Below are 65,311 nucleotides of genomic sequence, written 5' to 3'. Positions count from 1 at the left end.
CTGACCAGTAAGCTGAAAAGTGTTAACAAAATATTTAATACACCCAGAAATAGAAATGTCATTAAACTTATCCAGTGGCAATTAATGACTGTTTAGACTTGAGTTCAGTCACAGACCTTGATTGTCTTTGAACCACCTTGTATCCAAATCCATCAACAGGTGATCTCAAGGGTTTCCAAACCACAGGATCAATGTTAAAAGCAAATGCAGCTTGGAACACTGAAAACAAGGAAGAACAGCTCATTAAAGTAACATACAATAACTTTAAGATCAACCTGAACCACTGGGAACACACAGCCGGCCTGGAGAAGAAACGTCCAGGAGGGTGCCGTTCTCTGTGAGAACAGCAGAATATCTTATGTCATGTTGAAGAGACAACAGCGCAAAGCCAAGAAAGAAACTGTGCCTGCCCCTCAGGGCTCTGCATTAAAGTTCTCAAACTCTGCCCGAACCCGACCAGGCCCGACCAAGCCCGACCCGACCCGACGTTTTAGGGCCGGGCCGGGCCCAAAAAATATGCTAATTAGTCGGGCTGGGCCGAGCCTCGGGCTCTGTGATTTTCCGCAATTTTATTCTTTTTTTTCTTTTTTTTTTTTTAAGTGTTATTATAATAAAAATAGCAATTCTGTTATTTGTGTAATGTGATTGTGTATACGTGTATGTATTTATTATGAAGAGGGCTGCGCTAGGGGATTCACTTGTGACAGGAGGACTGGAGACGGGGGTCGCATCGCACTGGCATTTCAGACTCGGAGGCCTCGTACACACATGTCAAACCATGTGACTTCCATTGGAAAAGCATTGAGAATGAGGCGGCCATGAAACAGACAGAACAGATCATGTCAGTCCAGCATGTGTGTACGAGGCCAGAGCAGCATTGCAGCTGCCCCGCGCGCAGGCAGTAGAGAACAGTGGACGGTGAGAGACTTGCTTGCTACCGCTGGTTTCCCTCTGGTTTGCGCACCAAACGAGCTACTAACCACCAGTTAACTTGCCAAGTTGCCATATGCTTAAATATTTTACAAAATCAATCAGATTATCACAGCTGAAGAAGCGTCAGGTTTTCGTCATGTTGCACTGAGTCTCGTTAACCCAGCTGGCTGCGATGAATAAAACCTAATTATTAATCAACGTCACCAAACGATCCAGTGATATATAACTTAGCTACACGTAAAGCAACTTCACTTCAGAGGAAACTAAGGGAGGGAGCTGCAGCTGCTATTCGTGTTTACTCACCAGTCACCACCACCACTGTATGGAATCCATTAGAATGATTGGAAATGGAAGTTATGGAACATTAATAGCCTATTCTAACGTGAGTTACATACATCCTTTATTTCGATAAATCCGTTGATCTCCGTTCTCACTTTCACACTGAAACACGGCGCCGCTGCTATTTAGTGCTGCTTTTTTCTCTCTCTCTTTTTTTCCTGTCGGGCTTTTGTCGGGCTTCGGGCTTAACATTATGGCAATTTTTAGGGTAGGGCCGAGCCTCGGGCCCACCCAGTTAGGGTAGGGTCGGGCCGGGCCATAATGTTTGGGCCTGTTGAGAACTTTACTCTGCATCATCTCTGACCTGTCCTGTTTGCCACCAAAAGTCAACGAATTGAGACGTGCCATGGTCATCATCAACTCTGATGGACGAACAAGAAGAAGAAGAAGTCGCCTGAGGGTGAGAAGCGACCTTGCTTCTGTACCTGAGTGTACAGGGTTTGATGAGGTCAGATCAACATATGGAATGAATCTCAATATGGAGATCTAAGGGGGCAGTGTCTTGAGTGTACAGGGTTTGATGAGGGCCCATGTAGGGCCGTGCCTTCATTTTAGGGCCTGTTGAGAACTCTAGGCTGCTGGGTGCGGCTGCTGGGTGCGGCTGCACTAATAACTTTGGGGCATGCCCATCTAGAGTTTAAATGGAAAGGTATCAGTCAAAAGGGAGACGTTGAAGAGGAAGGATGGATGGGGAAGTATCAACATATGATAATAGGCTTCTTTATTGTCAGTTCGCACTGACATTTTTGATTGAAAACGGAAGATTTGAACAGGCATAAATCATGCCCCATTTGACCTGTAGAATTGTCATTTTTACAGTTCTGCATCATAATTATTCCAACATTTTGAATTATACAATGAAATCTTAGGATTTTGTTTGAGCAATCTGCACCAAACTGTCTACACACATCTGTCTAAACATAATCTAAAATCCCAGTTGATGAAAAGCTGTTGCATAAAACAAAATACATGCTTTACTTACTGTATACAAAGTACAAACTCAGCTCAACTTGATCACATTTTAAAGGACAACTTTAGTTTTTTTCAACCAAGGTTCATGTTTTAGGTTGTTATCAGAGAAAGTAAAAGATGAGTGTTCTTTTCTTTTCATTTGCTGCTTTCTTTCGTTTTATGGATTTTAGCTGTTTTTGACAGGGGGGGGGGGGGGGGCAGGGGCATTCCAGCATGGGGCTAAATATGTATTTTTTTACAACATTTTATAGCTATTTCGTTTTTAATTATTTACTATAGTCGTAATAAACCCCTAAAACAGCTAAAATCCCTAAAACGAAAGAAAGCAGCAAATGGAAAAAAAATAACACTCATCTTTTACTTTCTCTAATAACAACCTAAAACATGAACCTTGGTTGAAAAAAACTAAAGTTGTCCTTTAAGTACAGCCACTACATCTTAATTGAAATAGTTGATATTGCGCTGTCTGGAAGAAACCATGTAACTCCAAACTCCAGCTCAAGTGGAGTTAGGAGGTTTTTGTTGAAGCCCTTTTAATTTTAATTTAATTTAATTTATGAACAAAAAAAATAAAAAAAACAGATGACTAAGTGGGTGTATTTAGCTGGCTTGGCAGCTAGTTTGAGTTGATGTATAGGGTGTTCATTGATTTATAAAGAAAGAAATATCAAAAACCTTGCAGACGGCAACAAAAACTAGTTCAATAGACTTAATGATATTAATATACTCACAAAGGATCACACAAGGCAAAGCGTGATGACCCATCCTCTCCTGATGAGCAACTCCTTTCTGCTTCCTATTCACAGTGAATAATATAGCTACAGCTGTTGTAAATGGAGAAATGAGAGAGAAACACACATTCACAGAGGGTATGATTTGCACATACGTTTACGCCCATCCATTTGGCAAAAGCCTGGTCACCCAGTACTGTAGGTGGGCCTCCTCTGTAGGAGGGCCTCCTCTGATGATCTCAATCTCTGCAATGCACCATTTACCATAGAGTCAGTACCAGAGTCACACCATATTCATTACCATTATGCATCATAAAAATCTACCTATTTGACACCGAGATCACCCATATGTGGCAGCGGTGGCTCAGGGATAGAGTGGCTGGATGGGAACCACAAGGTTGTTAGATCGAATCCGGGCTCCCCCAGAGTTAGGCTCAATCCCAATTCCCCCCTTCGTCCTGGCCCTTAGCCCTTGCCCTTGCTTATGTGCGTTCACGTGAGGGGGAAGGGTTATCTGGATCGAGGGGTAGGGCCGAGGGCGAGGGGTAGAATCCCCTTCGTTTGAAGGGATATCTCGACGGGACTTCAAACGGAGCAACATCACTGAGGGCTGAAAGGCGGACGAGGTAAGAAGCCTTTTATGTCCTTTATTATGGAAAAATATTATAATAACCAATATTATTTGAATGTATTAACAATCTGCATCGCCAAAAACATCGCAATCTCTAGCAAAGGTTAACGTTACCTCACGTGAACTAACAATATGATACGGCGTTGCATTCATACAACGTTACCCATTCATTTGGCGCCGCATCAGCACTTTATTCTTTTTTATTTATCGCTAGTGCGCCGGTGATACAACTCGGATGCAAGCTAGATTATTAGCAGGCATCAGTCCGACCCCCCAGACCACGATATGTCAACATGCTGCTGTTTTGGAGCTCTTAAAAGCCGTGAAATAGCCTACTGTACCTACATAATGCTGTCACTGCATAACGTTGGCTACTCGCTGCAGTGATAGCTATGGTTTTATCATGACCAATGTTAAGCTAATCCCCACAAGTTGCAAAACTTACATAACTAATTAGCAATGGTGTTTTTTTCCCCAGGCAAACCAGCTACGGAACAGATTGCAAGCTGCTGTGCAGACTGTACATTGGATGTAGATGAATCACGATGGCATTTTCATTGATAGAAAATTACTCTGTTCTTAATGATATTAAAAACAATGAACAGTGACCACAGCCCCTTCTTTCTATACTGTAAATAGTTTTTCCTTTTTCTAACCCTGTATATATATCTGTACCCATGCTATACAAACTGTTAATACAATAATCAATTAATCAGGTACAACTGTTGAGCAGGTGTCAGAATGAGCTATATCTACAGTAGCTGAATTACATTCTGCATGGTGGGATACCAACATGAGACAAAATTACAATATATTTATTTCATCATAACCACAGCAATGTTATATTTACGTTCCATCTCTACAGTTTAAATCAAATGGAAAGTAGTTTCCAAAGTGGGTTATGGGCTAAATGATAGTTTGTACACTCTCAGAGTTAATTAACATTGATTTTAGAATATAAATTGGGGGTCCTAGAGACAGAAATGCCATCAAAGTTTGGGGACCACTGGCCTGTAGTGAGCTTGCAGATCAGCTATTTTCTGAGAACAGGTTGTATATCAATATCTACAAGGGACGTTCAATATTTAGGGACGTTCCAATTCCTAGGGGGATAAAGGAATTGGGATTGGGCCTTAGTGTCGAAGTGTCCTTGAGCAAGACACCAAACCCCTAATTGCTCCTGATGTGCTGGTTGGTGCCTTGCATGGTTTCCGCCACCATCAGTGTATGAATGTGAATGAATGAATGAACGCTAAATCCCACCCCAAAAAGCATGTTCAATGCCAATACAAATAGTTGCTAACTTGCTATGCAGGTCAAGCTTTCGCTACCTCATAGCTGTCAATGTTACTTTGCATGGCTATGTTGTTGAACATACAGTAAGTATACACGGCTTAACGTCAATACTAATGACCGTAGTCTTACTAGGGTTGCCACCTTTGAGATCTTGAAATAAGGGACACTCTTTACGCCTGCCGCGGCGCAGGCGTGTGCGGCAAGGCCGGCAATAAGTTGAAGCAATATGTTGAAGCAATACGTTGAAGCAATACGTTGAAGCAATAAGTTGAAGCAATACGTTGAAGCAATACGTTGAAGCAATAAGTTGAAGCAATATGTTGAAGCAATACGTTGAAGCAATACGTCGAAGCAATACGTCGAAGCAATACGTCGAAGCAATAAGTTGAAGTTTCCCTTCAACTTATTGTTTATGGTATGCTATCCACAACTTTTGAAGTAGAATTTTGTTTTCCAAATGAGCATAACAGCAGCCCATTATAAAATATATGCCAGCGACCCCCATAAGAGAAGATTTTTACACAGTGATTCTCAACCTTTTTAATTTCAAGTACCAGTTTGACATGCATTAGTATACAGACATTTAATGGCATTTCTATCTCTGGGACCCCGAATTCATATTGTAAAATCAATGTTAATTTAACTCTGATGGTCCATTTGGTTCCAAACTATAATTTAGCTGGGGACCCCCTGGAACTCCCTCAAGGACCCCTGGGGGTCCCCGGACCTCACTTTGGGAACCACTGGTTTAGGCTACTTTAGGTAGTGTGTGCCTCCCACTAGAACAATTGTGCTGACTTTAATATTTCCTGTGTTTTGTTTTGTTCATTATTAGGCCGTGTTGTGAGGTCCCTTTTCGTTCAGGTCCGTTCCCACGGAAGGGGGACTACACAATTTTTTCTCCATAAAAGAGATTTATAGGTAGACAGTCTAAATAAAAAAGTTCTACTCGTCCGACGCTGCAGTTATTTTATAATCCGCGATCTAAAACGGGACTATTTCTTACAAGGCGTAATAATATGTGCAAGGGGAGTGGTGTGGTTTTGGTCACGTGGACCAATCGCGTAGCCGCTTTATTCCCTTGAGTATGCACGTAACGTCTTCGTATGCGGAAGAACTTTTTGTTGTCCATAGCAACCTAGCAACTCACTGTTGCGACGCTGTTTTCATTCTCTAAACTGGGAAAATGGGAAAGAGCCGTTGTGCGATTGACTGTACAAACAGATTAAAAAAGAACTCGGAGCTATCCTTTTACAGACTGCCGAAATGTAAAGAAAAAAGAAGTAAATGGATCGCTGCACTTCGCCGATGTAGTCATGTTTCAGGGCTACATGGATTTGGGGGTGCCACTTTCACTTTGTGTCAGGTATGTTGCTTTTTTTGTAAAACCATACGTTCAATGTAAAAGGGCCTTTTCACACAATGTCCCGTTTTAAACGAACCTAACGGAGTTCTCTTCTTGTGGACCAAGAAGTGGATTAACATAGTCCGTTACCCGGAAAGAGATCTGGTCAGGAGTAATTACTCATCAACATGTTACGTGAGTCCGTGGAAAGACTTTAATGTTAATGTTCTTATTGATCAACACACCCTGCAGTTACTGAATGTTAAGTCTCCATGGTTTCCCTCAGAATATCGTATGACACTGATTTATATGACACATTAAGAGTCCACTGATAACCACTACAGTGGTTTAATATCAAACTTTTTTTGTTTGTTTTTTTCAAGGACCCACATAACGTTTGATTGTTATTGCACAAATGGACTTACTCTGAGAGTGTACGAATGGAACCAAATGGACCCATAGTGTCAGAGTTACAGACCTGCATGTGTCCATTTGTACACTCAGGCTGTAAGGGTCCATTTGGTTCCATCTCTCAGAGTTACAGACCTGTAAGGTCCATTTGGTTCCTAAGAAGGGTCCATTTGGGGTCCATTGGTTCCATTTGTACACAGTTACAGACATGCAGGCTAATCCTCTCTCACTCTAATGCCAGACTGGCATTAGAGTGAGACACTGGCATTTCCAGTGTGTGCCAGTGGTCACCCTTAGCACCCGTGGTTAAAGCTGCCTACCCCTGCTCTACACCAACAATGTTGTGAGCTTGTAGATCTGCTATTTTCTGCAAATGTTCCCTCCAGAATAGGGATGCTATTGTTCCAGTGGTTAATGTAAAAAAATAATCTCACAATGATTTGGCAGCCCCGTCCCGGATGAGTTTGTTTTGAGGCTGATGTCTGAAACAGGACATATGTGAAAACACCCCATATATGTAAACAAATTAATATCATATTTCTAGTAAATGTTTTTGTTGTTTTTGTTATTTAAGGGGAAAAGAGTGATGATCCTCTACATCCTGACTACGTGCCAAGGTTATTTGGTTTCACCTCCATCACTGATCGAAGTACAGCAGAGGTACAGACTGTTGTTGAAGTCCCAGGCATTGGGGTCCAGACAGAGGAAACACAAAATGACATTGCCTCATTACATGAACAGATTAAATCTTTAAATGCTGAATGTCAATCACTTAGGGATAAAGTCAACAAATTAGAAAGTGAGTTGAAACATCGTACTCTTGATCCTTCAGAATTTGATGACAGCAAAATGAAATTCTTCACAGGACTTTCATGTTGTTGTTCAATTTTGTGTCACCAAGTTTACCACCTCCTGCAAAACAGTCACTTAGTGATACTCAGAGACTTCTGCTTACACTGAGGAAGCTGCGCCTCAATCTGTCTGAGGAACTTTTAGGTTACCTCTTTGGCATTCTTTGAGTCAACTGAGGTAAGCCAAGCAGGTTCATCTTGGCAGCAGTTTTAACCTTGACCAGTCAACTTTCAACACACTGAGCAAATATGTGTGCTACCTGTATGGCCAATCATCTGCCAAAAACGTGAATGATGCAAGGTACAAATCATTCTGTACAGCATCATCAGCTTTGCCAGAACTGTACATTCCCCCAACAAGTGATGCTCTCCACCAACATTGCAAAAGGGCAAACTACCAAGCAGCAGTGATGAGACGTTCTCTGACTAGTAGGATGTGTGCTCCTTCACCCATTGGCAGTGGATGGGTCATGGAGGATGGGGAGTTAACAGTACAATGGATGACTAGAAATCCTGCCCCTGATAGGGTGTTGCAGGTAGTCCACTGTAATTGCAAAAAAAGCAAATGTGAGACTGAAAGATGTTCATGTATGTCTGCAAAACTGTTTTGCACTGATTTATGTCACTGCCAGGACTGTGAAAATGTGTCAAAGGAAACAGAAGAAAGAGGTAGGCCTACATGGGATGATGACTCTGATGAAAGTGATAGGGATGAGTAACCCAACATGTTACCATGTAGGCCTACTACTTTTTTTTTTCAACAATTATTATGCATTTGTATGTTATTTTGTATTTTCAATTTTCATATATTTCCTTGGCCGGGGGGGTGGATGTACAGATGACAGATGCTGTGACCCTTTGCTGTGACCCACTTGTAAATAAATAAATGTTTCATACCATATCTTGTAATCATTCTGACCTCTACTACTTTAATTCTTAGTCTTGTCCATTTGTTGCATTATTCCAATTTAGGGGGCGTGGTAACATTTTGATAGATTTTCTGCCATGTTGGTCCAAGGTGCCCTGATTTTCTTTTCTACCTTTCATTACACATTAGGATGAGACATTTTCTATGTATGAAACATAAGCTCTTGACACAATTTACTGTGTAGGTTTCATTGTACTGTGTGGCAAACACTTAAGTTGAAGCATATTCTTTAACAAATATGCTACATTTCATGATATAAATTCACATATGAGTAAACTAAAGGCACCAATACTTATGTCAGATGTTATGTATATGCATTTGACATTTGAGAAAAAAAAATTGTTGCCAAAAACACATTTTACAAGCAAAAACAGCAGCACACGATTTTCGTTTTTTGGTTATAAACTGTTTATACATTTATGGCTATAAAAAAAAAAAAGCAGGTTTTTATGAGTAGAACTTTTTACCCAAAGTCTAGAAGGGTATTATCTATGAAAAAATGCATTGAATGCGTAGTTCGCTTGACATGGGAACGAAACTCATTTTCTAAGCACTTTTTCATGGGTCCCAACACGGCCTATATTGTTAAATTCAGTGTTGACGTGTAGGGGCTATTTAGGAAAATAAGGAACAAACTGCGTTCCTTATTGGTTCAATAAGGGACGCATCATTTAATTCTCAAATAAGGGACGATTCTGTATTTTAAGGGACGGGTGGCAACCCTAAGTCTTACTGGGCAACATAAACTCTTGTCGGGTGGTAGTTAAAAGTAGATTTCTCCCTCTGTCATTTCCTGGTATTTCTAGTTTATTTAAATAATATGCATATTTGTCCAGTGCATAGCCTACAGCAATAAATACTTCCTTAATGTCAACGAAGTCCACACCCACAACACCAGAGGGAGTTCAACAAACCACATGTGCAACCCAGATTCTGCACAAACGAGGGACTAAATTAATTTCGCTCTTATATGCCACCAAAATGTGGAACACCCTACCAACAGTCATTCAGACATGCGAATTCCTTGACTCAGATTTCAGATTTTCAGATTTTTATTACTGCAATGTAACAGAAAGCTGACAGTTTCATGAGTCTCTGAAAGAGATGAACACATAACACATGATGAGACACTGAGAAAAGGAAGTGGTTGCTGCTGACCATGTTATCTTTATTCAGTGCCAACAGGCTCTGGTGAAGTAATTATTGAGTGCTGTGGTAACGCTTTTAAGATGTATGTTAATAATATATAGATGGTAGTACAAGAAATACAGTATTTTGCCTACGCACCTGTCGCCTGTAGGTGTGCAAAAGCTTTGCTTTTCACCTACACTGTTTCTAAAATGATTTCTTTTTTTTTAAAACATCTGTTTATTATGATTTTTGGCATAAAGGCATTTCAATAATGATTCATCAGAAAATTACAGATCGGACAAAAAATAGCAAAAGACATACAAACAAGACTTACAATAAAAAGAGACAAAACATAACTCAAAGAAAAAGACAAAAACAATAAAATAATAACTGACAAGGCTGATGACAACACGGCACTCCGAGGACAGAAACAACATCACAATCAAGTCTAAAAAACATTTCTGATATGGAAAGTAAGACAAATGCATACATGTGTACCCTCATAGACAATATAAACATACATACAATATACACATGTCAAACATTCATAGGTACATTAATTAGATGACATTACGGGGCAGAACAACATTGAATTCCATCACTTCAGTCCAATGCAACAAGCATCTCAATAATGGGCGACCAGGTTTTTAGATAAAGGTGTTCCCTTTTTGACAAGGTAAATCTAATTTTCTCCAAATGTAGCACTCCTCCCAGCTCCCTTAGCCACATGTCAACTGTCGGAGGTTTATCCGATTTCCAGGCTTGTAGTATTAACTTCCTAGCTAGCAGTGTAGCGAGCGAGATGGCCTGTACCTCGTATTTGTTTTGGACTTGATCTGGTTCCACCACTCCGAAGAGTGCAACTAGAGGTGCCGGGGGGAAGTCCCTTTTATAAGCTTTAGCCAAGAAATCAAAAATTTCATTCCAGAAACGTTGCAATTTACGACATAGAAGAAACTGATGAGACAAAGTCCCTTGTTCTGTTAAACACTTTCCACACATGGGAGATGAATCTTTAAAGATTTTGTTTAATTTAGTTGGGGAATAGTGCAGCCTATGAACAATCTTAAATTGAATCAGAGAGTGCCTAACATTGATAGAGCTATGGTGAATGTTGGTGATACAATCCTCCCATACTCCATCTGAAATCTCTATGCCCAATTCTCTTTGCCAATTGTCCTTAAACAAGCTTGAGGATGGGTTAACCACGGCCATTAAGGTGTCATAGAATTGAGAGACTGCACCTTTTTCAAAGGGCTCAGTGTTGAAGAAACTGTCCAAGACTGGATGACTGGGTTGTTGTTCATACTGTGGGATATGCGTTCTAAGAAAATGTCTCAATTGCAAGTATCGGAAGAAATGTGATGATGGTAGCTGGAAGGATTCTCGTAACTGTTGAAAAGAGGAAAGATAACCTTTACCACGACCTTGATTAAAGTATACATTTCGTAGGTTCACAATACATTTCTCCTTCCATGACATAAAAACCGGGTCCGCCAGTCCCGGCTGAAAAGCCGGGTTGGAACATATAGGAGAATCCAAATATATTTTAGGAGCCTTTGTCAATGCTAAGATCTGGGACCATATTTTCAGAGAATTTTGAATTATGGGGTTATGTCCATAAGTACTTTCCTTGATCTTAATAGGGCTATTAAGTAAAGCAGGAAGACACGACCCAGAACAGGATGAATGCTCGATATTAAGCCATGCAGGCAAATTTTCCAGGTTACATCCAGGATAGCAGTCATACCATAGATATATAAAGTTTAAGTGGGCCGCCATATAGTATAACCTGAATTGAGGAAGTCCAAACCCACCTTTGTTCTTACTTTTGCATAGATGTGGCCTGGCTATTCTAGGTGTTTTACCAAACCAGATAAAGGATGAAATGATAGAGTCCAGTTTTTTGAAATAATATTGAGGGATACTTATTGGAATTGACTGGAATATATATAAGAATCTAGGAAGAGTCACCATTTTTATAGCATTTATGCGCCCGGCCATTGAAATAGGCAAAGTGCTCCAGAATTCTATATTTTTCTCTAATTGCTTAATCTTTTTCTCCCAGTTTAATTTCAATAACTGATTCAATTTGCTCGTTACCACTATACCTAAGCTTGTAAATTTATCCAGCACAATTTTAAACGGGGTAGATTCCAGGAATGATCTATCTGCAACCTGTGACAAGGGCATCAATTCACTTTTTGACCAGTTTATCCTATATCCAGAAAAGGAACCAAAGTTATTTATGAGGTCTAGTAAAGGAGGAATGGAAGCCCTAGGTTTTGAAATGAACAACACCACATCATCAGCGTATGCCGAAAATTTATGAGAAGTACCGTATTGCAGGATCGGGTGAATCTGTGGACTCATTCTTATTTTTGACGCTAATGGCTCGAGCGCTAGCGCGAAGATATATGCCGAAATCGGATCCCCTTGGCGCGTGCCTCTAAACAGCTTGAATGGTTTAGATTCATTTTGATTGGTGACAACTGTTGCATATGGATCATTATAAATAATTTTTATCCAGTTGATAAAGGATTCACCAAACCCGAATTTAGCCAGAACAGACATCATATAAGGATGCTCAATTTGGTCGAAGGCTTTTTCAGTGTCAAGGGAGATTACGACTGCGTCCTCTGTGCTACGAGCTGGATTATACATTATATTAAACAGTCTCCTCATGTTGAACTGAATGTGTCTGCTGGGCATGAAGCCCGTCTGATCTGGGTGTATGATATTGGTTATGTGTTCTTTAAGGCGAGAGGCTAGTATTTTACTCAATATTTTAGTTTCAACAGGAAGTAAAGAAATCGGTCTGTATGAGGCAGCTAACGTGGCGTCGCGATCCTTCTTTAGTAGTAACGAAATTTTGCCGTGATAGAGTGCCTTTGGTAATGAACCCACTTCTTTGGAATGATTCAACAATCGAAGTATAAGAGGAGCCAACAGCGAGGAATAAGCCTTATAGAATTCAGCTCCGAAGCCATCAGGCCCCGGGGCCTTATTATTAGGAGACTGTTGAATGGCCACTTTGACTTCAGCCAGAGTGAAATCCGCATCTAAAGCTGCCACTGCCTCATCATCTAGTGTAGGAAGGTCACACTCCCGCAAGAAGTCATCAATAGTATCCTGACTAGAAGTAGTTTTAGAACTGTATAAGTCACGGTAAAACTCCTCAAAACATTTGTTTACCTCTTTCGGAACGGTGACCAGTCCACCATTTTTATCTTTTATTGAGTGGATGGCTTGAGAGGCTTGTGACTTCTTTAACAGTCTGGCTAGTAATTTATGTGGTTTGTCACCTATTTCAAAAATCCTCTGTCTATAATTTAGTAATTGTGAACAGACTTGTTTAGTGAGAATCGTGTTATGTTCATACCTCAGCTTTATGATTTTACCCAAAAGTGCAGGAGATGGTGAGGCTAGGTAGTCTCTGTCTAGTTGAGACAGATTGGCCTCAATATCTCTAAGAGACTGTACTTGTAGCTTACGCTTGGCTGAGGAAAAGGCAATTATGTGTCCTCTCATGACGGCCTTAAAGGACTCCCATAGCACTGAATCATCAACCGCACCATTGTCATTCGTTAATAAGAAAAAGTTTATATGGCCTTCCATTTCTTTACAAAATGCTTCATCTTTCAAGAGTGCAGGGTCAAATCGCCATACTTTGTTACGTCTATTGTCCAGATTCTGGAATTGTAAGTCTAATGTAACTGGGCTATGATCTGACACTAATAGTGGGTGGTAAGTATTGTTAATTACAGCGGGTATGAGTTTAGAATCCAAGAAGAAGTAGTAGATTCGACTTGAAGTTTTGTGTACTGGACTAAAGAAGGAATACTCCCTCCCAGCGGGGTTAACCAGTCTCCAAATATCCACAATATTCAGACTGTTTAATAAAGTATTCAATAGGCTCCCAGCCTTTGACTGCTGAGATGAAAGAGGTGCACTTTTATCTACTGTTGCATTCATTACACAATTGGCGTCACCCGCAATTAAAATATTGGCCTGATGTACGTCAGGTATTAGATTAAACAATTTTTGAAAGAATTCAGGACAGTCAAAGTTGGGACCATAAATATTCACCAGCGTCACTGGCACGGATGCCAAGTGACCAGTAAGGATTAAATACCTGCCATCAGAGTCTGCAATTGTAGTCGTTTGGGTGAATGGAACATTTTTTCTGAATAAAATTGCTACACCTCTAGCCTTAGCACCAAAATTAGCATGATATGCCTGACCCAGCCAGTTAGCCCATAGAATTGACTGCACATTGTGCTTTGCATGCGTTTCTTGTAAGAAAATAATATCTGGTTGCAAAGATTTAAGATGGGCCAGCACTTTTGCTCTCTTTACAGGATTAGCCTACCTAGACCTTTCACATTCCAGCTAACAAACCTTAGAGCCCCGTTGGGCAAACTATTTACTGCCCTATGTGGGCATTATATATTATATTATATGTTCCATTATATCGGTAATCATTGACACTGTCCGTCGACCCAAGAACGCGTATACACCACCAGCCAGACAAAACACAAAACATGAAACATGAAAAACAACCCCCCACCCCCCCACGTAGAGGGACTTCCCCCAGTGAAGCCCTTCTCTAACCTCCCTAATACTATCCAAGGCATTGGAAAGTTCCCTCTCACGACTCCGCTCCAACGTAGAACTTAAATATACATATAAAAAAATAAAAGCATTAATACCATATAGTATAAAAGTGAAAATAGGGTAAATCGACCATAAGAAAGCCTAAATTGTCTATACATAATCAGTCTAACCCTTTGCACTCGCCGCCTGGCTTTTCAGAACAAATCCTTTCCTTTTTATGTAGTATAGAAATCAACTAAGAACATAGTAAAGCATCAGTGTCAGGGGATGCATACCCAATCCAATCAAGCAGTATATAGTAACCTGAATAACCCACTTCGTAAATAAAAAATAAATAAAAACATATACGTATAGTGGAACACTAAGACAAAATTTAAACAAGATGTGTAATCACGCACAAAACATACATACAAGCACCCAACCATACACAGCCACCTCCCTACCCCTACACACACACACACACAAACACACACACCCACACACACGCACGCACACACCTCATAGAACATCCCATGTATAATTCAATTGACTGTGTTACATAAAAATAAAAGAGTTCCGTTCACTTTACAAACTTCTGAAGTTGAATAGGCAATAGGAAACAGAGTAAAAATTGTAATAACGATAATAATAACAAAAATGCTCCCAACGGCAAAAAATAATAATAAAGGGGAACCAAAAATTACGAAGTGAAAACATCCAGCTATGTCCATGAGTAACCAGTCAGTGTAGCCCACCTTAGAAAAAATAAATAAACAAAAGTCTCGTCTTGTCAAGTAGTTCTGGAAAAATAAAAATAGCACCTTCTTAAAAATATATAGCATAAATTCTTGCTTGCTTTCTAGCGCCACAATACAAAATCAGCACACAAATATGAAAATAGAATTATGAGGTGGGCCACCTCAAGTCCAGATGCTCATAATAATAATAAAAATAAAAAAAGAAAAAAGAAAAAAGAAGTCCTGTTGAATAGCATCTCCTTAGGATTCGTGCCTAGCCAGGCGCATCTTTAGTGAGTGTAGTGTAACATACCGTTAGCTTCACAGCCTAAACTGAAAAGTAGATGACTCAAGAGATCACCCCATCTGTGTTGACGACGTCTATCCCGGCACCCAGCTTGCCATCCAGAAAACGACTGGCTGCCGCGGGCTCCTCAAAGTATTTTGTAGCTCCCTCCACGGTCACGCGAAGACGAGTCTGCGTTGTACCCACGAACCCCGACAGCAACCCGGCGTCTCTGCATCTCTTCCGGACATCTTGGAACTTCTTTCTTTGTTGATACACCTCCGTTGGTTGGTCAGGGAAAATGGAGACGTTGACGCCGTTGTATTTAAGAGGAGATTTTTGTGCAGCCAGCTTTGTGATGAGCGTCTTCTCACTCAAGTAGTGTATTTTAGCAATGATAGCACGATTGTAGCCACCATTAGCAGACTTAGGCCCCACGCGATGTGCAATGTCCACAAGGACCTTAGCGGGGAAGCTCTCATCTCCAAGCAGCTTCGGAATCAGGAAGGACACAAAGTCAGAAGGATTATTCCTTTCTTCTCCCTCTAAAATCCCAGAAATTCTTATATTCTGGCGTCTTGACCGAAATTCTGCCTGTAGGCCTAGTAGCTTTTTGCGCACATCATTGTAACCCTCCTGCAATGATTTGATGATGGCCTCCTGTGCTACTAGTTGATCATCATGCCTGGAAACAGCCTCTTCAATGTCACGAACCTTTCCAGTGACTGTCGACAGGGAAGCTTGCATGGAGCTCATAGTAGATGAAATGGTGGTAAGCTTCGTGTCCACGGTCTTTTGCAGAGCAGCTATCGCCATCATCAAGTCAGCAGTAGATGGATTGTTAGCTGCGCCGCTCTCGGTAGTCAGCTCCTCCATTAGCATGCGGTCGTTGATAACAGCGTCGGCTGAAACCTCTTCCACGTCGGTGTTCTCTCTTGTTCTGTTTCGAAGGTGATATTGACTCTTAGAGTGCTTTCTGTCCGTCATTTAAGGCGAGTGTTGAGCAGAAAAAAGTCACGGTATTAACTTTTAAATTAGTAAATGTCTAGTATTGGAGCGGAGCCTCACGGAAACACAGCTCACCCCATAGCTCGCTAACCACGCCCACTCTAAAATGATTTCTATTGATCAATTGTGACTGCTTCGCCTTTTCTAACAGTAGATGTCTCCACATGCCTCTAGAGATGTCTCTAAATGGTTTCCTCCATCAGGCCTTGAGTGCAATAAAATAGATAGTCATGTTTTATGCACCCCATTCGAGTGTTATCAGTGCATAGAATATGCATTATCAGCCGTTATCAGGACCATGCAATGGGGCCATATGGACATTTTGTTTTATATTGGAAATGGGTTTCAACTCTGTAGCTCTACTGTAGGTCTCCTTTTTGTGTTCACTTCCCCTTTCCCATCTAATTTGATCCACTTTTTGGTTTGAATTGATAGAGTAATCATACACAAGGAAGGAAGGTAGGTAGGTAGGTATAGATACAGTAAAGTAGATAGATACAGATAGATACATAGAATCAATAAGTAGTATTTTGAAATCAGCCAATGAAGATCACTTCATTCGCTACAGTAAATGTTGGAGTAATCTGTGTTCTATTGATTGATTGATTCATTGATTGAAAATGTTATTCCCAGTATGTAGAATGTGTACATTTCAAACGAAAGCACAGGTCAATACAAAAACTGCTACGAGGATGAAACCAGAACATTTAAAGAAGTACAAATTTATATACACTTCTATGAAAAACAATCATATACTGTATATACAGTTAAAGGAAAAAAAAGGGAAAAACATGTAAAGTATGGGGGGGGGGGACTTAGACTTTTTTTAAATTGCAGCTGTCCGGTTTTGAAGGAGTCTAGGAATTAACATTTCTTTATGGCTGAGTGAGCACTCATTGAGCTGCAGGATTGTGAATGAGTCTTCAAATTTAGGGAAGTTCAGCAAAAGTTCAGTAATCTAACATGTTGGAGCAGTTTTCCAGAGAGATTGTGACAAATATTGTAAAACTTTTGAAATGTCTTTTGTATGATATTATGTATTCCTAATAATAATTAGCGATAGATTTTTGAATGTCAGATCTGCATCTATAATAACATCCACCCAGGTTTCTGACCTTCTCACTGGGTTTCACACGCAACACAAAACGTTAAAATATGGAAATAAGATATGTTTATGCCCCACAGCAACAATAGCATGAATTAATTTTGATTATCGCATCTTTCACACGCAACACAAAACGTTAAAATATGGAAATAAGATATGTTTATGCCCCACAGCAACAATAGCATGAATTAATTTTGATTATCGCATCTTTAACCACTTTCACTGTGGTGTTATGAACACAATGTGTGCTTATAGTTCATTTATTACTTGCGCAAGCAGAGTAGTTTCGCCCGGGACTCGTATGCACCGTCCCAGCCAACCCGCCACTTTTGATGCGTATGCACCGTCCCAGGAAATTGTGCCTGATTTGCTGGGACCAGATTACATGGTGTGTATATGTATAACTAGCTCTCAATGATGACGTAAGAAATATGTGGATTAAAGGACCCAATGCCGGAGTGTAATCGGTTTTCGATGGTGACGTAATGACGATATGTTTTAGTGTTGGGAGGATTAAAGGTAATGCTCCTGTGTATACATGTATGTAATCTGGCACCACTGCCGTATCAGGCACAATTTGCTGGGACGGTGCATACGCATCAAAAGTGGCGGGTTGTTTTTTTCTGAAAAAACTATATTGGAATCTATAATGTCACCCTCAGACTCCCTGAATAACATCGATCTCCTCCATCTACCACGCTCTTATCTCTTCTAAATTAACCACACTCTCTGGGGTGAGGGTTACATGGGAGAGGGAACTTGGGACGGAGCTACCCGAGGATTTTTGGAAGGTAGCGCTATCTAAAATAAACTTGTCTTGTCTATGCGCCCGTATGTGTCTTATCCAATTCAAAGTGGTTCATAGGACACACTACACTAAAGCCAGGTGGAGCAGAATGTTTCCAAACACCAATGACTCCTGTACCAGGTGTCTTCACTCACCTGCAAACCATACACACACTTTTTACCTCTGCCCAAAACTTGTTCATTTTTGGAAACACTTTTTTGATACTCTCTCCGCAATCTTTGGCTTTCCTGTTCCTCCGTGTCCTCTAGTTGCTATTTTCGGTGTGTCTCCTGTGGAGGGCAGATTCAGTAGGTTTCAGGCAGATTCAGTTGCCTTCGCCTCCCTTATAGCGAGGCGCCGCATTCTGCTTCACTGGAAAAATCCTAACCCCCCTGCCACGACATCCTGGCTAAAAGACCTGGCATCCTTTATTCACCTAGAAAAATTTAAATTCTCAACTAGAGGCTCATTGAATAACTTCTCTAGAACCTGGGACCCTTTTCTTTTACATATTAATTCTTTAACTGCAATTGATTAATTTCCCTCTCTTCCTTAGCTTCTTTTATATGGTCATCTCTTGCCTACAAGTTTCTTTCCCAATCGTTTTTATTTTGTAAGTATTGTTTATTATAGTAAATTTTTCTATAAGTCTATTCTCCCCTCAGGGTGTTATTGTCAGTTTTGTTTTGTCTTGGATGGTGTTGTTTTTGTTGTTTTTGTTTTATTTTGTTCTGTTTTGTTTTTGTGCACTATGTTCCTTGTATGTCTTGTATTTAAAAAAATGGAAAAAAACCAATAAAACATTATATAAAAAATTATTAAAAAAGTGGCGGGTTGGCTGGGGCGGTGCGTAGGCGCAAAGTAACCACAGTATACCGCTAATCAACTTACAAATTACATATACATAGTATATGTATAACTAGCTCTCAATGATGACGTAAGAAATGTAAAGTATTAGGTCATTTACGTCCTTTATTTACTGTCTATGTACTGTGAATATATTGTTCTCTTATATTCAAGGTGTTGCGGTAGGATGCTGTACCACTGTCTATATCCGGGCACTTCCAGCGCATTCATTCAGTTCAGTGTTGTATTTCCTGCATGTGAGCAGCACTAAATAAACATCCCAGATGAGAAGCTAAAATGCCTACCGAGTCAAGACTACTTTGTAATCCTACGCAGGGAGCCGCTGAGCATACAAGACGATGCTCTACAGGTTATGGGCCCAGCTAAAGGAAACAAAGTGAGTAGTTATATACCGCCAGAAGACTATAACGCGGGGCAAAAAGCACGCGGAAGCTAAGAGTCTAACGAGATAGTTTGGCAAGTCAAAGTCGGAGCTACGTTAGCAACATGGCTAGTCGAGGGACGGACGGTACGTCGAATCATCTCATATTCGATGGGAATGAAGAAAAATATGGACTTTGGGAGACCAGGTTTTTGGGCCGTTTGCACACTATGAAGCTAAAAGAGACAATTCTGAATGAACCAACCGATGTCACCCCAGCGGGGTTGACAGCCGACGAGAAGAAAAACGCCGACTGTTATGCAGAGTTGATCCGGCTCATAGATGACAAAAGCCTGTCACTGATCATGCATGAGTCATCAGACCAAGGCAGAGAAGCTTTGAAAATCCTGAGAGAACATTATGCCGGGAAGGGAAAGCCCCGTATAATAGGTTTGTATACCTCACTGACAAGGCTTCACATGGCAAGTGGGGAAGGCGTAACAGACTATATGATAAGAGCGGAGGCCATCATCACAGCCCTGAGAAATGGAGGTGAAGTTCTGAGCGACGGATTGACCGTAGCCATGATCCTTTATTCAAAACTAAAAGTACCTTAATAGGATTATATTTCTCCAGCAGACAGTGAGCCCTGCACCTGGTTGATTATGACGTTATGCTCACATTGTTCTTTGTGTGCCAATGTGCAAGCATGCAGTATTGACACATGTAAATTGAACACACCCATATTAATTTGATTAGCTGCAGCTGTGTTGATCAGAGTGTACTAAGATCAGTCTTAAGCCCATCACACACCGTCTGCGAACGCCGCGCGTCAAAACAGCCGCCTACGTTATTTTCAATGAACCTATCCCACACCGGCGGCGTCCGACGCGTGCTGACGCCTTGCCTGACGCTCCGATACACCACTGTTCTATTTTCCAGGTGTTGCCGCGTCACTGCGCACCCGGTGTGTGTTGGCCTTTATGCAGCCTGCCATGTTTTACCCATGTTTTACCCTAACCTGACTGGAAAACAATCAAATTAGCCTAGCCTAGGCAGTATGGTCCTTTACCACTCCCTTACGGAGGTGCCTGTCAGGGCATGAGCACGAAAACAACATTGTTGTTTTTCACCACCTGTGCGCAACCTAACACACACACACACACACACAAACACACACGCACATATTAACTGTATATATGATGCTTTCGGGTGTGCTAGTACAGTACAGTACAACAGAGGGACCGCCGCACGGTAACTCTGTCATTTCTCAACCATTTCGGACGCGGAGCGGAAAAGTCACCAAAGTATTCCAGTCTTGCTACTACCAGATTAGGAACATTGCTAAAATATCATTTTTGTCATATGCAGACCTGGAAACCGTCACACACACTTTCATACCTTCACGACTTGATTACTGTAACTCTAACTCCCTCTATTCAGGTATGAGCAAAAATAAACATATCTCGTCTTCCAGATGGTGCAGAACACCTTTGCTTTGGAACACCCTGCCCTTGGCTATTAGGCTAGCAGACAGTATCTTCTTTCAAAAAGCTTTTAAAATCATCTTTTTCCTAATATTGTTTTTTCAATTGTCTTTGATGTATTTTATGATTGATGTTTATAACTGTAAAGCACTTTGTAAATTATTTGGAAAGGTGCTATATAAATAAAATGTATTTATTCATTAAGCCCATTTTATACTTTTGTTTTTCTAAAATAGCCAAGCGACAAGCTTGCAATGGGAGCTTGTAGATCTGCTATTTTCAATAATTTTTTAACATGTTTTTTTTAATAATTATAGTCAATTGCCCAAAACATGGATGCTGTGTTAAAAATGGTTGGAGGAAAGTGTTTGGCAATTTCAGAGAGAAATAAATGCAACAAGTTCACAGTAGGTGACACAGGCTAACTTTGTCCATGTGCAACCTTTACCAAGACCGCCTCAGGCCACTTCATAATGCCAGTTAGCCTAATGAAAAAGGTCATGAAAAGATCAAGGATCAGCACACACTAGTGTGCTGGATTGGATTTCTAAGGGCAGGTTAGCAATATTGTCACATGGTGTGTGTGTGTGTGTGTGTGTGTGTGTGTGTGTGTGTGTGTGTGTGTGTGTGTGTGTGTGTGTGTGTGTGTGTGTGTGTGTGTGTGTGTGAGAATGTGTCCAAAATGAAAATCTATTTGTATAATTCAATATTAACGATTAATCGTTTGGGGGGGCGGGAGACTTTTTTTTCTTTTTTCTTTTTTAAAAGATTTTTATTTTATTTTAATGAACCCTACAAATAAATAAATCTTCCCCCCCAAGGGGTACCTAAGCCAAAAAAGTTTGGGAACCCCTGATGTAGAACAACAATTTTAACTCTTGAGAGTTAATAAGGGTCCATTTGGTTACTAACATGAGGACCACTGGTGGTCCCTAGACCAGTGTTGAGCCAATTGATCACCATAGCAACCCTAGCCTAGGCCTGATTATGTAAATCCCCAACACCTGCTAAATCGTCCAAACCTGTATCTTATTGAAATCAATCTCCATTCACACTCAGTCACTCACACTCCTCTCAGTCATGCAGCTACACAGACACATCCCAGGCACACTTTGGCCTGACCTGTTTGGATAACAATATTGCCTTTCCAACAGATAAAAAAACAAAAAAAACAATTATCGATTATTAATTTTAATAATCGATTTCGGGACCTATTAATCAATTAATCGGACCCTGTGTGTGTGCGTGCGTGTGTGTGTGTGTGTGTGTGTGTGTGTGTGTGTGTGTGTGTGTGTGTGTGTGTGTGTGTGTGTGTGTGTGTGTGTGTGTGTGTGTGTGTGTGTGTGTGTGTGTGCGTGCGCACGTTCTGTCTTCTGTCTGTTGATTAGGCCTCTGGGTACTGAGATGCTCTTCATAGAATCCTTGTATCCTTGATTGAGTGTCAAAAAACATGTCACTGAATCAGCATGTTAATACCCGATTAGCTGAACCTACAATTGTGATATTTTCTTTTCAATACTGCATGTAGCCAATAAATCCACAGTACTTAACTTAGGTGCCATGAATGTATGATTATAGGTTAATTTCAGAATTATGTAAGTAAGCCTATACAGAAACCTCTGACATGTTTCAAAGTTTAGAGAAATTGCACACGAAAAGAAAGAAAGAGAAAAAATCAGGAAAAACCTTTTGGGGGGAAAATTGTTCTTTTCTGTATGTCGGACATCCGCCTGTCACTGTGAGGCCATCCTTTACCGTGCTTTTGTGGTTCTAGATGACCTTCAAGCTCTATTCTCTTTACACCTATATGTCTACGTTGTTTCCATTCTTTTATACCTATTTTCCTCCTTCCCATCCCAACATCTCTCTGTCTCTCCCCCTGTTGTGTCTTTGATTCAATTCACTGTTTGCCCTTTTGCTTGCCATACGCCGGCCCGTTACTCCAGTACAGTTTTTTTGAATGTCACGAGCCATCTCTGGTTGCGTCCTGTTCTTTTTTTAGCCGGGCGGCTGAAATGTGAGGGGTCACAATGGGTGGATAAATACAAGGGTCTGCGGGCCCAAGAGTTGTCGCGGACTAGAGCCAGATCTTCACCTCCTCCAGCTTCTCCCAGCTCTCCTAAACCTCAAAGGTAATTGAACTGTTATTATGAAGACCCTCTTGACTTGAACAACTGGATGTGCCGTAGCAAGAATATCTTAATCTTGACTCTAACTCTAATCTTTCTGTGTGGAGGGACAATCTCTGGTTCGATTTTCTTTCAATAATAATAGTTGAATCCATGTATTCAACATTGTTTGCCGACTATGTTGGCATAATAACAGCAGTGCATTGGTAGAACATTCTTCAGCATACACATTCATGGGAATATCAGCCTTTAGTAAGACAACAGACTGCTAATTGCTATAGACCAGAAAACTAAGATACCAACCTGTGATGAAATGACGCGTAACATGGAGCAATGAATCTGAGACATTAATCTTAATTCAACTCATTTGCAAGTGAGTTAACTAGTCTCCTTTTCCATCCTTTCAATGTACTCTCTTTGGAACAGTATATGCAGTATATGTAGCGTTGAGGTGGCATGAATAACTAATTTGCCTCTAACTACAGACCATACAATATTTATATTGTATATTAAACAGTTAAAACTAAACTTAAAACTGGTAGTGCCTCCTATTTCTGAAAGTGCATATAGCTAGCCTACTGGTCCTGAACATGCATAGGCTGACACTGTATGCATGACTTATTTACCTGAGAACTGTCAGTTTATTCCTCCTTCAAGCTCAACTATGGCACCTACATTACTAGTGATCTGACACCATAATTGTTTCGTTATCATACTGATACTATCATGCTGTTGCAAGACTTTCCATTGCAATTATTTTCTGTAGTCATGCTGGTGCATCACAACATTGACCAAGTCCTTGCTCTCATTTGTACATGTTCATCATCACAGTGCATGGCTCAAGTCTCTCTTATCTTATGTAACTCCCTCTGGCTCCGACATAGCACTTTATACCACTGAGGGCAGCTGCAGTGTACAGTGTTTATATTTAGTCCAGCCTGTTGATAGTGGCAGCAGACAGGAATGGGAGAGAGCGAGAGAGCTACAGCATGGGGGGAGAGGTGGTGGTAAAGGACGTGTGCGGTAGAAGAGCAGGGGTGAGGAATGAGGGAGGGGTGGGGGGTTCAAGGGGAAGGGAAAGGTCAGGGATAAGAGACCAGAAAATAGAAAAGGTCACCCCCACATGCCTGTCATGGCATGTGAGTGCCATGAGAGGACAGGCACCCGAATGTGCATAAGCAAAGTGGGGTTTCACATGGTGTTAGCTGGGGGGGTGGGAGTTGGGTGCAGGGGTCTTACCATAGCATATGCATAAAGCCAGTTTGCAACAGCTGTACTTGCAACAATGTTGCATGTTTCAGAATCACACAGGCAGACATACTATAGGAGGAACAAACCGAGGCACTCGTATAAAGGAAAAGATAAGAGAACCCGCACACTCCTGCTCCAAAAGATAGTCAGATAAAGGAGAACAATTATACTTCCTCTGCTGTTGCACAGTAATGTTTCCTAAAACCAGGCCTCAACAATAATGTGCTGGGTCTGGACTTCCTACAAGTGCTTATACAGTGCAACATTATACACTTTGTGTCTTCTGCTTAAATATATACTCCAATGTTCCCTCACATTCTTCCCCCTCTTCTTGTTTTCCAGAGTCAGGATGCCTCACGCATACCCTTTCCTCACTCCTGAGCAGAAGAAGGAGCTCAGTGACATTGCTCACAAGATCGTCGCTCCCGGCAAGGGAATCCTCGCTGCAGACGAGTCTACCGGTAAAGAGCACATTTAAAACACTGTACTTCCTTCCCTCTCCCCTGTCCCCCTGAACCATACAGTAAAATGAGTCCCTTTTTAACGTGGTGCTTATAGTGGTTATTACGGCCTGCCTTTTCCCGTTTGGATTTGCATGGGATGTAATCTCACCAGTGACTTTCCTCACGGCTTCCTCACAGCTTTAAAACCACAACATCTGTCTTCAGAAGTTAAATGGCTGAGGATAAAATGAGACCCACGCTAACACTTGTTTCTCCCTTCCCTACCATGCAGGCAGCGTTGCCAAGCGCTTCCAGAGCATCAATGCTGAGAACACTGAGGAGAACAGGAGGCTGTACCGCCAGCTGCTCTTCACCGCTGATGAGCGCATGGAGGCAGCTATTGGTGGTGTGATCTTCTTCCACGAGACCTTGTACCAGAAGACCGACGATGGCGTGGTCTTCCCCGAGTTCCTGAAGAAGAGAGGCATGGTTGTTGGAATCAAGGTTGACAAAGGTGTTGTCCCCCTTGCCGGAACCAACGGCGAGACCACCACCCAGGGTGAGCCCAACATCTGTCGCTAGACACAAATGCATGCCTCAATATTAGGCCGACTTTGACCCATTATTGTTATTTACTGATGCTTCTCAGTGTAAAGTTGTAAACCATCAGACCTTTATCCCCTCTCCTCTTCCTAGGTCTTGATGGCCTGTATGAGCGTTGCGCCCAGTACAAGAAGGACGGTGCAGATTTCGCCAAGTGGCGCTGTGTGATGAAGATCACCCCCACCACCCCCTCCAGACTGGCCATCATTGAGAACGCCAATGTCCTGGCCCGCTATGCCAGCATCTGCCAGATGGTAAGACACAGACACACATACAGAAAAACAGTATTACCATGGCCACCAATGATGCTTTATTCGTGTACCACGAACCGTCTCTAGTACAGCCACACTCAGCCTCCACATTCTGGCAGGAACATTAGCCTACATACAAGCCCCACAGTATGTCGCAGTTCTCTCTAGACTACAGGGGTTTAAAGTGGTTTACGTCTTGCCCCTCCCTCCCCCGCAGCACGGCATTGTCCCCATCGTTGAGCCCGAGATCCTCCCCGACGGCGACCACGACCTGAAGCGCTGCCAGTACGTGACCGAGAAGGTCCTGGCCGCCATGTACAAGGCCCTGTCTGACCACCACGTCTACCTGGAGGGAACCCTGCTCAAGCCCAACATGGTCACCGCCGGACACTCCTGCTCTCACAAGTACTCCAATGAGGAGATCGCCATGGCAACCGTCACTGCCCTGCGCCGCACCGTGCCCCCCGCAGTCCCCGGTGAGCCGCGCTTTCAGACACACACACACACACACACACACACACACACACACACACACACACACAATGTAAACACACATACGCACACATACTTTCCCAAAAGCATGCATGAAAATGCAGATGCATATACTATGTCCTCACCTATTTTTTCTATAGATATTACTTACCTCTTTAGATATTACCTTACCTCTCAACTGTCAGCCATAAAGTTCCATTTGGTTCCATTTGTAGAGCTAAATGAACACAGGATTTTTGCTCTTCTCATCTCTCTTTCCTCCATATATCACACCAGGCATCACCTTCCTGTCTGGTGGCCAGAGTGAGGAGGATGCGTCCATCAACCTGAACGCCATGAACACATGCCCTCTGCACAGGCCATGGGCCATTACCTTCTCCTACGGCCGTGCCCTGCAGGCCTCTGCCCTCAAAGCATGGATGGGCAAGAAGGAGAATGGCAAAGCCTGCCAGGAGGAGTTCCTGAAGAGAGCTGCGGTATGTGACTACTACTATTGACATCCATTATCTAATATTGAGGGTTCATTATTTAATGTTGATGCAACTTGATGGCACATTATGTCATATTGATATTGGTACATTGTCTAATATCGGGTGGGACATTGTCTAATATTGATCTATTCTTCTCTTCAGGCCAACAGCCTGGCCTGTGTCGGCAAATATGCTCCTGCTGGAGCCAGCGCCGCTGGCGCAGATTCACTGTTCGTGGCTAACCACGCTTATTAAGCATGGACACTGGCCAGTTCTCTCTACGATCTTCACCATCCCGGAACCACAGAACGTCCAAGCCTTTCTAGGCTCTGCCTATGAAGATATCTCTACTTCTCTTTCTCTCTTTCTGAGAAGTGAGAGTGAAAGTTGCAAAAGCCTGTTCTTTGGGTTCTTGCTGAAAGGGAGAAGATTCTGCAAAACATTCTGCCTCCATTCCCTCACCGTGTATTTGCTGTAAAGCACCTTTTTACAGATTTCCACATGATGTTTTTACACATGTTGTTTTGTTCCTTGGACTGTTTCCACCAAGTCTGGTATATATGTTTATACTGGTGCCATGAAATAAAATACTAAAGTATCACAACTTGTTTCTCTTCCTCTTCATTACTGGATGTAATTGATCATACAGATTGCATTGTTTTGAATAGCAATTCATGAAATAGGAACCTTTTATTTACAAATATTGCTGATAGTTAACCTGACCTTGTGTCTGACAGAAATGTATCTGGCTCAACTTGGCACTACTACTAACTTGGCACCACTACTTGTAAACGAAATATTGGTACAATTAGGTTCGGTAACAAAGAACATTAGGTAAATCTTTTTAAGTTCAATCTATTATATCATTGAACCTTTTTTTACAGGTTTTTGTGGATGCATTGCTCGAAGCACAACTGACATTCTTGACACCCACAGCAAGCAACAGCTTTTCACAACCCTGACAAACCGTGTCTGCCAGATAGCCTTGACTATTTCCTTCCTGTAGTTTCTGCAACTGACACAATACCAGTTGTGTGGAAACAGCTTATCACACATGTTGAAATTTCTCAACCCTCTATCGAGCTTGTAGATCAGCTATTTACACACAACGAAGTATAGCTAAATAAGGCTTTATTCAGAAATGACTGTGAGAATGGTATATTCTGCTCTTCCGCCCAGAGGCTCACAGTTCAGTGGAACTGAGCTCATTTATACTTCCCCTAGCACATGCCTGCTCTGCCGGAGAAAGAGGGTTTCAGGAACTTGATGCAGAGCAAAATGGCCAAATTGTCAAATATACAACTTGCATTGCGAGGCGTTGTGATTTATTGCGTTTATTACTGAAACATTTGAGACCCCTTGCTCAACACATCTCCGTAGTTTGAGAAGGATGAAGGAGGGAGATACTGTGTGGAGAGGCCAATGAATGAGTGATGAATTTGATAGTCAGATGGTTACAAATTATCAATGATACAGGATCAGATATGTTGTCAGTGCTTTAATAGCTGAAGGTCAGACTATTGATCGGAAACATCTGATTCTATCTGTGACAGCATGTTTGATATTACTCGAGCAAAAGCATGCCTGCAACTTGTTTCTACCAGCTTCAGAGACAAGTTAGTGTTTTATATTTGTTGCTGGATATCTATTGCTAATTTGCTATGCACAACATATCTATGAAACCGAGTGTAGGAGGTGCTCTTTCATATGGAGGCTCTGAAAGCTGAGAGAGAGAGAGAGAGAAAACTGTGAATTTCAGGACACTTCTGCCCTCTAGTGGCCAAAGTCTGACATAGTTAGGATTTCATGCTTGTACATGGGTATACAAATAGGAAAATCCAACATGGAATAAAGATGTTCAAATTCTGTAACGCTCTGTATTAAAGATTCAGACAGGGGGACAGCAGTTCAGCTCTTATGTTGATTAATTGATTACATATAGGACCACAATGGATACTCTAGCCTTAATGTCTTACTGTAGGCCTACCACGTGCTGTTTTCATTTCTGACTAAAAGCTAATCAATCAAGCAAAAGAAAGTAGAGGAGTGGCATGCAGCAAATTGTCAGGAAGAAATCAATATTTAAACTGATTCATTCATGATGAAAATTAATAATTAGGTGTGTTGGTGTGAGTCGGTCGGCCCTATATATGCACATGGGCATAGTGGTCGAATCTGTGGCCCTGGTTATCAGGTTTGTATATGTCTGAGTCAGATAGATAGATAGATACTTTATTGATCCCCAAGGGGAAATTCAGGTTATCCCAAAGCTCGTACAGGCATGTTAGTTAAAAAAACACATCACAAAAACAGGGGACACATGTTAAGACTAAGCGGGAATAAACATAAAAGGCATTAAAAAGCATTTAAAAGGTAACAGTGCCAGTGGGGATGATTAAAAATCCTTTGCTATTGCACTCAGGCCCATAAATAACTCAAATCTAAAAAACCTCAGTCCAGTTCATAAACCTAGCGGCTGGCCTTCGAATTGAAGAGCCTAATCGCTGTTGGTACAAAAGTTCTCTTGAACCGGTTCGTGTTGCACGGCACTGAACGGAACAGATCCCTGCGGTTGCTTTTCCGGCCCACAAGGATACTGTGGAGCGGATGGCTCACATTGTCCATTATGGCCTGCATCTTGGTGTTGGTGCACCGCTCGACAACAGACTCCAGTGAGTCCGGCCTCTCCCCCAGTACTGAGCCGGCTTTCTTCACCAGCTTGTTCAGCCTCTTAGCGTCCTTGTCCATCACGCTGCCTCCCCAGCACACTGCAGCATAAAAAAGGACACTTGCCACTGCCGACTGGTAGAACATGCGCAGCATTCTGCTGCACACGTTGAATGACCCGAGCCTCCTCAAAAAGAAGAGCCTACTCTGTGTCTTCTTATACACAGCCTCAGTATTCAGAGCCCAGTCCAGTTTCTCATCCAGATGGACTCCCAGGTATTTGTATGACTGCACCTGATCAATGGCTGTCCCTTGGACCATGACGGGCTGAAGAGGAGCAGGCTTTTCCCTGCGGTAGTCCACCACCATCTCCTTGGTCTTGGAGGTGTTCAGCAGGAGGCAGTTCTTTTTGCTCCACTCTCCAAACGCCCTTGTCACCTCCCTGTATTCCTCCTCCTGCCCACCCTTGACACACGCCACGATTGCTGTATCATCAGAGTATTTCTGAATGAAACAGGACTCTGTGTTGTGTTTAAAGTCTGACGTGTACAGTGTAAACAGGAAGGGAGCCAGGACAGTCCCCTGGGGTGCCCCCGTGTTGCTCACCAGCGTCCCTGACACACAGTTCCCCAGCCTGACATACTGTGGACGTCCTGTCAGGTAGTCTGTAATCCAGGTTACAAAGGTGGGATCCACCCCCATCCCATTCAGCTTGTCTCTGAGTATGGGGGGTTGGATGGTGTTGAAAGCACTTGAAAAGTCAAAGAACATAATCCTTGCGTAGCGATTCGGCTTGTCCAGATGACAGTGGACTCGGTGCATCATGTAGAGGACAGCATCCTCCACGCCAATGTGTTCCTGGTATGCAAACTGCAAGGGGTCAAGTATGTCACTGACCTGTGGTCTCAGTTTACCCAGTAGCAGCCTCTCCAGGGTCTTCATGATGTGTGATGTGAGGGCCACCGGTCTGTAGTCCTTTGGCTCACTCTGCCTCCCTGCCTTGGGGACCGGTACAAGACATGATGTTTTCCACAGAACCGGGACCCTCCCCTTTTGAAGACTCAGGTTGTAGATCCTCTGTAAGGGCTCTGCCAGTTCGGCTGCACACACTTTCAGGAGTCTTGGACACACCCCGTCTGGGCCTGCTGCTTTTCCAGGGCGCAGCCTCCCTAGCTCCACCCTCACCTCATCCACTGTGATGAAAAGTGGTGATGGTGGTGCAGGTATAGCCGGCCCTGCAACTGCAGTACTGGCGACACTGCAGTCCTGCAGGCCATCATCAGCCCCTGTGCTGAACCTATTATAAAAATGGTCGAACTCATTGGCCTTGTCCACGTCCCCTTCAACGGGCTGGCTGTTTTTGGCTTTATAGCCCGTAATGGTCCTCATCCCCTTCCACACCTCTCTGGTGTTATTGTCCTGCAGCTTCCTCTCAATTTTTCTTTTGTAAGCCAGCTTCGCCTGCTTTATTGTCCCTTTCAGCTCACGTTGTACACATTTGAGCTTCTCCCTGTCTCCATCCCTAAAGGCCTCCTTCTTTTGGTTCAGAAGTGATGTGGCTCAGAGATGTGGTTCAGAGTGATGTGGCCGTGGTCCTGCCTATATAGGCCTATCGGGTATGTTCATGGTTATGTCTGAGTCAGAGTGAGTGTTGTCGTCTGGACAAACTGACTATGCATCCAAAACAAATACATCACATCATGTGAAGTGGGTCTGGTCTGCTGCAGAACACACATAACTTACATTTGTACGCATATGGCCTACTGAATGTTGGTTGGATTATCTCAATGGAAGAGAACAGAAGGAAACTGCCGTTGAGAGAAATGTGTGCAGATAAGGATGCCTGCATAAATCAGCATTGTTAGGCATGCAACAACAGTAACAGTTTGTATTGTGAGTGACATCAGAACAGAGCTGTGGTCAGCATAAAAGCGGATAAAGGGCTTCATGTCTCAAGTGCGTTGAGATGACAAATGCATTTACCATCGAGGTCCTAATGTGAGCGGCAGAGAGTGAGGTTTTTCAAGTTGACTTTTCTGCATGGGAACGTGTAAGCGTGCACCATCAGCTACCAAGAGCATGGCAGACTACTTGGACGATGGACTCTCAGCTAAGCAGCTGTTCTCTGCCGGAGATGGACTCACTTACAATGACTTCCTGATTCTGCCCGGCTTCATTGACTTCACGTCCGACGAAGTGGACCTGACGTCTGCCCTGACCAGGAAAACCACCCTGAAGACCCCTCTCATCTCGTCGCCCATGGACACGGTCACAGAGTCGGCCATGGCCATCGCCATGGCACTCATGGGAGGCATTGGTATAATCCACCATAACTGTACACCAGAATTCCAAGCCAATGAAGTCCGCAAAGTCAAGAGGTTCGAGCAAGGCTTTATCACAGATCCACTTGTGATGAGTCCACACCATACTATCGGACACGTGTTCAAAGCCAAGATTCAACATGGATTCTCTGGCATCCCCGTCACAGAGACCGGAAAGATGGGCAGCAAGCTGGTTGGCATCATCACCTCCAGAGATATTGACTTCCTGTCTGAGAAAGACCACAGCAGACCTCTGGAGGAGGCCATGACCAAGAGAGAGGAGCTGGTAGTCGCTCCGGCTGGTGTAACACTAAAAGAAGCCAATGGCATCCTGCAACGCAGTAAAAAAGGCAAGCTTCCCATCGTGAACGACAGCGATGAGTTGGTGGCCATTATCGCCAGGACAGACCTGAAGAAGAACAGGGACTACCCACTGGCGTCCAAAGACTCTCGCAAACAGCTGCTCTGTGGCGCCGCCATCGGAACCAGAGAGGAGGACAAGCGCAGGCTGGACTTGCTGGTCCAAGGCGGAGTGGACATGGTCGTACTCGACTCTTCACAAGGCAACTCCGTTTATCAGATCAACATGATCCGGTACGTTAAACATAAATACCCAACACTGCAAGTGGTGGGAGGGAATGTGGTCACGGTAGCCCAGGCCAAGAACCTGATCGATGCTGGAGTGGATGCTCTCAGGGTGGGCATGGGCAGTGGTTCAATCTGCATCACACAGGACGTGATAGCATGCGGGCGGCCCCAGGGTACCTCTGTGTATAAACTGGCAGAGTACGCCAGACGTTTTGGGGTGCCAGTCATCGCCGATGGTGGCATCCAGACCGTTGGGCACATACTGAAGGCGCTTTCCCTTGGGGCGTCAACAGTGATGATGGGCTCGTTGCTAGCAGGAAGCACAGAGGCCCCAGGAGAGTACTATTTCTCGGACGGCGTGCGGGTGAAGAAGTACCGTGGTATGGGCTCTCTGGATGCCATGGAAAGGAATACCAGCAGCCAGAAACGCTACTTCAGTGAGGGTGACAAGGTGAAGGTCGCCCAAGGGGTGTCGGGCTCTGTCCAGGACAAGGGATCCATCCTTAACTTTGTCCCCTACCTGATATCCGGCATTCAGCATGGCTGCCAAGACATTGGAGCAAAGAGCCTCTATGTCCTCCATGGCATGATGTACTCTGGAGAGTTGAGGTTTGAGAAGAGGAGCATGTCTGCACAGGTGGAAGGTGGTGTTCACGGGCTGCATTCATACGAGAAGCGGCTTTACTGAGCAAGGAAAGTTGAGCGATATCGATTGTATAAACAAATTACAGATTTTAATAATAATTGATTGAAAATAAATATATAATAAAACAATTTATTTAGAAAATCTATATACATTTTCATTTTAATTATTTTGCTTGTGAAAATTACAGGAGCGAATCATGGCGTGTGATAATATGAAAAGTAATTTTATATAAATGCAATTATTGTTTAGTTATCGTCATTGATTGTCCATCCTACACACAAAACTTGTGTGCCTATTTCAGCCACGCAATGCCAGGTACCCAGCTACCGTATTATTTTATTTTTTTGTTATCTGGCCCAAGGGCCATTGGGCAGAGGCTCAATGACAATTTACTGAAACTAGAAAGGCGCAATTCTGGGGAAATGCAGTTGTGGTTGTGATGTATTGACCCACATGACATCACAGGGACCCTAACAAGTTTATACGAAATAAAGTTAGACAACTACTATCTGGTTGCCTTCTGGAAACCACACTAACAACACTAGCAGGCCACTATGCGGCTCTCACATTCTGGCTCGACATATAGGCTATAAAACATACAGTATAGTACTGTATACTAGTACACTAAGTACTGTAGATTATAATCTGAAAGGTCACTGTGACAACAGTGACATTATATTATATATGTGCCATTATCTCCCCATCCAGATTTCACTCACCTTTCATGTGCATTCCTTTGTTGTTCTCAGTTCCACCAGGAGATGGAACCAGATAATCGGTAAGTAAAAGTATCAATACTGCAATGTAGAAATACTGTTACAAGTAAAAGTCCAGAATTCCAAATTTACTTGAGTAAAAGTACAAAAATGTACCAAAAGTAGAATGTACGTGTATGTTTTGTACAAATCTACAATGTAACTAAAGTTACAAAGAATTGTAGTGGATAGTGGGGAGAAGTAAAGTCACTGAAATCTTTAAATACTCCAGTATTAAGAAAAGAAAGAAAAAAAGTTCTAAAAAAGTAGAATACTTACCACTGGGAACCTGCTGTGTTTTGGCCACAAACAGAGACTATGGTCCTGCTACATTGACATGTCATTTGTTGTCGGTGTTCTGTATTAAACGCTTTGCGACTTTGTTTTTCACATTTTGTTTCTACTTTGTATCTTTTAAGTTACTGTGTTTTTTATTGTTTGTTTTAATCTTGATGACATACCTGTATAAGCCATGTCTCCCTTGTAAAAGACTAGACTAGCACCAGTCTAATATCATTAATTAAAAATTGAGACAAACGGAAAGAAAGAAAGAAAGAGTGAGTGAGTGATTGAAAGACTTAAGTTATGTTATGTTACGAGTTATGATAGGTAATAATAGAGTTAAATGCTGTTTATATCATCACCATTTCTATTACCATTGCTTTTGATACATGGTGTGAATTGCTCATTCTGTGCTGTTTTTGCCAGCACATAATGGTTTCAGTTAAAGATAATCTTGACACATAAAATAGTTTTTTTTTATTTGTTATTATTAAAAAAAACAATTGGAGTATAGGGCTGCACGATATGGACAATATTTTATATCTCGGTATTCATGACAATATTGCGATATCGATATTATATATTATATTATATATTTTAAGTGTTGGAACATTGAAAACTATTATTATCAAAACTGCATCATAACAAGTAAATATCACTCACAATTTATCAACGATATTTATCGATATATTGGCGATATATGATATTACGATAGTACCATTGCCTTTTTGTGATACTGATATTGCACATGTTCATACTTCGATAACGATACGATAACGAATCAACGGTATATTTTGTAGCCTTAGCTCAGAGTCGTAAGAAGTTCAAGTGGGATTCAAATCGCCACTGGTACACACAACAGTTACGCATTTATTCTCCAGAGAGATGTGGCTTCCTGATGAGAATAATAGTGACAAACTCCATAATTAGAATGTGGTATATATTGTTGTTTTTTATTTCAGGGCAGGCTATATAGCAGGTTGTTATGCAGATCTTATAGTAAAGATAAATGAAAAATATTTAAAACAAAATGCAATCTTCCTTACAGTTATTATGATACGTTACCATTGGAGGAAACCACACATACAGTATATACATAATAACATACATACTGTAGTATATGAAAGGCAAACATGAGCAATGAGCATGTGGTACAACTACAATATTTGCTTGGTTTATAGATATTAACTTTGACGATGTTGGTAATAGAAAAGACAAACAATTTGGATTGATATATTAAATACTAATCCTGAGTGAAACTAGTTTCTAAGTCTTTGTCCGCTACTTAGGCTACTATGATAAAGACATTATTTCATTTCATATTTATTTATTTCATTTCAGTCATGGTTTTACATGATTATATTAATTTTACTTCTTCTTTTACATATTCCACATCAGAAAAGAAAAGGAGCAGGAAGAAGATAAATCACACATTATGCACACAAGACCTCAAATTTGGAAGTTGGAAGGAATCAGGGATTTGAGCTACAATGCTAAAGTGCCAGTGGCTGCATGCTATTTATTTAGTGTATCCAAACATCTCTCTTTGGGACAGATTTTCAACATTCCATCCCATACGTTAGGAGCTTCATTCCCAGATCAGCGCTGTTTAATGATCATATCAACAGTTTGCCTCACAGAAAGCAACACACCTAGCATGCATACAAACAGTGTACATTGTGCACAGCTCACACCAGAGCTGAGGGTACAAACAGCGCTGTCTGAGTCATTTCCACTGGACCTGAAGGTCACAAAGCTCACACTCATCCCAGCCACGTTGTCTCTGATCCATGCCTCAAAATGAGACACTTGTGCATAGACTTCAGGGTAACTGCCAAGAGCACAGGGAATCCCAAAGCTGGTGATGCCCGCTTGGATCCAAACCAAGCCCTGTTGACACAGTAAAGGACCACCGGAGTCCCCCTGAGAGAGACAATAAAGCAAGTGTGTAATTGGTGATTAACAGCTCAGTTTGCGTGTAACTCTGAATGTAACCAACAGTAAAGTGAGATTATTTTTGCTTATCCACTTTCACCCCTGCGTGTTTTTGGTCAAAACTTGCCAAAAATACCAGATACAAGCTCACAACACCTCACAATGCAACACACGGTGACCTTGTAGATCTGCTATTTGTTGTATGACAAAGGCTTAAAAGTATATTTTTTTTTTTTTTCAGGTTCATGTTTTAGGTTGTTATTAGAGGAAGTAAAAGATGAGTGTAATTGTTTTTCCATTTGGTCTTTCTTTCGTTTTAGCGATTTTAGCTATTTTTGACAGGGGGCGGGGGCATTCGCACAAGTGGCTAAATATGTTTCGTTTTTTAGTTTCTATTTTTTTTTAAGAGATTTCTTTATTATAATTTACTGTATGAATTTACTATCGGCCTACATCTGGCCTCAAAAGAGCACAGGATCTATTGAATGTGAAGGAGGAGGTACTAGGCCTCCCATACTGTGTATCAAAAGGGTGCGTTCGGAAATGCGCCCTGAACGCACTGGTGTGCTCTCTTGTTGTTCGTTTATTCAGTGCACTCAGTGCGTTGTCGTTCAAAAATCCAGTGCACGGCGCACCGGGTGTGCCGAGTGCCCGCACTGAGCGACCCTACCCTGAAGCTGGGGTCGTCCGGTGTGATTCATGTGACTGCGTCACAGCTGTGGTCGTTCGTAAATTAGGCACACTAAACGCACTCTGTGACGTCACCGCCCACCACACTCAACAAACTAACCACATTCCCGGTGCCCATTTCCGAACGCACCCATAGGATCACTCGTCGGTTTGTCACCTCCTCCGTGATCTTTTGTTCCCAGAGGGGAATACCACTAATTTTCAACATTGAACTATGTCATTAATAATCTATTTAGCCTAGAACTGGAGGTCTAGAACCTGGGGTCATGTGATCAGTGACATCACAAAGTTGTACTCTTTAGCCAAATTACAATACCCCAAATCTCAGCCACTCGCTCACTCACACTTGATCACTCCAGCATGGCAGTGTTATGGTGAAATTGGTGACCTAACGAAATGTGTGACCATCTTGTGGACTTCACACAACTTTACATCTCTTAGAGGTCTCTAAATACGTGGCATGAACAAACTGCAACAATTTACATACGAACACTGACGTTATGTGATTGTCTACACTACACGATTGTCACATGTTTCAGCAGGTCACCAATTTCACCGTAACACCACCATGCTGGAGTGAGCGAGTGTGAGTGAGCGAGTGGCTGAGATTTTGGGTATTGGAATTTGTCTTTTGGCTTGCAAAGTACATCTTCGTGATGTCACTGATCACATGACTCCAAGTTCTAAACCTCCACTTCTAGGCTACACAGAATGGGGGGACTTTCTTTTAAATTATTTCCACACATCTCTAAGGTATATTAATGACAAATGCAAATCATTTGAATAAGTTTAAGCTATCTTCACATACATTGCAAAAAAGCATGTCATCTTTTATAATCAAACAGGACACATCATACTCCACCAATGGTTTTGTATTGTAGAAGATACCAGCGCTATAATGTGCATTATGTTTAATAGTTGAATAGGCTATCATAAAAAAAAAAATCAATCAGCGGATGGCAGAGAGTCCACATCACAAATGGGCTATAACAATAATAACAGTGGTGAACGATATTGTTGGTGATAACTTTCCGGGGCGACTGATGACAAACATGATATGGAAATCCATTCTCACCTGACAGGCTCCCCTGTTTTCTTCCCCAGCACACATCATGGTATCATAGGCAGCGTTGCTATGCATGTGTCCAGTGTACTGGCAGAAGCAATGCTTATTACCAACCACAGGAACTTCCACTTCCTGAAGTGTCTGAGGAGAGGCCAAGCTGACTGTGGGAGTTCACAAAATGATTTAATTGTTTTGAAACCTGACAGACATCAACCTTTGCATAATTCAGATAACCACCAGTAAGACACCTGAGGGCGAGAAGCGACCTCGCCCTAAAGGGGGAGGTCACGTGCACTGGCCATAAATGCAGCGTGTCTTGTGTACAGGGTTTGATTTGGTCAGATCAACATAATGGAAAGTCAGAACAGGTCAGTTCCATATATGGAGATCTAAGCGGGGGCAGTGTCTTGAGTGTACAGTGTTTCATGAGGGCTCCGGTAGGGCCGGGCCTTACATTTTGGGCCTGTTGAGAACTCTAGTTTTCGCCGGCTGCCGGGCACAGCTGCACAAATAAATTCGGGGCAGGCCCGCCTAGAGTTTAAATGGACAGGTATCAAAAGGGAGACATCGAAGAGGAAGGATGGATCGGGAAAGATCAACATATGGAATGTCAGAACCGGTTCTGACAGATATCCATATACTAATGTCAGAGATCTCCATATATGGGCTTAATTGCGACAGCAGGTCGCATTTACTACGACATCAGGGATCTCCATCCCTGTTGATGCCGCGTGATGTCACAAGACCTGGGCACCATATATGGGGGCTTTCCCCATGTATGGGGATTTTGAGTGATACACTGACGGGAAATGCACGATTCCATAGTTACTGTAACTGCGACCTTCGGTCACAATAATCTACATGGTTCAGTATGGCATGGCTGGTTTGAATGAGATTGAGACTTAAATGGTTAAATCTAACATACAATTAAAGTAGATGTTAGAGTAAATGTTTATTTTGTTTAATTGCAGAAGTACTTCAGGAGATCCAGGCAGCCACATCATAGCTGGTGTTATGAGGCCAGAGTGAAGGTTTTAATTTGTCTCATAAGCTTCAATCTACTTGTAAGTAAATACATTTTATTTATAAAGCACCTTTCGAAACAAGGTTACAAAGTGCTGTACAGTGGACACAATATAAAAACAATCAGGTTAAAGCAAACATAGTAGTATAATAATGCAAAAAATACAATCAATACTCAAGGATTAAAACAGAAACAAAACAAACAGACCTGTAGGAGAGATCAAGTGACAACATGGGGAAAATGTTTACGGATTTTAAACTGCTTTTAAAAATGTCAACTGACTTGGAATTCTTTTAAGGCAAAGGCAGGGCATTCCACAGCGTAGGAGCAACCACTGCAAAGGCCGGTCACCTTTTGTCTTCATTTTGTTTTAGGAGACCTTTATCCGAGGACCTGAGAGGTCTCACATTATCCTTAGGGGTTAAAAGATCAAGGATATAAAGTGGGGCCAGTCCATCAAGTGCTTTAAAAGTAATTAACAGGATTTTAAAATCTACTCTGACCTCGATGGGTAACCAGTGCAGTCATTATGTGTGCTCTACAGTTAGAGTTGGTGAGGATTCTGTCTGCAGTGTTCTGTACTAATTGGAGTCTGGATAATGAGTGGCTCAGCGTTGTGTGAAGTCCGTTACAATAATCAAGGCGGGAAGATACAAATGCATGCATAGTATCTTCCGGGGGAGTGAGAATTGGCTTTAATTTTGCGATGTTGCGTAGATGATTAAACCTTTTTAACATGGAACTCGAGGTTTTTATTGTCAAAGAATACACCCATGGTTCTTGGCCGTGGGTTTAACAGTAGCCGCCACCGCCAGTGAGCCGAGGGACTGCCGAATGGGATTTGAGCCGGTATCGGGGCCAATGATCAAGATTTCTGTTTTTTCAGCATTGAGTTGTAAAAAAGTGTTGTGCCATCCAGACTTGTGTGGAACAAGTCCACTCTGACTGCTGCTTGCCAATATTAAAAGGCCAGTTGACAAAGAGCCATCATGAAGAGCCTACTGCACCTGAAAATAGCTAAACGATATACTGAATACTCACCATCCTTCTTGGTATGTCCCCAGCCAGTGGTCCAGCATGGCGTGCCATGATGGAGGAGGCTTGATTTGCCCGCTAGGCAGATGGGTCTTATGTAGGTGTTAAAGTTGACAGGGCTACTGAGCTTCAGAAGGGCAATGTCTCTGCCCAAGGTGGCATTGCGGTATTCAGGGTGGATGATGATTTCAGACACCGATCGGCTCACCTCATTTGGGTTGGATCCTGACAGACTCTGTTTCCCCAGGAACAGAATCCATTTACTCGGCTTTGAACTAAATGAAAATAGTTTTGCTTAGTTTAATTAATTTAATTATTATTAATACATTATGTTTAGCTGAGATTAGGTGAGTGGGCTTTGCTTATTTGTTTGTTGGTTTGTTTGTTTATTTAGGAATTTGTAAGGGATAATGTATGGCTGAGTGGTCATTGTTTATAGATAAATCATTGACAGCCTGATTAACCACCGACCGGCGACCAAGTGGAGGTGGTTAATCAGCCTGACCCAAAACACAACAAAACAAGGTATTTCCTTGCTTGGTAATGAGTATTCCATACGTGTCGCGCTGGACCGCGTCTGCCCAGCTGCAGCACAGTCGGAACGCAACATAGACGTTTCAGAAAATATTTATTTAAAGACCTTTAAGCATCGGACAAAGTCAACTCGGCAACATCGAGACCCCCAGGAACGTGCCTAGGGGGTCGGCCCGATTTCGGCGAGCCGCCCCGCGTCTGAAACGGTCAAGAAAGGACAGAGTTACCGTGTGGGGGTCCCCGGGGGGTTCCCGAAACATCCAGACCCCCAGGAACGTGCCCAGAGGGGCGGGCCGGTTCCGGCATACATACATACATGCATACATACATGCATACATGCATACATGCATACATACATAGGTGTGTAATGCATCGGAGGCACCGATCAAAAAGGGCAGGGTATAACACTTTTTGTTTTGTTTTTATTCTTTCTAATTATTTGTTCGCCGCAAACAATTCTGTTTATTTGTCAGGAGCCGAGTTAGTTTTGTCTTAACCCATTTAGGCCTGACGTCGAAATAAATAAAAAGTCTTCTGAAAGAATATATATTCAAAGATTTGTGCCGCATTTTCACGATTTTTCAAAAATAGCAGAACCACAAGCTCGTAGCGCGCCACTCGGTGGTGCGCTACGAGCTTGTAGATCGGCTATTTTTCAATAGCTAAAGTATAACATAATGCTTAGTTAAAACACCAAAAGGTGTTCCCGTCCAGAATGTGTTGGTCTTTAAATAAATACTTTTTGAAACGTCTATGGGAAAAATGTATGGGAAATTCTCTTCCGGGTCGTTCTGAAAGGGGGCGGGACTGCGACGCTCTATTTCAGGAACTACCCTAATGGAAATAAATAAGCTGTAATGTAGCTGTAGTTTACGGTATTTAAACTTCCCTGATTTAAACAGTTATTTTAATCTGGTGCAATAATCCTAGTAAAGTAAGTAAACCCACTATAATATATCACAATGTATGATCCTGTACGGTAAAGACTTAATATAGAGTTAGTCAGTAATAATAATATAGCATTGTCTTACTTTGACACGCAGTGAGCTGCAGTAAGCACCCATTGGCTGTTGATGAGGGTCCCTCCACAGAAATGAACTGTGTCAAGCTGTAAATTCACGTGCAAACTGACCTGCCAGGGCCAGGCACCAGCAGTAGCATCTGCACCCCCAACTATCCTGGTGTTCCCGGCCGTAACATCTGCACCCCCAACTATCCTGGTGTTCAGGGGTGCCACCCCGCAGTCTGATGGGGTTTATGAGTGTAAACCAACACACGAACATCAGACATGGCTTTGGAAGATTATAGCATTTTCTTTTTAACCATACTACAGATGTGAGAAAATCACTTGACCTCCTTCCAGTGTTGTGTTTTAAGTAAATATTTAAAGTACGTCTTCAACTTTCTATGCGTTGTTCACAGACCAATAGCTATTTATCATGGTTCATATGAGATGTATGATTTATTTGCATCATATTTATGATTATTTAACACCTCACTGATGAGGGCACACAGGGTTGGTGGAATTGTTTTAAAAGTAGATGTTTTAAGAAGTAGGCTAGTAGGAAGACTTGCTCAGTAATACATATTTGCGTTTACATAGCATATATATTTCTATATATTGAGTACATTATAATGTAGTGTGAAATGTATAGCCTAATTAATAATTTGTGTAATACCATACTGTAATATGCAACAAACTATATTTTCTGATATTTAGTTTTTCTCTTATTTAGCTCTTACAGTGTTTTTGGGAGGACAACCTACGGATACTTGCCTTGAACATTCAACCCTGGAGAAAAGAAAGGATGAAGAATTTATTACAGGTGCGGAAGAACAAAACACTGATCCCTGATAACAACATGCTAAAATGCATATGTCAGACATTTGACAGTTTGCATACTTACCTGGAAATGTTATCACCAGCTGGTTTGATTTGTAATGTTAGCATTAGATTGCATGCGTTGGCAACAAAGGGCTGTCTGTCATTACCCAACAAGTGAGAGTTCTGAGCAGAGCAATATACACATACGTCTCCTCTGTTTTCATAGGTACACATTTCACGGTAGCCTTAAAGGAGCACTTCGCCCCTTTTTTAACCTTATGTTCATATAATTGGTCCATGCTAATGCTCATTTTAAGATAGCACCCTTTCTGTCTATAACACTCTGTGTCTCATTCATTCATTTATTTGTTTATTTATTCATTCATTTATTTATTTTGACAAAATCTGCTTATAAGTGATGTCACAGGTATGGTTTGTCCAGTGACACACTGACACAGAGCGAGTAGTAGACCATGAAATGGTGCCATCTAAATCAAATGTGTATTATATCATTTTGTCAGTGCAATTATTATTGAAGTCAGTGCATTTACAGTTTACACAGGTCCATCCACATATATAAATAAATAAACATGCTGTACCTTCCATATTGAGAATGATAGGCAGTGTAAGTATCCATGCCTTCCAAGACAACATGACTGCTGGATGCTCTTTTGAAGACACAGACTACATTATGTAATGTTGAATTCCATCTACAAATAGTGGGCTAATGTAAGGTGACATGGCTGTCTGTCAATCAGTCACACCCACAACCATTAAAACCTGTTTTTGTTTTAATAGTAGCCTAGCTTTTGGTGGCATCACTATCAATCTATAAATGTCACAGACCTTTGTGTCATCGATTGTAGGTAGGAACGCCCTACCAACAGCCATTAAGACATGCAAATCCCTTGACTCCTTCAAAACCGCTCTCAAAGGGCACCTACGGGCGGCTGCAACTGGCCCCCGTAAAATCTGAATCCCCCTGCCCCCTTTCCCCCTTACTGTATATGTTTCCTTTCCATTTTTACCTCCTTACATGATTTCCTGTTTTTTATATAAATGTTCTGATGAATTGAAAAAGGTGGACCCTGTTGTAAACAAGTGTAATGCTTTATCAGTGTGTCGTCCACAGTAACACTAACAGTCTTTGTACTTGTGAAAATGTACCCATTCTGCAAACTGTTAATATAATTCTTCAATCAATCTTGGGCTTGTATTTCTATGTCATGTTACCTGGTCTATTTTTCTTGGTTCTGTGTCTGTTTTCTCCAGCTGTGTCTCATTTGTAATCGGTCTGTCAGTCAGTCCTTGTTGAGTCTTGTGTCACCTGTTTTTAAGTCTGTTTGAGATGTTCTTGTTCACCTGTCTCCTGGGTTTAAGTCTGTTTGAGATGTTCTTGTTCACCTGTCTCCTGGGTTTAAGTCTGTTTGAGATGTTCTTGTTCACCTGTCTCCTGGGTTTAAGTCTGTTTGAGATGTTCTTGTTCACCTGTCTCCTGGGTTTCCGAGGCTACCTGTCTCCTGGCTGTCCTGCCTTTGGGTTTTCACGTCAACATCACGTAACACAGAATCATTTTAACTAAATGAACAAATAGGTTAACCCAGGACCACTTCACCTATTTTCAACCTATCCTCATATAACATGTCCTCTATGTATATTGTCTAATTGTTTCCCCTACTTGGTCTGTGTCAGGGCTTATTTGTGGACAGTTCAGAACCCCCGACTACCAGCAACATCTTCAGTGGGGGAATCCAAGGTAATAGAAACTGCAGTCCTTATCTCCCTGCAAAGTTAGCTGCATGCTATAAATTGAAGCCATTGTTCTCGCGTTAATAACACCATATACAAAATTGAAATGACATCTGAGACAGACCAAGTAGAACAAAATGGTAGGTCTACCATTTAAAAAAATTATATATAATATTATACATAATCATGGGTGAAATGGTTCTTAAAGCACTAAATACTTTGTTGTACAATGTGGCAAATGTATCCGATCTACAAGCTCACAACACTTCGCTATGCTTGTAGATGTGCTATTTTTGCTATTTTGGAACATTTGTGATATAATTTCACATGGAATGTTATGTTGGAATACTATTCAAAAGAATAACCCGTGTCCACCAGGTTGAAAGTGGTTAATTGGGTGTTTCAGAAAATATTGTCAGACTTTTACAGTCTGGGTTGACTTAATGGACATAGAATAGGTACCAGAACAAACTATTCAGCTTGTTTTGTAGAATGTATCAGGAAATATTCCATTGAAATGATGGAACCACCCTGGACTTGTAACCTTGACTGGAATCATTGTTGGCATGCTAACAGACAGGTATTTCTAGATCCTTCTCACCACAGTATACCAACATAATAGTCTGCCAGAATGTTCTTTAGAGTAATTGTCTTTGTCTGTGTTTTTGGTCATCCTTTATATATTGATAAATTACAATAAAGGCCAAGTTATGGTTTGCCAAAGCATCAGTTAGGCTTAATTTAAATAAATAAATACATAATAAAATAAAATAAATGTATAATTTAGGCTTAGTGCCAATTTTCTATGGACTGTGTCCTGAGAGCAGAAGAAAATACTTCATGCCTTACATAACTGATACACTACACCTACAGTATACTGAACGGACATGTTTTTTCTCTTTACAACCAAAAGCATGCACCCATTACAGGTCTGTAACTCTTGAGTGGTTTGAAAACCACTGACCTAGAGTACACAGAGCGTGCTCGCAGTGATTCCATTTGGGATAATTCTGCTGGTGGAATCCCCTCCAGGACCCCTGGGGGTCTCTGGACTCCACTTGGGAACCACTGCTCTAGGTGATTTAAATCATTGGTTCCCAGCCTTTTTATACTGAAGTACCATCTCAGAAAATATTTGGCTCTCCAAGTACTACCATAATAACTGACGGAGGGGGAATAGGAGGAAAGAATAGAAGAGAGATAGACAGGGAAAGAGATAAGGGCAAATAAAAATAACAATAATGATGAATGAAATAGTGTAAGATAATATAGTATGGTATAACAATGTTGTAGGATAATAATAATATATAATGTATGAGAGAATATTAGGATATAGTGTAGTGGTGCAATAATATGATAGCAGTCTATGGTCGTGCACTGTGAGGGGGCCGGTTCCACGGTCACACTTTGGTGGGCTCCGTGGAGGGGCCTGGTCCACGTCTGGTCTAGGTCGTGCTCTGTGAGGAGGCCGGGTCCACGGTCACACTTCTGGTGGGCTCCATGAAGAGGCCTGGTCCACGGTCACACTCGGCAGTCAGTTGGGGGTTCATATTAGAGGTCCACAGTTGAGAGCAAGTTCTCTTTTCCAATTACCCCCTGGTTACAGTAAACATAACATACAATTTAAACACAAATACATTACAAGATAATAAACAATTCAAAGTGCACAAGTACAGCTAGATCTCAAATTAATCTTTTAAATCGTTTAAGTGAAAACAAGTTATTCAGTTTTAAAATGGATTGTAGACAGTTTCACATGTGAGGTGCATATTAATGAATGGCTGTTTTACCCAGTTCGGAATTAACATTGGGATTTCTAAAACAAGGTAGTTTTGGGAACGTGCCACCAGTGGTACTAGTACCAGTGGTTGGGAACCTCTGATTTAAATCGCCTATCTTGTCATGGTAACCTGATGAAAGTTTCCGGATTTAAACGTTGTGTGCAGGAGTTATTTCTTCTGCTTTTAATATCCCAAACACCCTCAGGCCAAGTCTAGAAGTATTGCAGCACGATAGCTGGCTACGTATTTTGTATATTGGCATTCGGTTGTACTGAAAATATATTCCATATAATATATTTTTCAAACATTTCTTCCAGATTTAACTGATTAGACACAGTTTCTGTACCCCTAGGATTACTGAAATGGCCTGGGCAGGTACTAGTACCATGATTTGAGAAGCACTGCTTTACAGTAGGTCTGTGTGCTCTGTGTAGGCCAGCTGTTAACTGGTTAAGTACTTTCAATATACCCCACATCCCAATATGGTACACTGCATAAATGAAACAAACAAAAAAAGCGTATGCAAATGTACGGGTCCATATGGTTACATAAGAACTCTGTCAGAGTTGCAAATGGCTAAATTAACGATGAGGATTTTGAGGAAGCACCACATTCATGTTAAGCATGTTGACTGCCCTCCTTTGGCTTGCCCTCCGTCAAACACTTGTTTCCCTTCAGTCTTCTTGTCTGAGTCTCCTGGAGTGTGCTCCATCTTATGCCCAGATGAAAGGCACAACGGTGTCAGCGAAAGAAAGAAGGGAAAACAAGAGGTCGAAGCAAAGCGGCTCATGTGTGAACCTCAAACACAAACCACCAAAAGACAAACGAATGCAGTGAATAATAGAGCATGTTTATTCACCCTTTTAATCCCCATTCCCCAAGCCTCGCTTTTGTTTCAACTTCAAGCAAAGTGTGATAGAGAGGGAGCCACAGAAAGTAATGTGTGACAGGAATGCATTTCCAACACACTTGAGAAACACGTTATCTCATTATGGTCTCCAAACAAGGATTAACCCACATTTAGTGAGTCAAGTGTTCCATGGACAATTAAGAGTTGCTAATAAAGTTAATGAATATTTTGAAAGGGGGCGGCAATAAACATTTTATTGTCCAAACTTCAAATGGTACATCTGGATAATATTTAACCACAATCAGGGGACTGAGCATAGCAGTGTACTACACAGAAGCACAGAGCGGAGAAAAACAACAAGGTGCGAACTGTTCTCTCTCTCTCCTTCCCATTCTAAAATACACCGCTACAGTAACTTGCCCCCCAATAGAAAAGAGGGACTGCCAATGTTTGCCCACAGCGGGATCACCCACACTGTTTGTTCATGGCAACACAGGACCAATGTAAAGTAGCCCCCAAACCTTGGCCAAAGGCCCATCTGAATTTTAAGTGACCACTGTCGCCAATCGCGTGTCTTTGGACTTTTCACTCCCTCTTTCTTACTCTGCTTCTCACTCTATTGGTCATCTAGGGCTCATTTATTTAGTCGGACATACACATATCAAGGGCCTCCTTTCAGTCCTGTGGGGCCTAAGGACAATATTTCTTATTCCCCCAATGGCAAGACAAGCCCGCCCACTGTCCCCTCATTGCTCTATATAAGGGTGTGTGAGGAACTTATGATAAGAACTTCAGTCTCAATACAAGCCTGGCCATGCGGTTTAAAGTCCTCCTTCATGTCTACCTGCTGTCACTCATAAAGCATGGTGAGTATTGTGCCAATGGCCTTGCAGATATGATAAAAAGTATTGTTTTCTTCTGCTAATACCCTGCTTTTGGAGTTGGTTGAAATCAACTGCAAATCAGTGCATTATGCACTCTCCCGACTTAAGTGTTGCAGAAATTATGTTTTGTGGCAATCCCAGTACAAGTGGATCTAATCGTGACTACATGTTTGCCAGACACGTCTCAGTCAGGTTAGGTCATATCTGTGTCAACTCAGACCTGACTATATTGTAATCTTGTAATCTCCCATGATTTCTTTGTAATATCAAGCCAACTTGAAACTGCGGAAACAGCATGCTTCTGTTTGGAGTTTAATGTACACATCACAAGCTTAGGGCTATATATAGTGAATAATGGCGTGTGAGTTACTGTTTGGCCCAGACAAAACTGTGTAGTGTCAGCAAGCATTGTAAGCTTTCATATAATGTTGATGATTCAAATACTGTTAAGTCAGTAGATTTGTCATCTGTATGAATATCTCATTCCACACTTTAATATAGTTTGTTTAATGAATCATTTAAAAAAAGAGTAAATTTTAACATAAACTGATCAGGCATTTGCTCTGGGTTGACATGACCTGAATAAATCCTAATGTGAAAATGAATCTAAAGAAAAGTGTGGCAATTTCTTGATTGGTTCTGTTTGCGATCATATTTATTTGATTGTAGTGAACAATTCACACTTGAGTAAACACACTTAGACACTTAATGGCCATGAGTATTTCAACACTGGTGAGACATCGTGTCAATATGTGTCTATCTGTCACTCTTAAGAAGTGCTACAATAAACACTTCAGGGGGAAAGTTTTCCACTCTGTGAATCTCTGTGCACCTAACCAGACCAAAAGACCTTTTGTTTACCCTATGACAAAAGATCTACAAGGTAATATTGACAGTCTTCTCTTGAGTCATGTTCACTTATGAAATGTAAGGAATTTGTGATGGAAAATCATTTTCACGATCTAAATTTCTACTACATTGTTCATCATAAGGTATAGTTGATTATTTGTTCAGGTCATTTGGAATGTGAATTGTTGGAATTGTATTGTACAATGTGTTCTCATTTGTATGACTTACTGGAGCATTTCTATTTGATCTCTCTGGCTGATGTAACGTGTATTGTTCTAATTCCAAATCGTTTAGTATCTAAAAGAAAAGAAACACCTGCTTATCACATACTGTACCGAGACAGACACCCTGTTTACACTTTGCATTGGAATGCGTCTTAATCAGATAGCTGGGATATGGTTTGAGGCAGCAATCTGATTTCAAAATGCGTCTTTGGTGTGTTTACACTTAGATTTATGTGGTTAAACACATTCCAGAATCTATCTCATTACTTAGATGCATTATAAGGCTACAATCTATATCTGTGGGTGATGTCTCTTACATATAGTCCATTGGCACAGGTTACATAGTGTATATTGATAATGATGACAACAATTCTTTCAGTGGTGTTGGAATTTGGTGATAATGGAGAAATGGTTCAATTTGCACTCTCCTTTTAGGTAGAAATACGTTTAGGTTTTAATCTTCAGCATGGGTGTCAGTACCCTCAGTACCAGACAGTTCTACTTCTGACCCACTCAATATTTAAAGCTAATTCTAAATAGTTCATACAATCTCAATGTAAAGTAGTACAGTCTCCTTTCTGACAGTGTGGACATTGGTCTCAGTAACAGACACTCTCCAAAGATCATTTAATTCTACAGTATGTCCATCAAAGACTTAATTTATTTACTTTGTTGTGCGACATTGTTTAATTAACCCTGTACATGATTTAAGACCAAAATAAACCATTCATTCATTGTCCCTCATTGACAATAAGTGATTTGAAAAATCTTTCATGTACAAAATCTGTTATTATCAGCAAGCGACACACAGCTTAAACCCTTTTTCTTCTGCTGCTCACAGCTTCACCAACTGAGGTGACGGTCAGCCCTTACACAGATGCACTCCTTCCCTGCTCTTCCCTGCCTCATGCAGCACAAGAACCCCTGCTTCGGGTCAGCTGGGTAACCAATGGCTCTGAAATCGCCTCATTCGAAAACTCAACGCAGCACATAAACGGGGGATTCAGCTGGGACACCAGTCAGTTTCGCAATGGAACGTTCGGGCTGGTGGTCCTTAACGCTAGCTTCACCTCACAGGGGCTGTTTGAGTGCACTGTCACCTACAATTACACTCAGCGGAACACCACAAATGTCACATTGAGTATTGAAGGTAAATCCTTGCATTCCTTGAAGTTTTCTGCTTGCCAGTAATAGACCTAACTGTACTGTAATCAACAATGATAGTTTAAAGAAGCATTGTATCAATCATTGCACCTACTCTATTGAGTAGATCAGAATTGTGTGTCGTTTACTTTCAGTGCTGCTATGACAACAGAATGTCGCTTTGGATCAACAGAGGTCTATCTATTTTAAATAGTTTGAAACTCCCCCAGACAATCCTTAAAATGTAGATCAAGAGTTCCATGCTGACAAACGAGTAGTATTGTATTACGTGCCAACATATATTGACTTTGAATAGTTGTCTTGAGTTATTACATAGTTTGTCTATTCCTTATCCTCCTTTAGCTCCCCCCACTCTTTCGGTCCCGTCCCAGTGGGTGGTGCTGGAGAGAGAGAGCCAGCTGGATTGTCGTGCAGAAGGTTTCTACCCTCCTCCCATTTACTTCTCCTGGACCAGAGATGGGAGAGTGATTCAAAATCTCCACGAGGTCGAAGCTGAACAGGGTCTAGATGGGTATTACTGGGCTGTGGGCAACCTGACATTATACCCTTCTCAAGAGGACCAGAATGTGACCTTCGGCTGTCAGGTCACTCACTCTGGGGTCAATCATGTCCTACCATTCCAGCTCAACATCACCTGTGAGTGATAGGACTCTGGACCTTTGTTTTTGTTTTAATTTTTTATGTTCAGTATGTACAGTACAGCATATCTAAAAGGGATCAAAAGCTAAGAAATGTTCTACTTTTACAATATTTCAGTTTTCATAATCGTTTGACAACTGTTGCGTCTGATTACTGTACGATAACCACAAATCTATTGAAATCCACGCACTTGTGCTTTTTTGTGAGACTGATTTAGTACAGGAGTCCTCTATAATGATGTTTTACTACTACTACAGTTTATTAATCTATTACTTCATATGAGTCACTCACTCCTGGTAGAGATGCCATCTAATCTAGGAATGTTGCCGGTTCGACCCTCGGCTTGCCCAGTGAAAGTATAAAAGTGTCCCTGAGCAAGAACCCCTAATAGCTCCTGCCTGTGCACTCATGTGAGCCACCTGAGCAGCCATCTGCTGGGTGAAGCAGTAAAAGTAATCCTCCCCACTTCCCTTTATGTAAATGCTGTAATGCATGTCGTCCTCTCTCTCTCCTCAGACCTTCCCACCGTCAGGCTGTCTGTGGTGCCCCCGTCATCCCGCGACACCCCTTTGACGCTGTTCTGTGACGTGGAACGGTTCTACCCGGAGCAGTTGTCTGTGACCTGGCTTCATAATGGCTCGGTTCTGCCCGAGCCCCCCGTCAGTGAGCAGAGCCCAGATGGAACCTACAGTACCAGGCGCTACTATAACCTGGGCCCAGGGCTGAGGGAGCAGGCTGGGGGTGTGGAGTGTGTAGTTAACCAGCCTGGGGTCATAAACCCAGCCCACAGCAGGGCCTCCCTGGAAGAACTGGATCCCCCAGGTATAACACTTAATTTCGTCGATTCGATTGCTATATAAACGGTTGAGTTTTTTTAAGCAGAATATTATAGAGTAGGACAGAACAACCCAGTAAAACCTCAGTGTTAAATTATTCATTTGTAGTATTAAGGATTTATTGTCTGTTGTCCGTAACTTCTTTGTCCTGCCAAGGACACAAAGAAATTACAGCCTTAATCACATGAACCCTATAGCTTCACTGTTCTGGGCTTCTATTTGGTGAAAATAGGCGAACATTCTGTGAAAATGGCAGATCTACAAGCTCACAAAGCGTTGCAACGTGGCGCGATGGGAATTTGTAGATTGGCAATTTTAGTGATAAGTGACATGCATACATCTCCCTTTCTCTATGTCTTCTCAGAAAAGGATCCGGTTCTGAACAAGTCTGCCAAAGCGTCTGTGGCTCTGATGTGTATTTCTCTGGTTCTGGTGTTCCTGCTCTGCTTTGGGTTTTCGTGGAGGAGAAGAGATGGTAAATCACAGCACAAGAACACATCAATGTACTGAATCTCCTATGTAATATAATACCGTATTCTGTAACTTTATACCATAATGATCGGCTGTGTTCAAAGTGAGTGGTGTTCTGAAAGCTTAGCTGAATAACTGTTTATTTTTTTATTTTTTTTATTTTTTGTCTTGCATGCTGTAGCGTAGCCAGACTATCAAAGGATTGGTTGTATCAGGATTGTTTTTCAAACAGTGGGCATACCGTAGGTTTGTTAGTGCAGATTTTCTCCACTGTTCAACTCCATATTGAATTTTGAATACCTCAGATGTATCTTAGCAGTCGGAGATTTAAATTCAATATATAAAAGACAATACTTTGCATCTGCCACTTGAATTAAAGGCGACTTGTTTGATTGACATAAAAAAGCGCCTGTCAGCTCAAATCCACAATGCAACATTTTGTTTTCAGTGTTGCTGTGCACAAACATCGGTAGCATTATAAATTAAATCGAAAAAACCCTACCTATTCCATTTCTCCCCCTCTATTTCCCATTCCAGCGCCGCTATTCTAAAGCAACCTCAGTTACATATTTAAACTATTTTCAGGGCTAACAAGACAACTCACCCCTTTTCCGTTTTCATCCCGGAATTTTCCCCAGTGAGGGGTGGGAGAGGCTGGACGGCAGACAACTGGACTTTGAATTTCTCTAACTATAAACTTTCATGACAGCAGTATAAATATAATTTATGAAAAGCTACTACAGTGAAGTCTGTTCACAGTTGTTGTAGGCTATGTGGGGATCATCTGACGAGGTACCATTTGAGTGGGCAAAACCTTACATATACTAAATAATACTAAATTGTTTATAGGGTCAATATAAGTAAAATAATATAGCCTTTCCACAGGAGTATCTTTTTATATTTTTCCAAAAAGAATACAAACAGCCAATAGCATATTACAAAGTTATCCCCCTCACTGGGGAAAATTCCGGGAGTTGTCCAGTGTTCTTTTCAGGTGGGTAGATCTTGTTGAGCTGGTCATTTTGAAAGTAGCTCTCAAGTCAAAAAAGGGTGGGCGCCCCTGCCTTAAAGGTATAGTATGAAACGTTGCCCCGTGTTTACAGTACATAACATTACCTCTATACCAGCCACTGTAGTAGTGTGGTGGTGTTCACCTGCAGAAACACATTGCTCTAGCTCGCTGTATGTTGTTGGTTTTGGTAGACAGGGATGTTTTTGGGCAACCAAAGCAAACAGTGAAAACTGTGAAAAAATACAACAAAAGGAGCAATGTGTTTCTGCAGGTAAACACCACCACACTACTACAATCATGGCTGATAACGGCTGGTACAGATGGCAATGGTGGGTAATGGTGTTATAAAAACACAGGGCAAGAATACATACTATCTATGCCTTTAAACTGTTTCTAAACTGTTACTCTAAAACTCTAAACTTTTACATCTGGGAATTCAACCGTGTACAAGGCATCGTTGCAAAGTAACATAATATACCACGCTCCTTGCAAGGCAACTGCAGTGCTTGAGAAACCTCTGCAAATATTGCACAATGGCTGACCCCCTGCACCACTCCCCTTCTCTCCCCTCCCTCCCTTTCTTCCATTCCTGGGACTCAGAAAAGCAGAAGTCTCTGACCGTATCAGGGATCATCCTTCCTCCACGGGTCATAGTAGGCCACAAGGGCAGGGTCACAGTAAGCATCGAAGGCAGGATGGTGGACCGAGTACAGACCAAATGGTTCCTCAATGACACCCCGATCACTGACACCTCGCTCACAGGTAGGGTGGCTGATGGACGAGTGATTATTTTGTCTGTATGATCTTCTAATCTAATCTTGAATAATGCCATGATATTGCCATTCACTGCCTATTTTTTCCAACCTCATTATTTGTTTCTTTGTTCTCTTCTTTTACACTTTTTAATGCTGCTAACAAATGATAACTTCACATAAGGACCCTTAAAGGCTCAAACTAACTTTAACTGCCTCTATAACCCCCTAACCACCATCCATCTGCCCTACGGTCTCACTCTCACATCCCCAGTGTCAGAGAAGGGTCCTCTGCTACCATCCAGAGGAGAGATGGGATACTACAAGCTGCACACCCAGGGGCCACTGCACTCATCAGGGACTGGCGGCACACAGCAGCTGCTCTCTTCACTAACCTTCATCCCTCAGATCTCAGTCCACAAGGGGGCGGTGTTTAAATGCCAGGTGTCTTATGTAGGCAAGGACAAGGTGGTGGTGGAGAAGGTGTCGGAGAGGTTTTCCGTACTAGGTAAGGGAAGGGATACTGTTTTGTGTTCTCTAATGGCTGAAGAAATACTGTGATAAGGATCATCACGTCTACCGCTGTCAAATCATAATGTTGCTGAACGTCCTCTTTCAGCTGCTCCAGAGGTCTCCGAAATCCAAATGGCAGAGACAGTGGATAACTCGGGTAAAGTAGTTTAAAATGGCAGAAGTTGATCGAGTAAAAGGTGTTGGTTCTGTGCACTGGGTTTCTCAGTCATAATGCCGGCTGTGATCTCCCTGCAAAACCAGACTCAAGCTGTCCCCTTCTAATTTGTCTCATCCAGATGTTATAACCATGACGGTCCAGGCCTCCCATTTCCACCCAGATATCATCACATTCCGCTGGTTCTGCCAAGGGGGTGAGCTGAGCCCTGTGGCCTCCCAGGCCCTGACGTCCCCTCGGCCTGATGCCAAGGGCTTCTTCTCTGCCTCCAGCCAGTGTAAGCTGCCCCGCAGTGAGCTGGAGGCTGGGGGCACCAAGGTGTGGGTCAGTGTGCACCACATCGCCCTGAAACAACCCGTCACCCGTGAGACTCGAGGTGAGTCCGGAAAGAAATACATTTTATACTTAACGGTGCTGCAAGTGATGTTATTGCTATAGTAATCATTGCTATAGACATAGTGTGTTTTCTCAGTAACAGGAAACGTCCCGTCTCCAACTCTTTTGTAAACAAAATACATATTCAGGGCGGGATACCAATTTCATCAGGAGAGAGAACTCATACAGGATAAACAAGTGAAATTGGAAGTAATTAAACTAAAGAATGAGTGGACAAAATTATATGTTATGTTTATTAAAGAGATGGAGTGACGGGAAGACCCCTGTACTGAATAAACACTCTACAGCAATGATTGAATTGAAAACATGGTGTTATAACCAAAGATAAATCACACATGTGTGATTGATTGATTGAAGTATTTAATAACAGTTTGCAGAATGGGTACATTTCACATGAAAGCACAACTCAAAGACTGTTACTGTGGACGACACACTGATAAAGCATTACACTTGTTTACAACAGGGTCCACCATTTTCAATTCATCAGAAAGTGTGTGAAGTGAGCTGCACTCTTATCATCATACATCATCATACATCACATTCCGTGCTCAGCCAATCAGCTGAGCACATTATGTGCTCATACAGAGTACAGGGCACACCTTAGTGCACAGCCGTGGACAGACGAAGCTGACGCCCGACGTCATTCCGGCTTTTTAGACAGCTGGTGGATGGAAAATAAGCTCCACCCCCACGGCTGACTGACGCGGAGGAGAGCGTTTCCGGGAATCTGTCCGTCGCGTCAGTCAGCCGCGGAGGTGGAGCTTCTTTCACCAGCTGTCTAAAAAGCCGGAATGACGTCGGGCGTCAGCTTCGTCTGTCCGCGGCTGTGTACTAAGGTGTGCTCCGGCCCAAAGCTGTGCATATAGGAGCTTTAATGTTAATTCTCTAACATATTCCTGCCAGGTTTCATGAAGAGACCATGTGTGTCGGAGATTGTGCGCTGCACCTACGCCCCAGATCAACCATTGACGTTGGGCTGTGACATCACAGGGTTCTACCCTCCCGACATCTCGGTCACCTGGCTGAAGCTGAGGGCAGGAGAGCAGGATGACCAAGAGGATGACATCATCGAGGGAGGAGATGTCTGGGGCCCCATACAGACGTCTCCCAGAATGTACCGGGCCACCGCCACGCTCAAAACGGGCCTAACGAAGGAGGACAAACGGGTTCGAGGAGGTGGGATCATGTGCCGAGTGGAGCACTGTTCACTAGACGAGCCTATAGAGAGGTGCTGGAGGAGAGATGATGTTGGTATGTACTGTATGTTGTTGGGAACGTATACACACAGTGACCGTTGTGCTGAAGTAAGAGCAAAATGTGTGTCACCTGTGTTGTGGGCTGGCAGCATAATCTTAAAAAAATAGTGAAAACAAATGTGTCTTGAACATGGGCTATTTCCGCTATGTTATTATTGTTAAATAGTGCATTTGGTTCAAGGCATTGCAATTCCTGTACTAAATCAAAAATACAACATAGACAAGAAACATCTGTTGCATTACACATAATGAAACAAAAATAAGAGTGACACTAAAATAGGTATTTTTTTCCCCCATTCCAGCGCCTCCCTCCATCCCGTCATCCATCTCTGTGTGCTGGAGCAGCGAGGGGGTCGGAGTGTTCTCTCTCCTCCTGAAGGGAGGCCACCCCAGGGCCAAGTTACTCTGGTCAGCCGGTGGAAACACACTCGCACCTCTGGCGTCCAACGAGACGGAGGACATCGCAGATGACGGACAGAGGGAACTGAAGAGCGTGTGTGCCCTGGAGAGGAGCAGCCAGCAGCCGAGTCACGCAGCTAAGCAGCCGGAGAGAAGGCGGAACGGACGTGCAGCGAGTACGTATGATGAGTTTGACCACTTTATTAGGATTGATGGATGGAGGGAGCGGAAACTAAATAATAATTTCCCAGAGGTCACAGCATTGACCTATGCATAATGACCTCTTAGAAATGCAAATGTGCAATGGTGATGAATGATGATGTGTTAATTCCCCAATATTATTTACCTTGTGTAAACTAGGCAAGATGTGAATGTATATGTAGGCCTACTCTTATTTACTAAATATCAGTTTTTCTCCTGTTCCATGAAGCTGAATGAATTTGTGTTTTCTTTGCAGAGACAAAAGCTGCAGTCACAGACTTTGACACAGAAGGAATCGCATATATTGACGAGAAGTTGGAAGGAGAGAACAACAACATTGACAAAGAGGGGAATGACGAGGAGGAGGACGCAGAGCAGCAGCCAGGTGCACTGCACATTAACGGAGTGAACTTGAAGGGCCTGAGAGCGGATGAGAGAGAGCAGCTGAGAGTGTGTGTGGAGATCACACACCCAGCACTCAAGCTGCCCGTCTACCGGACATGGACAGGTACTGTACATTATGATCGCTCTGCCATGAGCACATGCCACAAAGTCACTAGTGTGTATGTATGGTACTGTGAACCACTGTCCACTTGTCCAAGTGTCCTTGGGCAAGACACTGAACCCTACATTGCCTCCAATAAGTTGTGTGTCAGTGTGAGCTTGCCACCATTGGTGTATGAATGTGGGAAGTGAGGACGCTGGCGTCGACTGTTTGCCGCTTCACCTCCCAATGTATGAATGAATGAACCATGAATAAAGCGCTTTGAGCACTTGGAAAAGCGCTATACAAATGCAATTCATTATTAGTATTATTATATCAACTAAGTTTACTGTTGACCCCCTGGAACCGGGTCCTTGTACCCCACTTTGAGAAAGACAAAATCATCACTGTTAATTTATTACATTTGTAACTCTGGAAATACGCTTTGTGATTTTTTTGGGGGGGCTTTTCTTGCCTCATTGATAGTCAGTCCACAGGTAGTATAGAGTAAAGACTCAAGAGACAGGAAACTGGGAGAGAGAGAGTCGTGGAGTGACATGCAGTAAAAGTCCACCGGGCCCAGGAATTGAACCCGGCCACTGCGGCCAGGACACGTCAAGTATTGGGGGCCAGGGCCTACGTGGTACGCACCTTAACCACCCAGAGTAAAATATCTGTTTTCTGTTTTCGACAAAGGTTTTGCTCTCTTTTTCAGTGGGTGGAGGGAGCAAATAATGGTGCACTATAACTAAACAAAAGCTTGTTGCTGTGCACTAATGTGGTTTTCCTGTCCAAGAAAGAATGATCACAGGGTGGGTGCAATACAAATGCACAGGACAGGATTTGTGCAGTGGTTGTCATATTAACCACTTGAGCCCAAATTTATACCATATGAAGGTGTTGCACAATGTGTTGTGAATGTGAGCTTGTACATCAGCCGTTTTTTCTTTCTTTTTTAACAATTCAAGTCAAAGCTTTGACGGAATGATGCATAAAAGGCATAGCTACATTACAGATAAATATAAACTATTTCAGACAAGACAAATTGCATTTAAACTGACTTAAAAACCACTGCCCCTATCCTATACCGCTGGGAACTAAAACAAACATGCACATTTTGAAAACACATTTCTAAGACTGGAAGTAGCCTAGATTAAGGAAGTTTGATAACGTGTAGCTACTTCCCCATACTGACATGACTCGCTCACTTTTTTCTCCTCCAGAACCACACGAGGAGGTGTCTTCTGCATGATGACCGCATCCAGTCTGCACTCTGCAAAGGGTCCTGCATCTGTCCTATATGTCATCTATAGCAGTGGTTCTCACCTTGTCATGCGTCAATGACCCCCATCTGAACAGAGTTTTGTGCCAGGGACCCCCCCCCCCATACAAGATTCGTGTTGTGCATGATTATTATTATTTTTCAAAAATATTCTTTATTAATAATCTTTTGAAAATAGCATGAAGTCACAACGCACCGGCACTGCATCACAATGCGACGCGTTGTGAGCTTGTAGTTCGGCTAAAGCCGATGTGTATATAGGGTTAAACAGATTTGGATGCTATATTAACATACTGGGGACCCCCTGTTACCCCCATCAAGGACCCCTGGGGGTCCCCAGACGTCCATTCCTCATTTATAGGCCTAGTCTATATTTATTAATTCATGTTCCTAATAGGCTACACCATCCATGTTCTCTGTTCTCTCTTCCAAATCATTGATTTTATTTTGTCTAACATTTTGTTTGTGTTTTTGTACAATTGTTTTTGCAATTTTTCCAAATACCTGTATTTTGACAATAAAATATAGTATTTTTTAATTGAGATTTCCCCTTTTGTGGGTTTTACAGTGTTAGTCATGGTTTCTGGTTTTTAGTTTTTGGTTTTTCAGCTGTTAATTGATAAACCGCAGCTATAGTTCTATTAGGAAAATATACAACTTTTTGAATTCACATCATAGACTGTAAAATATAGATTCACAATCATTTCTGCACATATAACTTTGATTCAACTTGAAGAGATCGCGGCCTATTATATATCTACATCTGTATTTGAAAGACAATTCTGTAGGCATATTTCTATTAAACTCAATAGTTGAATGAAATTAAAACAGAGGTTTGTTAGTGAGGAAGTCTGAAATGTAGGTTAATAATTAACCTTTAAGTAGGCTACAATCCATGAAACCGCTAGCTGATTGCAGATACAAAAGTGTTAAGTTGTAGTTTAGGCTTAGGCTATCTAGGCTATTTTGATTTATGTAGGCTCTGGTCCATAGCTCTAGTAGGCAGGCTATAGGCCTACATTAAATATAATCAGATCAGGATGCCCAATGCGGACTAGTCTTTTCCTCAAGATATATTTTTAATTTCTTTACCCCGAAAGTATAGCCTCTATTCTGAAATAGTAGCCTATATGACGTGGTTTGACTATTTGCTTAATTTCGGGTCGAGCTTAAAATAAAATGGCTAAAACAAGAAAAACCAACATGGCAACTTCCTGGCATAATTTGCCAAAGTGAAAGCAAACGACCACACACCCGCAAGATTGCGGCAGCTCAGCTGATGATCATTCTTCCTCATATTGAATAACGGACAGCACCGCCACCATATGACATGAGAGTTCACACAACGGCAGCGTTCACTTCAAAGATATAGTCACGCGTTGAGGTTACGGTATTAATGCAAATTGTGGAATAACCAATCGAATTAATAAAACGGCACTATATAGCACCAAAGGTGCATCAAGAGTAGACTATCCAAGTGAGTGAGAGATGGACCCCTCTCCGAATCAGTTTTCGAGAGCTGGGGGAATGCTCTGGTCGGTTTGGGTGAGTTTTCACAATATGTTTTAATTGAGTTGCTCATGGGATTGATTGATTTAAATATTTATTAACAGTTTGTAGAATTACAGTACATTTTAAGCACAAACTCAATACAAAGACTGTTAATTGTGAGTGGACGACCCAATTAAGCATTACACTTGTTTACAACAGGGTCCACATTGTTCAATTCATCAAAACATTTAGAGACATACAAATAGCCTAATTAGCCTAGGCCTACTGCATGGGGTACGGTAACAGGATAAGTGTTAAATTGGCTATTTTTTCCCAAATAAAATATACAATATTTGGAAAATGTTTTAAGAAAATTAAAGTAGCTTAGTAGGCCACGATTAAAACATGCTTATAAACATATAGACAATTAAGGTCTAACTACAATTTCCACAAAAACTCTATATAATTTTGGGCCATAAACAATTAAGAAAGTGAAGGATAAAATTAAGTCTGATAATTATGTTCTATACTCAGTATAGAACATAATTATAATAAAGTCAACATGATGTGTACAGTAGGCTATAGAATCTATAGCCTACTGTAGGCTACACATCATGTTGACGTTACATTACAAACGTTTTTTTTGCCATTTCTGACAAAATAAACAATTTTATATTGAGGTGCCCAGATGTCCCTATTGTCTACCTATCCTGTATCCGGTATTACTGCCATGTGTGATGATCATTTAAAATTTTGCAGGATGTAAAATAACTGTTCTATTTCTCCATCTCTTCCCCCCCCCCCCCCCCCCCCTCTCTCAACACACACACACACACACACACACACACACACACACACACACACACACACACACACACACACACACACACACACATACACATACACACAGTACTACATAATAGAAGCTGTGGGGAGGTACTTGAGGCCAGAAGTTATTGATAATGATGGCCAAGAGCCTGAAGAGAGTAATGCAGAGAGTAATGTTGAGGGAGCAGAGGATACACAGACAGTCCCTATAACCATCTCTGCAGAGAACATACCTCAGTCAACTGTTACCTGGGAAGAGTGTGACAGCAACAATGGTGTAGGACCAGCCAAAGAAAATATACAATACATAGTGCAGTTCACCAGAGATGGACACACATTAGAAAATGATGAGGGTGAGATAGAGAAACAGATTGCAGACACTGGACTGCGTGTTGCCAAAGAGATGGCAACAGATGAAGAGGAAGTAGAGAATGATTGTGAACAGCACTTGATTGTAAAAGTGACCGGGACTCTGACTGATGAGAGTGAAGAACTTGATCATTTTGGATCGTCCAATTTTACACATGTGACGCTGAGTGACAACATGGAGGAAACTAACAGAAAAATCGGTCTTGAGGAGACTGGCGGGATAATGGCACATGACGAAAGGCAGAATGTAGATGAAACTTTGAGAAATGTCCAGGTGAAAGATTGGAACGAGGAAGAGGAAGCCCTCGCTGAAGACAACGCAGCGCAACATTTGAAAGATGCACATACTGTACGTTGCTCAGGGTCCGAAGGTTACGCAGACCAATTGTGTATATCAGTGAGTCCGGAGAGGGACAGTAACATTTACAGAGAGGACTTGGCATTGGCGAGACAAGAGGAAGGAAGAGGAATGGAACATGAAATGGCTATGACAAAAGAAACCGAGTCAGAGAGACATACAAGCGTGTCAGAGCAGGCCAGCACTTTGTCAGACTCTGAGGATGAAAGCGACGTCACATCTGATGAGGGATTGGTGGAGCACGGCGGGGCAGACGTCCAGGAAGCAGTGCTCCTCTGTGAAGAAATACTAGATGAGAACAGCGAGGTTACTGCAGCTTCAGAGGCTGCTCAATATGCTCAACTACAAATGACCAGAGACAAGAGAGCAGCTGCGTCAGATTATTACATAACTGTTGCTGCACACATGATGGGCGAGACTCTTCTAAAAACTGAAAATGATGCAAATGACCTGGAAGTGACAGAGGATGGGAGCATAGCAGAAGAGAGGGACCAGGATGTCGAGATTGACATTGATGACCAGGAGAAAGACATTACAAAGAACAATATATTAGGTTGTGGCTTTGAAGCACAGGATAGTGCCGAAGATGACTTGGTGACTGAACATATTCAAGTCAGTAAACCCATCACAGAGAACACGGAAATACTTAATAGACCTCTATGTGAAGGTGGAAACGAATACGCTATGGCAGCTCTGCTGCAAACGTTGACTCAAAAAGAAAATGTTGCTGTGGAAAACAAAAATACAGAGCTTTCAGATAAATCTGAGCACATCAACCATCTGACATTAACTGATGGGAAAGCCCAGTTGACAGGGATAAACATTCCAGTTGATGAGGAAAAGACCAGACCAGATGAAGAACATTTCTCAAGTTCAGAGGCAGACACAGTAAATAAAAAAGAACCTGGAAATCTTGCACATGTGACATTGAGTGACGACATGGAAGGAACTCAAATAAATAGTGGCCTTGAGAAGGAGATAATGGCACATGATGAAAGACACAAAGTAGAGGAAACGTTCAGAAACGTCCAGGTGAAGGATGGGAATGTGGGAGAGGAAGTTCTCACGGAAGACGAAGCACAAAGCTTGAGAGATGCATGTGCTGTCCTTGGCTCAGAGTCAGAAGACAATTCTGGCCAGTTGTGTAGGTCAATGAGTCCAGAGGATGACAACATTTACATGGAGGATGTGGCATTGGTGAGACAGGAGGAAGAGGAAGGTAACGGAATGAAACATGATGCAGTTGTCAGAAAAGAAACTGTGAGACATACAAGCGTGTCAAAGCATGAGGCCAGCGCTTTGTCCGACTCTGAGGATGAAAATGACCTCACATCTGATGAGGGATTGGTGGAGCACGGCGGGGCAGACGTCCAGGAAGCAGTGCTCCTCTGTGAAGAAATACTAGATGAGAACAGCGAGGTTACTGCAGCTTCAGAGGCTGCTCAATATGCTCAACTACAAATGACCAGAGACAAGAGAGCAGCTGCGTCAGATTATTACATAACTGTTGCTGCACACACGATGGGCGAGACTCTTCTAAAAACTGAAAATGATGCAAATGACCTGGAAGTGACAGAGGATGGGATCATAGCAGAAGAGAGGGAGCAGGATGTCGAGATTGACATTGATGACCAGGAGAAAGACATTACAAAGAACAATATATTAGGTTGTGGCTTTGAAGCACAGGATAGTGCCGAAGATGACTTGGTGACTGAACATATTCAAGTCAGTAAACCCATCACAGAGAACACGGAAATACTTAATAGACCTCTATGTGAAGGTGGAAACGAATACGCTATGGCAGCTCTGCTGCAAACGTTGACTCAAAAAGAAAATGTTGCTGTGGAAAACAAAAATACAGAGCTTTCAGATAAATCTGAGCACATCAACCATCTGACATTAACTGATGGGAAAGCCCAGTTGACAGGGATAAACATTCCAGTTGATGAGGAAAAGACCAGACCAGATGAAGAACATTTCTCAAGTTCAGAGGCAGACACAGTAAATAAAAAAGCACCTGGAAATCTTGCACATGTGACATTGAGTGACGACATGGAAGGAACTCAAATAAATAGTGGCCTTGAGAAGGAGATAATGGCACATGATGAAAGACACAAAGTAGAGGAAACGTTCAGAAACGTCCAGGTGAAGGATGGGAATGTGGGAGAGGAAGTTCTCACGGAAGACGAAGCACAAAGCTTGAGAGATGCATGTGCTGTCCTTGGCTCAGAGTCAGAAGACAATTCTGGCCAGTTGTGTAGGTCAATGAGTCCAGAGGATGACAACATTTACATGGAGGATGTGGCATTGGTGAGACAGGAGGAAGAGGAAGGTAACGGAATGAAACATGATGCAGTTGTCAGAAAAGAAACTGTGAGACATACAAGCGTGTCAAAGCATGAGGCCAGCGCTTTGTCCGATTCTGAGGATGAAAATGACCTCACATCTGATGAGGGATTGGTGGAGAACCATGGGGCAGACGTCCAGAAAGCAGTGCTCCTCTGTGAAGAAATATTAGATGAGAACAGCGATGTTGCTCAAGACAATCAACTAAAGATGACCTTCAGCAAAAGAGCAGCTACTTCAGATCATGACATAACTGTTGGTGCACAAGTGCAGATGGTCGATGAGAGGCTTCAAAAAACTGAAAACAATGATGCAAATGACCTGCACGCAACAGAGGACGGGAGCATATCAGTAGAGAAGGAGCAGGATTTTGAGATTGAAGCACAAATTCATGACAATGACAAAGAAATTACAAAGAGCAATATATTAGACTTTAGCTTTGAAGCAGAGGTCATTGCAGAAGATGACATGGGCACTGAACATAATAAAGTCAGTGAGCCCATTACAGAGACCATGGAAATACAACTTAATAGCACTCAGTATGGAGGTGGAAATCAAGACTGTACCGCAGCTCAGCTGGGAGCGATAACAACTGATAATGTTGTTATGGAAAAACAAAGCATGGAGCCTTCAGGTATGTCTGAGCACATCGACCACCTGACAGTGACTGATGCCCAGTTGACAGAGATAAACATTCCACTTGATGAGGAGAAGACCAGATCAGATGAAAATAAGGTTTCAAGTTTAGACATGACATTGAGTGACAACATGGAGGAAACTAACAGAAATAGTGGTCATGAGGAGGAGATTGGCATGATAATGGCACACGATGAAAGGCTAAATGTAAATATCTTGGTGAAGGATGAGAATGATGGAGAGGAAGTGCTTTTTGAAGATGAAACACAAAGTTTGAAAGATGCATGTACTGTCCTTCACTCAGGGTCAGAAGAAAACTCAGGCCAGTTGTACATGTCAATGAGTCCGGAGAAGGACAGTAACATTTACAGAGAGGAAATGTTGAGACAGCAGGAAGAGGAAGGTACAGGAATGGAACATGAAGCGGCTACAAGAAAAGAAATAGAGAGATATACAAGTGTGTCAGAGCAGGCCAGCACTTTGTCAGACTCTGAGGATGAAAACAACCTCACATCTGATGAGGGATTGGTGGAGCACGGCGGGGCAGACGTCCACAAAACAGTGCTCCTCTGTGAAGAAATACTAGATGAGAACAGCGAGGTTACTGCAGCTTCAGAGCTTGCTCAAGACACTCAACTACAAATGACCTACAACAAGAGAGCAGCTGCATCAGATCATGACATAACTGTTGGCGCACAAGTGATGGGTGAAACGCTGCTAAAAAATGATGCAAATGACATGAACACGGCAGAGGATGGGTGCACAGCAGTAGAGAGGGAGCAATGTGTTGAGAAGATTGATGACGAGGGGAAAGAAATGTCAATGGGCATTGAATTAGATTGGCAATTTGAAGTAGAGAGCCGTGCGGAAGATGACATGGGAACTAAACATATTCAAGTCAGTGAGCCCATGACAGAGAACATGGAAATACAAGTTAATAGAGCTCAATGTGAAGGTGGGAACCAAAATGCTATCACAGCTCTGCAGGGAACGGTAACTCAAAAAACTGAATATGTTGCTGTGGAAAACCAAAGTACAGAGCTTTTAGGAATTGGCCACCTGACAGTGACTGACGGGAAAACACACTTGACAGACCAAGATTTTCCCAAGGTCAGACCTGAAGAAAAAGTCTCAATTTTAGAGGAAGACATAATAAATAAAAATGAATCTGCACTTACACCCATTGCAGTAAAAACTGAAAGCAACAATGGATGGGAAATAATGGGAGTGCTCCGAAGTACCTCCCCAGAGATATCTGACAGGCTTGTTGTTGTGCCTCTGGAGCCAAACAGTGTAGTATGTGAGGAAACTCAAGAGGGAGTTCCTGAGTATGACAACAATAGGCATGAGCTGTATGAGGATACAACACAAAGGATCCTGGAAGTAGGGGATTGTGAAGAAATTCAGACCACCCAGTTACCAGAAGGGGTGGGAAGCAAAGAGTTAGAAAGCTTCATAACAACTGTCGGTAGCGGTGAGGCTGGACATTTAATTATACACGGAGAAGAACAGAGCTCCAAACTAGAAAGCGCTCTGCACATTGATATGGTAGCAGGG

At 42.1% G+C, this 65,311-nt stretch overlaps 5 protein-coding genes across 5 annotated transcripts in view; 3 read left to right on the top strand and 2 right to left on the bottom strand.

The window, feature by feature from the left end:
* The window catches only part of LOC310874676 (integrin alpha-M-like), a 25,126-nt gene extending 22,056 nt beyond the window's left edge, over positions 1-3,070 (bottom strand). Inside the window, exons 1-3 of the mRNA XM_083787538.1 lie at positions 2,976-3,070; positions 117-219; positions 6-12 (exon numbers count right to left, since the gene is read on the bottom strand). Of these exons, the coding sequence (XP_083643664.1) occupies positions 6-12; positions 117-219; positions 2,976-3,009 (144 nt within the window). The 5' untranslated portion in view covers positions 3,010-3,070. The remainder of the gene's footprint in view (positions 1-5; positions 13-116; positions 220-2,975) is intronic.
* Positions 3,071-22,815: 19,745 nt separating this feature from the next.
* Positions 22,816-27,045, top strand: aldoab (aldolase a, fructose-bisphosphate, b). The gene is made up of 7 exons (XM_083786890.1): positions 22,816-22,934; positions 24,525-24,643; positions 24,918-25,184; positions 25,322-25,482; positions 25,697-25,955; positions 26,248-26,447; positions 26,604-27,045. The coding sequence occupies exons 2-7, from the start codon at positions 24,532-24,534 to the stop codon at positions 26,694-26,696; spliced, it is 1,092 nt and encodes a 363-aa protein (XP_083643016.1). The 5' UTR covers positions 22,816-22,934; positions 24,525-24,531; the 3' UTR covers positions 26,697-27,045.
* Positions 27,046-31,187: 4,142 nt separating this feature from the next.
* LOC310874675 (inosine-5'-monophosphate dehydrogenase 1b-like) lies at positions 31,188-32,705 on the top strand (the record flags this gene model as incomplete). Its single annotated transcript, XM_083787537.1, has 1 exon — positions 31,188-32,705. The coding sequence occupies one exon, from the start codon at positions 31,188-31,190 to the stop codon at positions 32,703-32,705; it is 1,518 nt and encodes a 505-aa protein (XP_083643663.1).
* Positions 32,706-35,239: 2,534 nt separating this feature from the next.
* Positions 35,240-42,415, bottom strand: LOC310874674 (tryptase; the record flags this gene model as incomplete). Its single annotated transcript, XM_083787536.1, has 6 exons — positions 35,240-35,623; positions 37,401-37,552; positions 39,457-39,725; positions 41,016-41,229; positions 41,762-41,776; positions 42,409-42,415. The coding sequence occupies 6 exons, from the start codon at positions 42,413-42,415 to the stop codon at positions 35,300-35,302; spliced, it is 981 nt and encodes a 326-aa protein (XP_083643662.1). The 3' UTR covers positions 35,240-35,299.
* Positions 42,416-42,422: 7 nt separating this feature from the next.
* On the top strand, positions 42,423-57,780 carry LOC310874673 (uncharacterized protein; the record flags this gene model as incomplete). Its single annotated transcript, XM_083787535.1, has 14 exons — positions 42,423-42,434; positions 43,502-43,565; positions 48,988-49,296; positions 49,653-49,946; positions 50,466-50,771; positions 51,150-51,260; positions 52,869-53,030; positions 53,295-53,528; positions 53,640-53,690; positions 53,830-54,084; positions 55,008-55,355; positions 55,663-55,935; positions 56,217-56,468; positions 57,668-57,780. The coding sequence occupies 14 exons, from the start codon at positions 42,423-42,425 to the stop codon at positions 57,694-57,696; spliced, it is 2,700 nt and encodes an 899-aa protein (XP_083643661.1). The 3' UTR covers positions 57,697-57,780.
* Between the last annotated feature and the right edge of the window lie 7,531 nt (positions 57,781-65,311).

Source organism: Protomyctophum parallelum, assembly GCF_964188405.1.
Source record: "Protomyctophum parallelum genome assembly, chromosome: 17".
NCBI lineage: Eukaryota > Metazoa > Chordata > Actinopteri > Myctophiformes > Myctophidae > Protomyctophum > Protomyctophum parallelum.
The sequence above is the reverse complement of the archived record's forward strand: the minus strand, read 5'-3'. Positions and strand labels throughout refer to the sequence as shown.

Bases quoted from the DNA above. Each gene is read 5' to 3' on its own strand.
- aldoab (XM_083786890.1), top strand. From the start codon at position 24,532: ATGCCTCACGCATACCCTTTCCTCACTCCTGAGCAGAAGAAGGAGCTC. The intron at 25,483-25,696 runs GTAAGACACAGA...CCTCCCCCGCAG, and splicing joins ATGCCAGCATCTGCCAGATG to CACGGCATTGTCCCCATCGT. The intron at 25,956-26,247 runs GTGAGCCGCGCT...ATATCACACCAG, and splicing joins CGTGCCCCCCGCAGTCCCCG to GCATCACCTTCCTGTCTGGT.